Genomic DNA, 72,089 nt, shown 5'->3' with positions numbered 1-72,089 from the left:
CAGTAGCCTACCTATTATCAGAAATTAAATTTCTGAGTAAATTGGCAAGAGATTCAATCAAAAGTTTAAAATACACAAAGCTCAGTCATGTCCGACACTTTGCAACCCCATAGACTAGTGGGTAGCCTTTCCCTTCTCCAAGGGATCTTCCCAACCCAGGGATCAAACCCAGGTCTCCCGCATTACAGTCTCATTCTTTACCAGCTGAGCCACAAGGGAAGCCCTAAGAATATCAAAGAAAATCATTTTTAATGTAACCTTTTCAAAAGTAGTACTATTATCCCGTATTGGTCAGTGAGCACCCCTTCAAACTGTCTCCTGTGTCAGTTTTAACAGGTCTTTATCATTCTTTGAGCATTTCTTGCTTTCTGGCACAAGATGTTCCAAGCTCATCTTATATTTTCTTTACCCCAGTCCCAGAATCATCCTTTCTCCAAAGAACCCTCATTCCTTTTAGTAGAGAATGGTATTTAGAAACCATAATGTCGTTGTTACTTAGATAATAAGAAACACATAAATAATGGATCTAGATTTCCTGTTGTTTTGTTCTACATTCCTGCTGGATTTCGTTCATAGTCAAAGTGTTTTCAGAAAAAAAATCCCCTTCTATTTGACCGGTAGTGATTTCTTGGTTTTTATTGCTTATAACTTGAATTCGATATATGTTATATAGCTCTAGGGTAAGCAGCATTTGATTTTTGAGATGTGTAGGGAGTCTTTCATATTTTCAAGGTGTGAATTCACATTTTGGCATTTAAAACCTGCCTGGTACAGTATTAATTACACTTCTAATTATATACATGTCCTTTATAGGCAGGAGTTTGCATATATAATTTCTGTAACTTTTTGATCATATACTGTTTATTGGTCGATTCATATTACTAAAGTGAATATCAACTTTTTAAAAACTCTAGGCTGTGGTAATCAGTTACATGTGTTGGTAAGTTAACCAGTTTTAGTTATCAAGTTGTGATTTTTATTCCCAGACATTTATTGTACATGTTTTAGAGATTTTATAATCTATAACGGACAAAGAAACATTCACCTGCTGTGAATTTTCCTGACAAAATGAAATATTGCTTCATTATCCATCACCAAACTCTTTGTGCCACTCCTCAATACATGGGAAAACTTGCCTAGAGATGGAGGTATGTTAGGCTTTTGTTAGGTGCATGTTGATTTAGCTTCATGGGCATAATAGACACCTTCTTATACCCAACAAATGACAGAGATTGAAGTGCCATATAAAGTAATTAATAGAAAACTTGGGCCTTTAATTCTGCAGTTTATTTAAATATTCAACTTCACAAATTCTTGTAGCTAAAATTCAGTGCCAAATGCTGTGTGAAGAGTTTTACATGGATTATTCAATTCTCACAAGAATCCTATGAAATAATTATTGTTATCCCCATTTGACAGATAAGAAAACTGAGGCACAAACAGATTAAATAACTTGCCCAGGGTCATTCAATGATAAAACCTGGATTCAAACTCAAGCAGGTAGGCTCCAGAGCCTACATTCTTGACCACTATACTATCCTGAATTTTTAGCATCTCAACTATTGAACTTGTAAACATTTTTGGAGTTACTTTGTGCTTATTTCCAATGATTTTTTTCTCACCTTTCATTAACTCCATGTGTTTTGAAGGTAATTTCTAGTAAGCTAAAGGAAAGCATAAATTGAACCTATATAATAAGTCATCTAACTAACATGGTCTGTTAATTACAACTATAGCAACCCCACAAACAGCATCTGTCCCAAATAAAGTTGCACCTCCAGTGTCAGTGACAAGCCAAAGATTCACAGTGCAGATTCCACCTTCTCAGTCCACACCTGTCAAACCAGGTAACATGATGGGTGGGTCATGGGGGGTTGAAAGTTGTTCTTTTAAATTTTTCTGAATTTTAAAATTTGTGAGTGATTGTCATTATTGAACAGTTTGTATTTCATAGCAATAATTGAATTGTTTTACTATCATAACAGGAAGACAGCAGTAATGCTGCAAATCAGGATTCATCAGAGGAGGTCTATAACCCCATTAAAATTGTATGAAATTTTACATATGTAACATTTGCGGGGGGAAGGGAGAGATTTCAACATGATCCTCAGATTTTCAAACAACATAGTGTTAAATCTCAAGAAAATAATACAACTTAGTGTATATCGAATGAAAACTGTATGTTCATTCAATTCATGGAAGTATAGATAAGAAGTTTGAATTTAAGTAGAATTCTAACATAGTTTATTCTTGAATAAGTTTAGATTTCACATCTTCTGAAACTAACCGTGTACCATAAACTACTTATATAAAATATTGGTCTGCAAGGGTGATTCCTGACCTTGAACCTATGCCTTTAGTATGTTGCATGATGAGTCCAGTCTACTGCTTCCCATGACTAAGTACTAATTGAAATTTTAGGTAAATTAAAAAAAAAAACTAACAGAACTTCTTTAACCTTATACTAGATATTAAGTACTTTGAAACATTAAAAAATGTAGTTCAACTCTTAATGCAGTATACCACCTCAGTTTCTTCTATGATAATTTTACTTCATGCTTTTAAAATTATTATTAGAATTACATTCAGCTTTGTGGAATACTTGTTACTCTTAAAAGCATTATACTTTGTGTACTCTTGCTCTGGGTCTCATTTTTTAATTGAACATTAAGGTAATGTAGTATTTTAATCATAACTCTACCAATATCTTTATCTAGAGGCCTGTTGCCATTTTTATCTTTTATGAAATTTTTGTCACCAAGAAAAGCAGGATTACATTTTTTCCTTCCAGATTGAGTTGGTGTAGTATATTCTTGGTTATGAAAATACTCATAGCTTTTGGATGCTGAAATGGTAAATATTCATAATATATGAAGAAACATATACATAACTATAGTATCTTAATTACGTAAAAGTGGATGCTTAATTTTGTAGATACACAAACGAGACCTAGGACACAAATAGTAAACCATTTGTGATTATGGATGACTTTGGTTTTTTGTGTCTTGTGTTTTTTTATTTTCTTTTATGCACGTTAACTTTTGAGAAATGTTATTTTTAAAACCTTTTTAAAAAAGAAATTATCATGAGAATTACATTCAGCTTTGTTGAATACTTTTTACCATGTGTTTCTGATTCTATGAAGTTCATAGTTTGGGTGTGTTTTCTCCTCTGTTTACAGTTCCTGCAACAACTGCAGTTCAAAATGTTCTGCTTAATCCTTCAATGATTGGGCCCAAAAATATTCTTATTACCACCAACATGGTTTCATCACAGAACACGGCCAATGAATCAAACCCCCTGAAGAGAAAACATGAAGATGATGATGACAATGATACTATGTAAGAAATACAATGTAGTCTCTATGCATTTCAAACTTGTAGTTGGTTCCGAATCCATATACCGAACTAGAACATTCTTGATCTCAAGTTTTATCTTAGAAAACTTAAATGTAGCTGCAGTATTTTTCACGTTAGTTTAAACTGTTAGATTTCTTAAGGGTACCAATGTTTTTTCACTAGGCTTAAAGTATAAAAAGCTAAGAGCTTGGTTTTTAACAGTTTCATTAATGTTGACTCCTACTACAGTAATTCTATTTTTGGAAACAGCTTTCTGCAATGTATCTGACATAGCACCTAAGTTTCAGTTTCTAAGCCTAATCAATGGACTAATCTCTAACAGCCTAATTTCTAATCTATATTTAAATACTTCTTTTTGAGATAAAATAGTCGCTTCTGTTGTCACCAGCTTTTTTGACCAAATCTCTTAATTTAGCAAACATTTTTTGGAGGGGATGGATTTAGAGGGATTCTGAATTCATTTTGAATATATTTAAACTGTAACCTCCCACCTCCTCTGCCTCATTTCTACATCCTATTCGTTTTCTGCACTACCTCCTCTCCACAGGCTTAGGTTTCTCCCTATTGCTCTTAAATTTAAAAGGCTAAAACTGGATTGTTAGGAATATAATTCCTGATAATATAGTTGTGTCATTTTTAAAACCTGCTTCACATGCCTAATGGTCTGTGGTTTACTTCAACTGGAAGGTTTACATTTGCTGTTTTTCTCTCCATATCAGAGCAGTTGTTTTATCCCTTGCCTTTTATGCCCTTTGAGCATTCCTCTGCTTTTGACGGGTAGTTTCTGGGTCAGTTATATTCAGTTTCAACCTTATATTACAAGTTGGTAACTCCACCGTATTTCACATTTCAAAATTTAACACAGAAGATGGTATAGCTTAAAATCTGCCTTGATAAGTATATTTACACTGGACCTAGGCAACACCACTGACGAGCAAGTGTTTTCTTCCTTTTTACCACCCGCATATATGTTTTGATCACTACTGCTTGAACCCTACTATTGGTATAATGCAGATCAATTTTCAGCTTGTTGCTGAGAATGTCACACATAAGATGGAATCACACCTGAAAGTTTTCTAATGGTTTTCCTTCCTATAGAAAGCCAAAGCAAACAAATTAGTGTGATGTGTCTTGCATTTAGGTGTACTCTGTATAGGCTTCCCAATAATATTGCTAAACACCTTTCCCTGTTTTCCATTTGTACACATCTAAGTGATTCATGGGGTCACGGAGAGTTGGACACGACTGAGCGAATGAACTGAACTGAAACACCTTATTGGGAAAAACTACAAAGCTTTCAAAAACATAAACAGGCTTGTGTTGTTTTTGTTAAGTAAGTTGACATATTCAACATAGGAATACTTTTGTAAAACTTCTAAAATAAATTTTCGTATCACAATTTAGAACTTATAGCCAAAGATCCTCAAAACTTAAGATGCAGATTAAGTTTCATCTTAGGATGGTGCTTGGTACATCAAAGAAAAATAGTCCAATAACATGGAAGAAATCTCATCAAAATTGTGATTCAGTGTTTTTGGATAATAAGAAAAGGTGATATCAAACTTATAAAAATGGATCTGATCATCATAGGAGAAATGTTCATTATGTAGCCTAGGATGTCATTACTTGAATGTTCTCAGGGAGGCAGCATGTCAAAAGCCTAGGTTCTAGTCCTGGCTCCATCACTAACCAACTGTGTGACCTTATTTCACCCATGAGCCTTGTTCTCACTAGTAATAGGAAACTGACACCAACCCTGCCTATCTCACAGGGATGTTGTGAAGGTTTAATTGGTATATGTGAAAGTTCTTTCAAAATTGGAAAAATGCTATATAACTCTGAGGAATTGTTAACATATTTGTTCTAAGATTATTAATAAAAAATTGAACTTATTTCTCATATTTTATTTAAGGGATTCAAAGAGAATGAACAAGGCCCATTAATTCTGAAATCCAAAAGACAAGATTTGCTTAATGGATGAGTTAATTATAAATCAGGGAATAGCTTGCTTTTATTTGGAATCAGCATGTGACTCGTTATAATGAAAGCAAAATAAATATGAAAGAAAATATGGGTTTAAATCTATTAATAACATGCTTTTTAAATTACTTTTATTGAAATATAGTTGCTTTACAATGTTGTGCTAGTTTCTGTTGCACAGCAATGAATCAGCTATATATATATATGTGTGTGTGTGTGTGTGTGTATATATATATATATATACCCCTTTGTAATCCTTCCCATTTACACATGCTGTCTTTAATGGGAATTTATACATTTAACTGAGCCAGCCAGCGGGTGGTTTGCTCTTTTAGATAAAGACCGCTTTATGTTGCAGATCTCCCTTTCCTAATTACATCCGCCCATTCCAGCACCAAGAATGACATCAGGCAGAAGCACTTCTAGGTGGAATTTTTTAAAGATGAAGATGTACATTAGGTAACTGTCATCCTAAATTCTTCCTTCTACAAGTAGGAAACAAGTGTCTTTAATTGGAATAAGAATATAGGGATACAGTCAGAATTCAGGGAATGGAAGCTATGGCCTAAGGGGTCCAGAGTGAAGAGAAGTACTCAAGAGGTAAGGAAAAAAGAAACTAGTCAAGAAAGGTGCAAAGCAGTGTGTAACATACCACCATAATAACCCACACACACACACACACCTGTTGTATATGCATTAAGTAGCTCTAGATTGAAGGAAACCAGTCTTAACAGTGATTGTTTCTAAGAAGGGAAACTGGCAGCTAGGGAACTAGGGTAGGAAGGGGTCTTCTCATTGTGTGCCCCTTTTTGACTTTTGTATCATGCACTAGAAGGAAGTTCTACGCATAAAAAGGAAAATAAGGGAAGCTGGAAACACTGAACTAAAGAGACTGAACTCATTTATGACATAATTTTTTTCTATATACCGGCATACATGTTTTCTGAAGGTTAAAAGTGAATTTGCTACACTTAAGCCTAAACCTTTGCTGTGTTTTATCAATAATTCCTAACTCTATATTAAACCAGGAAGCACATCTTTGTTCCATTCTACCTTATGTACTCATAAGTTGTTACGTACTGCCTTCCTTAACTCAGTTGTAAATTCCTTTAGGACGTAAGTGTTATATTGCCTCCATTATGTCCTAAGCATATAGCAGGTACTCAAAATATCTGGCTGTTGGCATTTCCCCATTCATTTTCTGGATTAATGACTGAAATAAATGGGGAGAGGCCCTGGAAACAGAGTCTAGTAGAAAGTACTCATACAATTGGGTTGATGGATGGATGAACTGGCAGTTGTAGAGTCTTAGGTTTATGGGCATTTACAATTCTTTCAGTTCCTCTGTACATTTGAAATAAAATGTTGAGGGAAAGGTAATTAGTAGGGGAAAAAGTCAACAGTAGGCTGAAGTTCTGGCCCTGCTATGACATTAATTCACTGGATCAACAGGTAGTATCACTGGGCCTCACCAACAAAAAGATTGTACTAGAATTCCTGCTTTTCAAATAAGGTTATAGCATACTATTAGAGGTATATAGAAACAGGGTGTTTTTTAAGTTAACTACAGCTATGAGGACAGTATTAATTAAAATACAAGTGAAATTTTACAAAAAAATTCAAGCCTTCAAAATTTGTTTAAAGCAGCCACCAAAATGTTCTTTCACTCTTCTCCCCAGAGTTAAGCAAAAGGTAGAATAATAAATAATATTTACTAATATTAATAAAATAGTCTACAGTAATCATCTCAGAGAGGCACAATGAAAAACCACCAGCCTTTGGAGTTAGACAAATCTGCAAATCTGGATTTTAATCCCTGCTGTTACTTACTGGCTCTGTGATTGTGGCCAATAGTTTTAACTATCTCGTTATCCATAAAGGTGAAATATATACTCTAGTATGTAAAACACCCAGTAGAAAAATTCTGGTTAAACACGACCTTTTGAAAATACATGTTTACCTCTGCTCATTCCTGAAACTCCATTAAAATGACAGGAATAAGAAAGGAGGGACAATTACAAGGACAATAAAAGAATCATCTTATTGGAATTACTTTGATCTTTTGATACAGTGTCATTAGATTTTCGGCAATGACAATGAATCAAAGCCTCTGAGAAACTGCTGTGTAGAATGAAATTCTACATATAACCAAATAGGCAAAGAGTTAGATAAAGATATCTTCAGACATATAAAAATTTTACCTCCTAGGCACTCAGTTTCTCATCAAGCTAGTGGATTCTTGTGTTTCACAAAAGGAAGAGTAATAGAAAGGGTGGGGAGGGGAAGAGATCCAGGAAAGGGAAGGCCCAACACAGGAGTTTAAAGGAATCCCCAAGAGTTACCCCAGAGAAATTTCGTCTGGAAAGAAGAAACCCCAGGGCAACAGCTGTACAGCCAATCTAGGGGGCATCCAGGACAAACTGGAACGGGAACACAAAGGACTCCAGAAGGGACATCTCTAATAAAAATGAACCAACTGGGACTTACCCCAATGGTCCAGCAGTTAAGACCATGCTTCTGGCTGCAGGGGGCCCAGGTTTGATCCCTGCTTAGGAAGTTCCACATTCCACACAGTGTGGCCAAAAGAAAAAAAGAACCAACTGGTACATTTGAGTATGTTGAGTATCACTGATTCAGTGATAGATACACAGAAAAAAAGACACCGATTTTTAAAACTATTTTTAACTCCAAAGAAAAAAGGTATATAAGGAAATATAATCATGGCATAGTTCAGCTGTGAATTGTAGTTATAATCACAATGTAGGCTCTATTAATTAAATCTCAAATTATGACAAAACTATACTGGGAGAATAAAATAGAGGAAGTATATATGGAACAGAGGCTATAAGGTAGCTAAATCTCCCCATGTATGAAATTAACAGATACCTTGTTTAGGAAATCGAGATGTTAATAGTTTAAGCATGTTACTTAGAAACATGGACATAGATGACCTGATCCCTTCCTCAAGATTCTGTTCTCATCCTAAGTAATAAAATATGACAGGAAAAAAAATCCAGTTTCAATAGATCTTTTTATTTATTTAATATATCACCAACTTCATCTCCCTCCGTACCAATAATTGGAATTTCATCTTGTTTCCATGCTGAGTGGTGAAACAATGACAAAGCTAATCAGAATAAGCTACTTCAGAAAGATAATTAAGCTAACACAGCCCACTTTCTTTTAACAGGTATAATATAAATATCTGTACTCTAGAATGCACAATGATTTAGTCTCTAAGAAATTCAAATGGGATCTTGAAGAATGTAGGCAATTCCCAGGTACAGCAAAGATGAGCTGAGATGTTCTGCAACTGTTTGAGGGTTCCTGGCACTACATCTCTTGGCTACTAGCTGATTCTTGACAAGGGGGAAGACATTAGCTAATGCCAAGTGGAGATGCAGACAGTGCTATGTTTACTTAGGGGCTATGCACAGGAACCAGAAGGCAGAAAAGTACTAAACACTGCTGAGAGCATCCACTCCAGGAAGGACTTTACCTGTTTTTGAGAGAACACACACACACACAGTCAGCATTACTAAGCCAGATCTGTTCCCTCCTATCTTCCCAATAACATAGCAGTTCTTCTCTAGGATATATGGCCAGGAGTTGAGTAACTTCTACATTCTGGGCCCCAGGTGTACTAGTGTGTAACCTCTTTGAGAATAAAGGTCTTTCCATCTGGCCCTCCCCACGTAAAATGGAACCCAGGAGCTTTACTTGAAGTTCCTCCATTTGTACTGCCCATGACTTCTAATGACAACACTACTACCTACTGTCTCCACTCCATTCTACTTAACTCTTACTGCATAAACCCTGTCATTCCCCTAAATAAGCCAAAAACATTAAAGATCCTCACCTTCCAAGAGCTCTAAACTGGCACCACCCCCAGTGCTCACATGACTGACTTTATCCTCCGTGTTCCATTTGGCACAGCAAGTAGCAGTGTCTCCACCACCTGTTGAACAAAAACCAAATAAAAAGGGGAAAGGAAAGAGAAAAAAGACTGGCACCAAAATTATAAGGCACTGTGCTCTCAAGCCCAAAAGGTAGCTGATAACCCCCCAACTCCATCTCATTTAGAGGTTTCTCCATGAATCATATACCCACTTAGCTCTCATGATCCACCCAGCACCAAGGAACCTAGGAAAAGTTAACTATTTCCCCTCTACTTTCCTCTGATCTTCTGCCAGCTCACATGGCATGAGCTTTGTACTGGATCCTTTACCTATGATGGTGATGCAGCCCCTGGAAGTGGCTTTCACCACCTCATCCATAAGGGCTTTGGTTCCTCGGGCAAAAGCTTCCCATTCAAATACACCCACAGGTCCATTCCACACGATCTGCTTAGCCCGAGCAACAGCCTCAGCATACTTCTTACTGCTCTCAGGACCACAGTCCAAGCCCTAAGGGGCAGATTTAAAAAGACAGGATGAGCCACCAAGAAAAGCTACTTAGAGGAGCAAATACCACACCTCCACCAAGACCAGAACTCAAGGCTGAATACCAGAGTATCTTCTAGAACTAAAAGATACAAGATACATTTCATTCTTTAAAATTACAAACTTGTTCATATCCTTTATGGAAGATCAAGTCTAAGGGAAAACCTCAAAAGTTATTTGATAAAAACATTTTTAGCCACATTATTTTATGATTGTAACTAGCTCAGTGGTTTTCAACTAGAGTCAATTCCACCCCTCCCTAGGGAACATATGGTAATATCTCAATATTTTTGACTGTGATGATTTAGAGGTGGTAGGGGGTTGCTACTTGGTATCTAGTGGGCAAACAGTCCTTAAACATTCTACAATGCAACAACAGCCCTCCATAACTAAAACTACCTGAGATGTCAATAGTGCCAAGGTTGAAAAACACAAAACTAGATCAGTGGTTCTCAAACCTTGTGGTGCATCAGAATCACCAGGATGACATGTTAAAGCACAAATTTCTGGGCCCTATTCCCAGAGTGTCTGCTTCAGCAGGTTGGGAGAAGGGGGCAGGAATTTGCAGTTTTTAACAAGCTTCAAAATGCTGCTGCCGTTCTTGGAACCACACTTAAAGCCACATGCCTAACAAAAGGACAGTGACTAAGCAAAGTAATATGTCAACATTAACAGTTTTGTACAGATATTAGAACACTAACAAATGGAGAGTACTACAATCAACTATTTAAATAAGTCCTTAATATACACATAGATTTTTCCCTAATTGTAATAATTGTACTATCTTAACTTTGCTAACAAAGGTCCGTCTAGTCAAGGCTATGGTTTTTCCCGTGGTCATGTATGGATGTGAGAGTTGGACTGTGAAGAAAGCTGATCGCTGAAGAATTGATGCTTTTGAACTGTGGTTTTGGAGAAGACTCTTGAGAGTCCCTTGGACTGCAAGGAGATCCAACCAGTCCATTCTAAAGGAGATCAATCCTGGGTGTTCATTGGAAGGACTGATGCTGAAGCTGAAACTGCAATACTTTGGCCACCTCATGAGACGAGTTGACTCACTGGAAAAGACTCTGATGCTGGGAAAGGTTGGGAGTGGGAGGAGAAGGGGATGACAGAGAATGAGATGGCTGGATGGCATCACCGACTCTGTGGACATGAGTTTGAGTGAACTCCGGGAGTTGGTGATGGACAGGGAGGCCTGGCGTGCTGTGATTCATGGGGTCGCGGAGAGTCGGACACGACTGAGCGACTGAACTGAACTGAATGTTTTCACATACAAAAAATTTCTTATACAGGTTTCTAGGCAGAAATAATATTTAATCCAACATAATCCAACAGAACAGCCCAAACTATGAAAGTACATAGCACAATAAACATTAAATAGATGAAGAAACAAAAAGCAGTTTTGCCCTCACTTTTCAAATTTAAAGTCTTAGCAACAATCTGATACCACTGCTTTTGCCCCATGGATTCTCCCTGAAGGAAGAGCTCACTGCAATATTTGGAGCACTTCCTTTAATTTTTTATTGGTTGAATAAATGATACCAAAATGTATTTGTTCACTCATACTACCAACCACTCAAGTGACTCACCATCCAGCCAGCAGGTATGCCAGAAGCCACAGTGGCTTGGCCAGTCTTAGCATTCTCATCAAACTTATCAGCAGTGACAAAGTCAACAGGCAAAGTAATCTTCACGCCATTCTTGTCAGCTTTGGACATCAGGTCTTTGACAATCTTGGATCCCTCTTCATCAAACAGAGAAGTGCCAATCTATATAGGGAAGTATGAAGATCAGCCTATATACTAAGAATGTGGTTACCTCACAAAGCAGACAGTATGAATACAACACAATATAAAGGAATAATTCTAAGACAAAAGAAAAATAACATGCAAAATAAATAAAAATGGGAGTTTTTAGGGCTCATGCCATAAGCTAATTTCCTTTTTAAATTTACATAACCTATTTCTCATGGAGAGCTATTTCACATCTACTTGGCATCGGTTTCCTACCTCCATGTTGTTGAGCACCTTAAGGAAGGTAAAGGCCATTCCACCACCAATAATCATTTCATTGACTTTGTCCAGCATATTATTGATCAGCTGGATCTTGTCTGCAACTTTAGCTCTGGAAGGGAAAGCAAGAATCATCACCAAAAGAACAAAGGACTAAAGAACTGGTATTACACAAAGCCTTGAGGTTTTATATCAAGGGACAGAACAGAGAAATATCTCACAAAGTGACAAAAGTACTGGCTCTCAGCCTGGTGCTCTGTGAAGACCTATAGGGGTGGGAGGAAGTCTCAAGAGGGAGGGGATATATATGTATACTTATAGCTGATTCATGTTGTACAGCAGAAACCAACACTGCTAAGCAATTATCCTCCAGTTAAACATTAAAAAAATATTTTTTAAAAAGTACTGGCTAGCTTTGCCCTATGTTTCTCCAACACCAAAAAGCCAATCCATTACTAAGAAATCATTTTAAGGTGTGGCGTTTGGCCAAGATGGGCTTAGAAGACTTGCAATCATCTAAAGAAATCACAAGTTCCAAATAGATCTGTTTTGTCCCTCTTATTCCCCCAAAATCAAAGGTCAAGACTGGCAATTATACTTGAGAAAGGCTGCTAATTGTGGGATCCCTAAGCTCACTGAGAACTGTCCTAACCCTAAAGCAGGTATCAAATTACATACCTAACAAATATATACTGAGCAAAAATAGACAAAATATTCACAATCTTAGGTCCATGTTTAGTTGCTGGAACATTTGCTTTATGGCATTCATTATTCTATTGGACCACTTGATTCAACACATTGGTTGTGGGACTTCCCTGGTAGTCCAGTGCCTAAGACTTTGCCTTCCAATGCAGGGAGTGTGGGTTTGATCCCTGGTCAGGGATCTAATATCCCACATGCCTCATTACCAAAAAACAATGTGAAACAGAAGTAATGGTGTAATAAATTAAATAAAGACTTTAAAAATGGTCCACATCAAAAAAAATCTTAAAAAACACTTGAGTACTTACTCTGTGCCAAGCACTGTTCTAGGTCTTTAAGAAACATTTACATCACTGGGCAAAAACAAAGATCCCTACCCCCTTGCAGCTTATATTCTAGAAGAGGGAAATAAGATAATAAACACAGATGTACCTTTCACCTCCCTGTGAGAGAAAAATATATACATATCTAAACAGAAGAAAAACAAATTCACTTGAAGCTGTTGCTGCTGCTTCTAAGTCACTTCAGTCGTGTCCAACTCTGTGTGACCCCAAAGACGGAAGCCCACCAGGCTCCCCCATCCCTGGGATTCTCCAGGCAAGAACACTGGAGTGGGTTGCCATTTCCTTCTCCAATGTGTGAAAGTGAAAAGTAAAAGTGAAGTCGCTCAATCTTGTCCGACCCTTAGCGACCCCACGGACTGCAGCCTACCAGGCTCCTCCATCCATGGGATTTTCTAGGCAAGAGTACTAGAGTGGCTTGCCATTGCCTTCTCCGTCACTTGAAGCACAACCTTTAAAATCCTTCACATAAGTAATGGCTTGCCTTCCACAGATATTCCTATATATCTAAATCCCACTTAAATAAGCAAATCACCTTGGGCTTATTTGCCTCTTCATTCAATAAACAAGATGATATCTACTCTGTAAGAGGCCTTATGCTAGGATTTGTGAAATGGAGGTTCAAAACAATAGTGATGTGGGAGAATGGATGGCAAGAGACTACTGATCTCTCACTTGCAAAGACTGATCACCACCAAGGGTAAAATGGATTAACTGCTTTATACAAAAACGTACACATACACACACAGAGAGCGAGAGGGAAAGAGAAAGGACGAAAAGAGATTCAACATCTAAAGAACATGGGATGTTCTATACATCAAATGCCCTGTTTCTTCAACAAATCAATAGAATGAAAATAGTAAGAGGGAACTATTACAAAATAAAATATACCTAACAACCGAATACAATGCATAGACTTCATTTGGATCCTTATTCAAACAAATTGACTGTAAAAGGCACTTCTGAAATGGAGAATTTCTGAATACAGACTGGGTATTAGATGACAGTATTAATAATAAGACTTAAATTTTGTTAGGTGTAACAGGTGGTTATTTAAAAGAAATCTCAAGTTATGAGATGTAAACAGAAGTATCAGAAATGAAATTATATGATATCTCAGGCTTGCTTTCAAATACTCCTGACAAAAAAAGGATTGGAGGACAGATGAAACTGGATTGGCAAAAATGCCACTAATTATTAGAACAGGGTAATAGGTACCTGTGAGTTGATTATACTATTCTTTCAATTTCTATAATGTTTGAGTGTTTCCACAACAATGTTTTGGGGTTTTTTCTTTTTTTGGCCACACTGCACAGCTTGTGGAATCTTAGTTCCCTTACCAGGGGCAGAATCTAGGCAGTGAAATCAAGGAGTCCTAACCACTGGACCACCAGGGAATTCCTAACAGAATAAATTTTTTTAATGAAATGTAAAATCTTCCCCTATATTGTTAACGTTCTCAGGGACACTACATTGCAAGAAAGGTGGCACAAAAAAAAAAAAAAAAAACCTCCGTGTAAACTTCCTCCAAACAGCAATTTTAGGCAGAGTCCTAAACCTAATCATAAGCACTAGGTGGCACTCACTCCCATATTCCAGGTCTAGGGAAGGATTGAGAACAAAACTCCTAGTCTCCAGAGAGGCAAAGATCAGAGGCTGACCTTTATAATCCAGTGCACAGGAGTGGCAATGCTTCCAGGACACAGATACAAGTACCTACCTTAACTATTTTTAGGACCCAGAAGCCTGGAGGGCAACTATGCTACCTGAAATTGACACCCAACTCCAGAGTCAGCTTTCATAGGGAAATGCTGAGTGTATTCAGTCCCATGGGAAAAAAAACCCTGCTCCTAAAAGGGTCAGGAGCATCTAGCCATAAAGAGTCTGCTATCCAGACTGTCATGCCAAGTGACAAGATCTTATCCAAGAAGTCCCAGGTCTCTGTCCCTACTTTATCTCCTAAAATGTATCCTCCTAGTCTCTTGACCTGCACTTCTGAAATTTCTACTTTTAACTAACCAGCAACATATCACTATTCAGAGGCTGACCTGCACAGACTACATCAAGGAGGTCCTTTGCCCTCTGACGTCCAGCTGGGTTGCAACCCATTGTGGGTAAGAGGGGATACATCAATAGGACATTAAAATGAGATCAGAATATCTATTTCCCTGGCTCCTTCCCTGCTAGATGACTATCCTCCATCCCTTGACCAAAGGCTATACAGTTCTTATCAGAGGGCCATCTCCACACAACTACCCTCTCTGAATTCTGGTAACCATCACTTTCCTTTTGCCCTTCAGGTCTAAGGATGGTGATGATAGTTTCCTCAGATGACTGTACTGTCCCTTTTGTGTTTCCCTAAACACCACCCACACCTTTGCAGATACTCCCTTTATTGTATTTTCAACAGTCACGCAGTTTGATTGTGCTAATGACAATAAACCACCCAATTTATGGTCTCATGCTTGTGCTCAATCACTTCAGTTGTGTCTGATACTTTGTGACCCGATAAGACTGTAGCCCCCCAGGCTCCTCTGTCCATGGGATTTCCCAAGCAAGAATACTGGAGTGGGTAAGCCATTCTGCCCTCCAGGGGATCTTCCTGACCCAGGGATTGAACCCATGTCTCCTGCAGCTCCTGCACTGCAGGCAGATTCTTTACCACTGAGCCATCAAGGAAGCCCAAGTTATGGCCTACTAGCAGATAGGCTCAGATATTGAAGAAAGTGGGGAAAACCACTAGACCATTCAGATATGACCTAAATAAAATCCCTTATGATTATACAGTGGAAGTAAGAAATAGATTTAAGGGACTAGATCTGATAGATAGAGTGCCTGATGAACTCTGGATGGAGGTTCATGACACTGTACAGGAGACAGGGACCAGGACCATTCCCAAGGAAAAGAAATGCAAAAAAGCAAAATGGCTGTCTGGGGAGGCCTTACAAATAGCTGTGAAAAGAAGAGAAGTGAAAAGCAAAGGAGAAAAGGAAAGATATAAGCATCTCAATGCAGACTTCCAAAGAATAGCAAGGAGAGATAAGAAAGCCTTCCTCAGCAATCAATGCAAAGAAATAGAGGAAAACAGAATAGGAAAGACTAGAGATCTCTTCAAGAAAATTAGAGATACCAAGGGAACATTTCATGCAAAGATGGGCTCGATAAAGGACAGAAATGGTATGGACTTAACAGAAGCAAAAGATATTAAGAAGAGGTGGCAAGAATGTACACAGAACTATACAAAAAAGATCTTCACGACCCAGATAATCACAATGGTGTGATCAGCTACCTAGAACCAGACATCCTGGAACGTGAAACAAAGTGGGCCTTAGAAAGCATCACTATGAACAAAGCTAGTGGAAGTGATGGAATTCCAGCTGAGCTATTTCAAATCCTAAAAGATGATGCTGTGAAACTGCTATACTCAATAGGCCAGCAAATTTGGAAAACTCAGCAGCGGCAACGGGACTGGAAAAGGTCAGTTTTCATTCCAAGCCCAAAGAAAGGCAATGCCAAAGAATGCTCAAACTACCACACAATTGCACTCATCTCACACGCTAGCAAAGTAATGCTCAAAATTCTCCAAGCCAGGCTTCAACAGTACGTGAACTGTGAACTTCCAGATGTTCAAGTTGGTTTTAGAAAAGGCAGAGGAACCAGAGGTCAAATTATCAACATCCCCCTGGATCATTGAAAAAGCAAGAGAGTTCCAGAAAAACATCTATTTCTGCTTCATTGACTATGCCAAAGCCTTTGACTGTGTGGATCACAATAAACTGTGGAACATTCTGAAAGAGATGGGAATACCAGACCACCTGACCTGCCTCTTGAGAAACCTGTATGCAGGTCAGGAAGCAACAGTTAGAACTGGACATGGGACAACAGACTGGTTACAAATAGGAAAAGGAGTATGTCAAGGCTATATATTGTCACCCTGCTTATTTAACTTATATGCAGAGTACATCATGAGGAACGCTGGGCTGGAAGAAGCACAAGCTGGAATCAAGATTGCTGGGAGAAATATCAATAACCTCAGATATGCAGATGACACCACCCTTATGGCAGAAAGTGAGGAAATAAAGAGCCTCTTGATGAAAGTGAAAGAGGAGAGTGAGAAAGTTGGCTTAAAGCTCAACATTCAGAAAACTTAAGATCATGGTATCTGGTCCCATCACTTCATAGCAAATAGATGGGGCAACAGTGGAAACAGTAGCTGAGTTTATTTTTTGGGGCTCCAAAATCACTGCTGATGGTGATTGCAGCCATGAAATTAAAAGACGCTTGCTCCTTGGAAGGAAAGTTATGACCAACCTAGACAGCATATTAAAAAGCAGAGACATTACTCTGCCAACAAAGGTCCGTCTAGTAAAGACTATGGTTTTTCCAGTAGTCATGTATGGTTGTGAGTGTTGAACTGTAAAGAAAGCTGAGCGCCAAAGAATTGATGCTTTTGAACTGTGATGTTGGAGAAGACTCCTGAGAGTCCCTTGGACTGCAAGGAGATCCAACCAGTCCATCCTAAAGGAGATCAGTCCTGGGTGTTCAGTGGAAGGACTGATAACTGAAGCTAAAACTCCAATACGTTGGTCACCTGATGCAAAAAGCTGACTCATTTGAAAAGACCCTGATGCTTGGAAAGAGTGAGGGCAGGCGGAGAATGGGACGGCAAAGGATGATGAGATGGTTGGTTGGCATCACCGACTCAATGGACATGAGTTTGGGTAAACTCCAGGAGCTGGTGATGGACAGGGAGGCCTGGCATGCTGCATTCCATGGGGTTGCAAAGAGTCGGACACAACTGAGCGACTAAACTGAACTGAACTGAACCAGGTAAAAAACACTACTTAAAGCATGATCTTGAAGAGTTCTCTGTACCCGCCCAGGATGGCCAGGAAGGGTCGCTCAGGGCTCTCCAAAGCCTTGGCAAAGTAGTTCAGCTCCTTCTTCATCAAAAAACCTCCAGCCTTCTTTGGCAGATTTACTCCTACCATGGAGCTAGAAAGGAACAGAGACATTCAAATTTTAGTCAATCCTTAGCAATTCTCCCAATTCTAGAGGCCATCTCCTTATCACTGAAATGCTTTCACTTTTGAGACACCAGGACACCATGGCTTTCATCCCCAAACTACAACAAAACACTTAAGCACAAGATAAGGTTTTTGGCTATAATGCAGGATAAAGGAGAACAAGTGAAAAGCAACTACCTTAAGTAGAATTTAAGATACCCAATTAATAGTCTTCAGGCCAAGGGTTTAACCACAATAAATATCAGCCAGGTGATGACAACAGTTTGCTTCCTACTGATAGCCTAAGACTCTGCTCCCACAGCAATCACAAAGGGAGAGCTCTCCATGAAATATCCAAAGTAAGATAGATCAATGCATGTTATAGGATGCTCGGGGCTGGCATGCGGGGATGACCCAGAGGGAGGATAAAGGGAGGAGGGAGGTGGGAGGGGGGTTCAGGAGGGGGAACTTATGTAAACCCGGGGCAAATTCATATCAATGTATGGCAAAACCAACCAATATAATATTGTAAAATAAAAAAAAAATAAAATAAAATAAATTGTGCTAAAAAAAAAAAAAAAGTAAGATAGAGGAACATCTTCCTAAAGCTCAATAAAAAGTTCCAAAATCCTCAACATTTTTTACTTTTATTTCATCTTTAGATCAGGGATACTCAATAAGAACCACAGTTTTATTTGTAGCTCCAATTAGTGATAGAATCCAAAAAGATCACAATACAACACAGATATTTCCAAAACCATTCCAGAGCTTTGGCTGCTTAAGTAAACAGAGGAATAACGCTCTCAGTTTGATAATGAACAAAAAACTTTTAGTACCTGTGGGCTCGGTGAGCAGTACCAAAAGCATCATTGACATAAACATCCCCTAGCTTAGAAAGTGAAGCTCGGAAGGCTTCTATTTTGGTTGGCTCAGCTTTAACCTGAAGAGAAGAACAAAAAAGGGGTGGGGAGGAGAACATAGGAGATATTGATGACTCCAAAGACAACTGTAAAAGCATTTCATACCAAGAGTCCTCTTCAACATATCTAAAGACCCTGAGTTAGCAGGACAGCAATTTTTAAAACTAGCAACAGGATCTGTTCTTTCTTCCAAATATTCCAGATCTTTTGCTCATTTCTATATGTTTCTGCTCTCCTTTGCCTTCCCTCAAATTGCAAGCCTAAGATTTCTGAATCACAGCTTAACCTCTAATCACATCCCACTGGTCTCTCTCCAGCTCCTAGGACAAAATTATCCTTCTCCTCCTTGACCCACTGCTTCATTTTAACATATTCTCCTTGTAAAATTTAGGATTATACTTGAGTCAAGCTGCTAGCTGCCAAGACTTTTCTACAAACGGAAAAAAGCTCTCATACATATTTCTCATGAAAGCAACAACAAGCTGGGACACAGAAGGCAGATGAAAACCTGACAACAGAAAAGCACCTCAGAAACATTGTATATATCAAAAGGAGGTAATTCATATAGCTTTCCCTGGAAGTTAGGCATCTGAGAAAACAATACACTTCTACAAAAAAGACAGAGGGACAAAAAGCTGATGGCCCACGTCTGACGCTAACTTACTGTGTAACCTTTATTAAGTTTTTCTCTATCCTTTCCTATCTATTAAAAAGGGAAGATAACTTCTCTATTTAAGAACTGTTCGTGGGAAAATGACACAAATTAAAAGCTATGTATGAAAAAGGTATTATAAAAATTAATAATAATCAAAACCTATTTCTCATTTTTTATCTGCCAGGAACCAGAAAGAAGAGAATGCTCCTAAAAGGTAATGTAGGTACCCTGCATAAAGGAAAATTTTCATGCCTCACTTCGTTTTTTATTCACTTTGAACTTATGGCTGGCTCCAAAAATTTCAAGCATGAAAAGCCACTGAACACTAAATATAAAGTAAACTACCCACAAAGACATGGACTAGCACGGTTGGTTCATCACTTACTGTACATAAGGTTTTGCCTCAACTTGCCTCCTGCCATTTCTAAGCCCAAAAGTTGAACAGCTTGAGTTTCAGTCTAAAAGGGCACCAAATTTTAGGTCAGCATTTAACTCCTACTACTGTAGCAAGACCATGCCAAAGGCAAGATAAGGCAAGACCTGAGCCTGCAGTGCTAAGAAAAGAAACTGCTTGAAAGCAGGCACTCTGATGACCTTAAGAAATGTCAGAAGCACAACAGGAGATTGAGATGCTAGCCTCAGAGCATCTTGTTCCCCAAGATACTAAAGACATTAAGAGTGGAAAGTATAAAGGATGCTTTCTGATTCCCTTCTGCATGCGTGACCGTTTGTATCCAATTCTCTGCGACCCTATGGACTGTAGCCCACCAGGCGCCTCTGTTCATGGGATTTCCCAGGCAAGAATACTGGAGTAGGTTGCAATGCCCTCCTCCAGGGGATCTTCCCCACCCAGGGATTGAACTCAAGGCTCCTGCATTGGCAGGTGGGTTCTTTACCACTGAGCCACGTGAGAAGCCCAGCTTCCTTTCTACAAATAAGCAAATTCGAAATCATCCTCAAAAGAGCCAGCTCTGTCATTTAATATTTAAATCCTGGTTGTCAGGTCACGGTAATCTATTTTGTGGGTACCTATGGTTGCCTTTTAAAATTTTTTTGTTTTTTTCCCCTATGGTTGCTTTTGTACAACAATGGCAGAGTTGAATAGTTCCAACAGAGACCATATAAGGTTGTGACTGACCGTCTGACCCACAAAGCCTAAAATATTTATTGTCTGACCCTTTACATAAAGTTTGCTTATTGATGGACTGAGCTACATATAAAGCCCAGCAACAGTACTACTACCTCTAACTTTAGTCAAATAACTGCCTTTCTGAGACCTAGGTTGTTTTTTTTTTTAAAAAAAATATGATGGTTACCTGTCATTCCTTATCTTAAGAAATTCAAAGAAAGATCCTTTACACTTAAGAAAAATGCCTTAAACCCAAGGTAATATCATCATGACCATCATCTACCTAACTCAATCAAATGTTCCAAATAGTCCCTTTCCACTTGACTTAAAAGTACTTTTTCTGGTCACATGATTCTTTTGTAAGAAAACCCCAATGATATCAAATTTAATTTACTGTCTTAAAAGTACCAAGCTCAAGCTTTAAGTTAATTCCCCTTCTAAATAAGAATACAGATTATTCCTTCATAACACACCAGGGCCTGCTGCTTATAAAAACTATTCTAGCCTTGACAAAAAAAAAATCTAAAACTGGCTCTGCTGGAGGAACACCTGGTATATCATGGATACTCACTCCCAACAACCACCTGTGAATGTCTGCTCTCAGCACTTGGGAACGACCGCCTACACTCTGATAGGATATTATCACATACTATTAGAAAAATACATCTTCATATATCAAAGGCCAGGTGCGTAACAAAGGGACAATTAGAAGCAGCATGTTCACCAAATACTCTTACACCCAAATGGTGTTCACATCTTTCCAAGGTATTTCAAAAACCACTTGAGCATGATAAGGAGGGCTTCCAGGGCTGGCAACATCTTATTCTCTGACCTTGGTGGTGGTTACACAGGTGTGCTTACTCTGTGATAATTCATCAAGCTGTGCATTTCTATATGTATGCTGTATTTCAATAAAAAGGTGTCAAAATAAACATGAGCTTCTTCTATTCTTCAATCACAGTCTCATATACTCAGCCCTCCTCACCCCTACTAATGTCAAAATCACAGGTCCTACCTTGTTCCCAGAAGCATCTTTTCCCTTCCCTTCTTCCTCCACATGAAAACGAAGGTTCTCCAGCAGGATGACAGACCCAGCAGCTGGGTCAGCACAAGCCTTTTCCACTTCTGGGCCCACACAGTCCTTCAAGAACAAAACATCCCTGGAGAGAGTATGACACAGAAACACTTGAAGAGTCTGAAAGTTAAGAATCAGCAACAACATACTTGACAACATCTCCTGTCACAGAGCTGACAAAAGCCTGAAACATACTTGCCCAGCAGAGATTTGAGTTCTACAGCAACTGGCTGCAAGGAGTACTTATCAGGCATGGGGACACCATCAGGCCGGCCCAGGTGGCTCATAAGAACAACTGACTTGGCTCCATTGTCCAAGCAGTATTTGATGCTTGGAACAGCAGCCTTGATCCTGCAACCAAGAAGAGACAGCAAGTAGAACAAGGCTACTCCTAAGAATAAGTGAGAACTATTTTATTCATGGCCTCATAAAACATAAAGCCTCCTTTCTTCTCCAAATTCCTTCAAATCTACTGTCAGCAACTCAGTGATGGTCCTCAGGTTCATGTGTAGGGGAAGAAGTTAATTAGGATGTCAATCCTCCACCTAGGGTTATATAATGTCATCATGTTTTGCACCTTGCGCAGAAAAAAATTAGTATAGCAGGACTGAAACTGCTGTCTTCAGAAGGACCTGCTTGCAAGGTTGGTCCTTGGCTGGTGTCTGGGAACTTGGCTTTTGAGGTGGTCCTTCAGTTCTCTGACAAAGGCTGTTCACAGTTCCTAGATCATCTGTACAAACAGGTTTATATTCAACACCTGCTTCCCTCTAGGAGTAAGAATTTTGGTAACTGCTGGGCAGTGGGTACCTATATGATCAGCTCCCAGTAAAAATCTCGGGAGTTGAGTCTCTGAAGGGCTTTTCTGGGCAGAGATAATCACACACAATTACTGCATTTTCACTGCTGGAGAGAGGAGCACACTTAGTGTCATGAGAGGGAGAGAGCATGGCAACCTAAGCATGGATTTCTCCAGATTCTGCCTGTGTCTTTTCCGCTTGCTGACCCTATCATGCATCCTTTCACTTTAATAAACTTTAGCAGTGAATCCTTCTAGTGAATCACCAAACATGTGGCTGCTTTTAGGGACCCCTGAAACACCCTGTGTTTGACTTTGGAAGAAATATAAAATTCTCAAATCTTGAAACCATTAAAAGAAATGTTGGGAAAACTGAAAAAACGTAACTTTTCAGTACCCATAACAAAATCCTAAGTCATTTTTTATGTAGGAGAAAATACATTATATAGAATGTGGTTTACATAACTCATTGTGTTTATTAAATTATAGTTTAACCAAAAATTCATGTAACTTCTTTAAACACTTCAAATTTTTGTTACAAACCCAATACTAACTTTCCATTCTTGGCAGTATTTAAGAAATTAAACCTGATAACAAAGAAAATATTTATTTATTCAACAAATATTTATTGAATGCTATTTTTGTAGCAGCTACTATATCAGATTCTGAAAATACAACAGTAAATAAAATAGTTTCTTCTTTCACAGAAGTGATAAGAACTATGGAGAAAATAAAGCAAGGTACAGTGACAAGAACTACTGGAGAATAGTGGTGGAGGGGATTTTAGAGAGGGTAGCCAGGGAAGGTCTAATAAGATGACATTTCAGCAAAGAATGGAATAATAAAAAGCCAAGTTATATTTCTAAGTATCTTATGCTATTTGGCAGATATAAAAACTCAGTTATACCAACAAACCAAGAAACCTTCAGCAGGTACGTTTGCCCAGTAAAACCAAATTAATCTTCAGCACTTTCCCTTAACAGCCAAGTTCTATTATTTCTAATGTTTCATTTTATTTCTTCATAGATTTCTGAAAATGAAGATCTACTCAGACTTGTTTCTCTACTTTCTACTCATAAAATACCTTGATAGGCATATTTCTAATCTTTTATGTATGCTTCAGAAAATAACAAAAAAGCCAAGAAGGGTCAGAGATGCCTTGTACAAAGACCTTCCACTATGGTGCAGGAGGGAGGGATGTGCTTGATAGAATGCCAGGCTCTATTCTGGGGTCAATATCTAAAAATGTTCTAGGTCTATACCTGCACTGTCCAATATGGTAGCCATTAGCCACAGGGACCTCCTGAATACTGGAAATGTGGTTAGCCAGACTGGTATGTTGTCTAAGAGTAAAATACGTATTGGATCTCAAATACTTAATACCAAAAAAGGTAAATGTTCCGTTCATTAATTTTTAATTGATTATATATTAAAATGATTATTTGGGGATTACTGGATTAAATATATTAAAATTAAGTTAATCTGTTTACTTTTTAATGGGGCAACTAGAAAATCTTAAATTACATGTGGCTTTTATTATATTTTTATTAGACAGCACAGGCCTAGATCATTAGAACATACCTTTCCAGCTCCAACCCTTCATTTAAAATAAAAATCTTTTAGAATCTAATCAAAAGTAAGAACAATACTATCACTTAAAATTTCTGCTTCTGAATCTAGAAGCCAAGACATGTGGAGCAGCCTAAACTGACTGAAAGTATTACTTCTGAAGTCTTTTCCCTTAAGTCAAAATTCTCAAAAACTGATTTTATGGGGGCCAGCTAGAATAGGGGCTTGTAAAACTACATGCACAGTTCTTCATTTTGCAGGAAAGCCAAGTAACCTTAAACCTTGACATTCTTTAAAAATGTACAACCCCAAATTCTTCAAATTAAAAAAAGAGGAAAAAAAATCACCTTCTTAAAATGATATTTTTTTTTCAATTTCTAATTCTCATAAGAAAGCAAACCAGATGGTGGGTTGGTTGAAAGCCAAGATCATGCAGTTTAAGTTGCCATAGTTCTACAATAAGAATGGAAAACCATTTCATTACATATACTCAGACCCACGTACATCTTAAACCTAGCTCAGGGTGTAGCAGGGACATTACCTCTGGTTGTTTGTTATCTGGTTGTTCTTCATAGGAACATTGAAGTCTACTCTGAAAAAGAAACAAAGTGTCAAGTTCAGAGCCACAATCAAATTATCGTTCCCTCAAAGATTATGAGAGGCACTTTTAGTAAACCAGTTAAATAAGTGGTTCAAAAGTCACCTTAAAAATAATCAGCAGTATTAGAAGATAGTGATTAGCCATGCAGAGGAGAGTGGGAGCAGTGACTTAGGACACCAGAAGGAGCTTCAGGGATTCTGATATTGTTCTCTTGATGTTGGTGATAAATATGCTCTTTCTGTGATAATTCTTTGAGCTTTTGATTTGTGCCCTTTTAGGTATATATCTCACACTTTTTAAGAGATAAATTCTACAAAATAAAAAATAACAGGAACAAGTCCTGAAGACCTGGGAAGCTGAAACTAGTTCCATCTAAAAAGATTTCTATGTGAGCCCAGCACGCTCTATCTGATAATGGTAGCAACCTGAAGGGTAAGGTTATAAAGAACACATCTGGATTCTGATTTCTCTGGTATTATTTCTGGGTCCTAACGAAGCAAACATTTCTCAAAAGAAAAAAAAAACCTGGAAAAATAAAACACATCAAGAGAGTATCATTCTTTTTGGAGAAAGTCTGGGACCTCAGGACCAGAAAGAGACCCAATGTCCAAGACAAAGTTCACACAGTATGCTTCAAGCAAAACACAGTCAATAACCATAAGATAGCTTCTTTCTAAAAGTCTGATAGGACATTTTGCTGTACACCTGAAACTAACACAATATTGTAAATCAACTATACTTCAATTTTAAAAATACTTAATAAAAAAAAAACTGAGAGGAAAGGATGGAACATGTGACCCTGCCCACCTAATAAACAGGCAATCAGAAGAGAAGTGATCAAGACAGCACAGGCAGGGAATTCCCTGGCAGTCCAGTGGTTAAGACTCAGCGCTTCCATTGCCAAGGGCCCAGGTTCAATCCCTGATTGGGGAACTAAGATCCCAAAACCCACAGGGCACGGCCAGGGCAGGGGAAAAAAAGATAGCAATTTACTGCAGTTTCCTTTCTTATGCAACTTCTTGCTGCTTTATCATTTTTAAGAACTTGTCATTCCTTCCCCCTTCTTCCAGACAAGACTGGAACCTCAATCCCCTAGAAAGCAATGATGTGTGGTGGCCAGCTATCTGTAAGGTTTCACCTGCCAAGATCCTTTTCAAGTTGATTTATTTCTCATTTATAGAATGGGGGTGATAGTATCTACTTCACAGTTATTGTGAGAATTAAATGAGTTAGCGATCTACAAAGTGCTTAGGGGAGTAACTAATAAACAGTGCCATAAAAGTGGTAACTATTATTATTCATGCGAGGACTTCTCCAAAATACGATTCTGTGATCTAAAAGGCACATTAACCATTACTAAAAACAGCTAGCAGCACGCACCAAAAGACAACAGTGAAAGTATGACGGATTCAAAGACTTGTTGCTGTGTCTAACCATAAAGCTCCATCACTAGTCCTTCCTCTCTTAGGCTGAGGCTTGGCAGACAATTACAAAATCCTAAACCAACTAAGAAGACCAATTTCCTATGTCCCCTAGACCTGTACTCTATTTCACTGAAGAATAACCTTTCCAAAGATGAGTTGAAGGATTAATTCTATATTCAAATATTTCATTTAAAATCTTGAAAAATAAAAGCAGTATGCCTCTGAAGAAAGAAACAGTCTACTTAATTTCAGGCTACTTGATTCTGATTCTAAGCATCTTCTTTAAATATCCTGAGCAAGGCTCAGAGCATTCCTAAGAGGATAGAGTATCTCATTACCATGGATCATTTTCCCCCACCCTCTGCAGCCTCCAAGAAGGCCCACATTCAAAAGAGTTAACAGCAAGGGGCCGAGCACAAGCCACCCCTTCAGTGCTGCTCCCTGTCCCAGAGCCATGACACAGAAGAAATTCTCTAGAAACACTCAAGAATCTATCTCATCTATCCATGCTGCCATGGCATAGCTTACTGATGAGAAAAGAACTTATACTTTCTTCTCGTTGCTTGTGGATTACCTTCCCCCATCATCTCCTAGACTGTTAACAACAGCTCTACTTTTAGCGTCTCCTCTATGAGGACTCCATTACAGAAACTGCTCTGGCCTACACATTTCACTTATCCTGTGCAAAATCTGCACCCCTTCCTTTTCAATTTCTCTTAATCCTGAGCTCAGCTTTAGGAACAAAGTCAGATATCACTACACACCACTCATATCATAATGGATGAAATAAAAAATGACATCAAGCGTTAGTGAGGATGCAGAGAAACTGATCACTCACACGCCTGTAGGAATGTAAAATGATGCAGCTGCTTTGGAAAACGGTCTGGAAATTCCTCAAAAGGTTAAGCATGTGTGCTAAGTCTCTTCAGTCATGTCCAACTCTTTGCGACCCACTGGACTGCAGCCTGCCAGGCTCCTCTGTCCATGGGATTCTCCAGGAAAGAACACTGGAGTGGGTTGCCATGCCCTCCTCCATGGGATCTTCCCAACCCAGGGACTGAACCCACATCCCTGGCATTGCAGTCGGATTCTTTACTGTCTGAGCTACCAGGGAAGCCCAAGAATACTGGAGTGGGTAGCCTATCCCTTCTCCAGGGGACCTTCCCAGGAATCGACCTGGGGTCTCTTGTATTGCAGGCGGATTCTTTACCAGCTCAGCTACCCAGGAAGCCCATACCATAGACTACTATTCAGCAATCCAAGGAATGAACGACTGATACAAACAACAATATGGACAAATCTCGAGGGCATTATGCTGGGTGAAAAAATGCCACATGTGATCCCACTTATATAACATATTGAAATAAAATTATAGAAATGCAGGACAGATTAGTAGTTACCAGGGGTTTAGGAATGGAGGGAGAGGGGCCAAGATGCTAAAGGATGACACGTAGGGAGATCTCAGTGCTGCTCATAGAAAATTAGTTTGTATCTTGGATAGTGGTGGGAGTTACACAAATCTACACATGCGATAAAATAGCAAAGAACTATATGCTTTATTCTAATGTCAACTTCCTTCCTACTCTTGATACTGTACTGTAATTATGTAAGATGTATCCAATGAAGGAAACTGGGTGAACACAAGGCCTCTCTATATTATCTTTGCAATGTTCTGTGAACATATAACTATTTCAGAATGAATCTTAAAAATATTAATTTAGTTGTAATAAGGATATCAAGTCTCTATCACCTGAAATCTCAGAAGTCCAGGCCCAGTTCCATTAAAAGCTCTCCAAGAAACCATTCCCACCCTTACTTCACTGTCCCTGATTAGGAAATAGGGGTATTATGGCTCTCTTAGAGGGCTTCCCTGGTGGCTCAGACAGTAAAGAATCTGCCTGCAATGCAGGAGACCCAGGTTCAATCCCTGGGTCAGGAAGATCCCCAGGAGCAGGAAATGGCAACCCACTCCAGTATTCCTGCCCGAAGAATTCCATGGACAGAGAAGTCTGGCGGAAGCCCACATGGTCGCAAAGAGTCGGACACGACTGAGTGACTAATAACTAACTGGCTCTCTCAGAGACTTTTTTTCTTCTCTGCTGTTTTTCTTCCCTGCTTCTTCTTCCACAACACCAACTTGTAGCTGTTGCTTAACAAGTCACAACAGGTTAGAGAAAAACTGTGAGGTTTTTAAAAAATGGAGGGGGAGCAAGCAAAAGGGAAGTGCTTCACCAGTCGGCAAAGGAGTATGACTGGCAACCTATGAGAGGAAGAAAGGAAATGACATGGCAAAATTAAACAGGAAACTTACTCAAGGCCTATAAAGTCAAATGGAATTCTAAAAAACGTACAAACCTGGTACTTATCCAGTCAGAGATTTCTGGCTATCAGGAAGTTCCCTCAACAAATCAGTCAATTTCCCTTGGCAGTTCAAAGCAGGGGCCACTTGCTCCCTTTTGTAAGACAATGAAAGGAGGCAAGTGAAGCAGCCACTACTCTGGAGGCTCCACTTCCGGAACACTACCAGCAACCACTACATAAAGGCAATTAAAATAAAAAGAAATTTGAGCTGACGATGCAAGGCTACCTAGACTCTTGCAAAAAGCAATCCTACAATGTTCAAGAGCTCTGTTCAAGAGCTACATTAATAATCTTGGAAAAAAGCAACTTCCTGTCCTCAAATCAGATAAGTAGAATTTATCCAGATTACAGGGGGAAATTATTGACTGCAGCCTTCAGCCGACAAAAGGTCTATTCTAACCTGTCCTTGTTCACTACATCCAAGAATTTAGAGGATCTGGTTGGTAGCCAAGGAGACCTAAATTCTAGTTCTGGTTCTGCCACCAACTTGCTAGTTCAGTGACCTTGGATAGGTCATTTTCCACCAGCAAAACAGGACTAGCCAATCATTTCAAGGCTTACGGTTAATCTGTGTTAAATGAAACACTGAGCCCTGGGGCAGAAACATATTTCAAATTAGGTCCAGAGGGAGAAAAGATAAGCACCTCCTCCAGTCTCACTCTCAGCCAGCTCATCCAATTCCTCAAACCTGGGAAGAGGAGATAAAGCCCCAGACTGCAACTGTAGGAAGGTAGCCAAGATCTAGCTGCACGCCACCGCCACTGTCCACTTATCCTGTTTTTCATAAGGTCTATCCATCTTTCTTAAAAGCATCTGAGGGATAGACAGGGCCATTATCTAATACTAGGATGGCTGTGATTCACTCTGTTCAGATTGCAAAGGACTAGGTGATTTAACAAAAGGGGACACCAGGTGTTTTTCATGGCCATAAGCCATTGGGTTCTTCTGATTATTGCCATAGCAGGGCAGAGAAGGCCACTTGTAAACTAATAGTGGCCATAATGAAATTAGAGGGAAGGGGAGATCTACATTAACTTTTAGGGCATCCACAGAGTACACCAATTCACAGAACCTACCTAGTTTAAGCCTTAAGTAAAGGAAGATCCCCTACCACTTTCTGAATTCATTAATATAGAAAAGTTGCTCTCTCTTGAGCCAGCCCAAATTGGGAAAGGGGCTGGATCACATCATTCACATGCCTGCCCATCAATCAACCACTTCCCTAAAAGGACAAGACTACCCAATGCTGTCAACCCCTTATGCTGGCAAAAGCACCACCCTTGGATCCTATCAAGGTCAAGTCAGTTACATACCTGACTAATTCCTGCAATTAGCTCCTGGCATGCACGAATGTACACATGTTACAAAAAAGAGAAATGTAAATACTCCATACATCGTACTAGTAATTTTGGCAAACAAGGGAGAAGCCATGTGGCATAGGGATCCACACGTTTGGAGTAAGAGACACCAAGGCAGGTGACGAGCCTTGCCCACTTTTAATATCCTGCTTCTCTAGCCACCCCTGGGAGTGAGGTTAGAGCACGTCAAGAATGAGCAGCCACACCCTGCTCTACCATTACCCAGTATGTGTCACAATCCTGATGCAAAACCCAAGGCCTGTAGTCCAAAGACACTACAGCGCGGCAGAAGCCTGTTACATAAGTTCTGCAGGACCTCCTTCGGCGCGCCCCACCCTACCTCACCCTCCTACCCTCAACGCTTTAGTGGATTCTACTCCTGAACAACGAAATCAACATCCTCTGGGAAAGATGTCCCTTTGGGCAGGGACCTTAGAAATGTGGGCAGTTTATCATTTGTCTGGGGTGGTCTAGGGTGGTGGAGGAAGGAAAACTATCCAAATGACCTTTCAAGGTCCCTTCACTGGAGGCCTAGGGATCTGCAGGCTAAGCATCAGGTCCACCTCGACAACTGAGAACTGGAGGCAACGGAACTGCCCTTCAGAAATAAGAAAAGAGGGCAAAATGGATCCCCGCAATCTGACCCTCCCTGGGAGGATCCACCCCTGCAAAGAGCAACTTCGGCTCAGTTTCTGGGCTGGGGAAAATGAGGTCAAAAACCGTTAAACCCGGGCAAAACCTCAGCCAAGATGGTGGCCAGCCTCGCCCTCCTGGGCTAGAGGCCATGCGGCCAAAAGTAGGGCTAAAGGTCACTTGAGGCAGGAGGAAAAGAAGTCGGCCCCCGCCGAAGAGGCTGCGGGAGAACCCCAAGGATTACCTCATGACGACCCGCTTCCCCTTCACATCCAGCTTGTCCAGAGTCAGCTTATTAGAAAGCGACATCTTGGCGATTCAGCTTCAGCGAGAGGCCACAGGAATAGACAGCGGCAGCGACTGAGACCGACTCAGGGTCCGAACGCGTGGAAAATGCCTAACACCGCGCGGGCCCGGTCGCCACGCCTCCCGCCCCGCCCCTTTCCGGCCGCTGAGCCCGGCTCTCGGCGCCCAGTGGCCGCTCTAAAACGCGGCCCGAAGGCGCCCGCTGGCTGCCATTGCACCGAGGTGCTGTCAGTCAGCGAGGGCGCTTGTGGGACGTGCAGCCGCCGCCAGTCACGTCCAGCACGCAGCGAGCGGCTGGGTACTTTCGTGATCAGAGGCAGGAGGCGGTGCCTCCGGGCCAGCCGGTGAGGGGATCGGGAGCGGATTGGCGCCGGGGGGCGGACGCGGCTCGGATTCCTGCGGCCGCACCCAGGGCAGCTGTTCAGTTCAGTTCAGTTCAGTTCGGTCGCTCAGTCGTGTCCGACTCTTTGTGACCCCATGAATAGAGCCCCGCCAACCCACGGCAGCCTGGGGGAAAACGTCACCCCACACCCCATGGAATTCCCGGCAACCCTATTCAGGATAGATGCAAGTGGCACCTCCTTGTGGAAAATTTCTGTTTTCCTGGCTCCCCCAAAAGGAATTCTCCATAAGACTGCTTAAGTGCCTTTAAGAATTGAGACCTTTCAGAAGTTGGGAAAGGCCCTGCTTCTCCCTTTCTCCCCTGCTTACCTTTTTTTTTTTTTTTTGTAATAAGTGCAATGATTTGATTACAACGCAAAGCTAATGGCAAACACATAGAACATTTTTCACGTATTAACTCAGACATTGCTCACTAACTCACAATCCTCATTTTACAGATGAATGAACTGATGCACAAAGAGGTTGCTTAGGGTTTCAGGTCTTGTAAATGGTGGATTCAAACCTTAACAGTTAAGATACAGAGTTCACACACCTAACTAGTATAGTACTGATACCACTGCTCAGGACCAGGCACTGGGGTCCAACATACTTACAGAGTTGGCTGGAATGAAATAATTTGTCAGAAACATAAAAATTTTCCACATGGCACTCAAGATCCGGGTAAGATGTAGGAAATATTAATTCATAGTGCACTGGTACTGAGACACAATTTCAAAGTTATAAGCATTCTTTTCTTTCAATCCTGTCAATGCATATTTGGGAAATCTCCATGGAGTTATTTCCAACTGAGTCTGAATTTGAGACCCAGATGGGCCTGCTGGCCACCTGGTCATCAGCTCTGCATACAATTAGCACTCATTTCACTCCACCTGGGTTGCTGTAGTAGTCGGAAGCAATTCCTTTTGCATAAGATAGAATAGCAACCAAGGATATCAGCAAAGAAACTAAAACAAGCATGTAATCTGACAGACTGAATTTAATAACAGTGCCCAGTTTTTGAGTGCTTGCTGTATGCCAGACACTGTACTAAGGATTGAACATACCTGACCCATTTACTCCTCACAATAGCTTTCTGAAGTAGGTACTGTTATTATCTCTGTTTTACAGATGAGAACACGGAAGCTCAAAAAAGATAAGGAAGCTTTTTCCACTACAGATTTTAAGGAGCATCAGATATGCAAAAATCCTAAAATGGGAAAGAGCATGAGACAACATAAAAAGTCCAACGTTGCTGGAAAATAGAGTTGAAGGAAGAGAGGTCTAAAATTATACTGATGAGGCAAGGCAAGGGGATATCAGATCCTGTGGACTTAACAAACATGATAAAGATGTGATTTTTATCCTAAAGAGCTATGAGAAGCTATTTGTTGTGACCACTGTTACCTTGAATTCATGATATATAAAGAAATCTCAAAACTCAATGTTAAGAAAACAAACAATTTTTTTTAATGGTCAAAGGATTTAGTGTGTGCATGCTCAATTGCTCGGTCTGTCCAACTCTTTGCAACCCCATGAACTGTAGCCCATCAGGCTCCTGTGTTCATGGACACTTCCCTAAATACAATATACAGATAACAAATTAGCACATAAGAAAATGTTTAATATCATTTGCTATTAGGGAAATGCAAATTAAAACCACAATGAGATGCAACTTTGTATCTATTAAGGTGGCTAAAATAAAAATAATAATACCAACTGTTGACAAGGATGGAGGGCCACTGGAACTGCACTACATTGCTGGTAGAAATGCAAAATGGTACAGCCACTCTAGAAAACAGCTTGGCAGTTTCTTATAAAATTAAACCTATACTTAGCATATGACCCAGCAGTCCCACTCCCAGGTATTCACCCTAGAGAAATGAAGATTCACGGTCACACACACAAAAAAACCTGTACACACATGTTTATAGTAGCTCTAGTCATAATTGCTCAGAATTGAAAACAACTCAGAATTCCTTGGATGGATAAGCAAACAGAAGTATGTTCATACAATGAAATACTTCCCAGCAATACGAAGGAATGAACTATTGATACAAGTAACAACTTGCATGAACCTCAAGGGTATTATGCTGAATGAAATAAGGCACACTCACCAGTTACCTGGTGTGTAAGATTCCAAATGTATGACAGTCGGGAAGAGGCAATGCCGGGAGCCAGCGAGGGAATCCTACCCGTGGCAAAGGTCAATTGGGGAAGAGGCCTGACGGGCAAAGGCTAATCAGGACTCGAGGAACCCCCTGGACTTACCCGAGCATCTACCCCAAAGAAAACCGGAGTCTGACTGCCTTACTATCTTACGCCTCTTACTAAGTCCTCTAATACTTACGGGGGCTTCCCCCCAACCACCTTTCTCTGAAAACATTAATTCAGAGCTGTAGTTAAAAAGTTCTCCTCGGCTTAATAGGAGTGTTCCAATCCAAGCCCCTCTGATAGCTTTCTAACTTGCATGACAAGTTTGTCCAGGCTCTTACAACTACGAATGTGACTGTTTATAGCCTCCCAGCCATGCAAGGACAGAAAGCCTAATATTCTAAAATACAGGAATTTGTTGAAGAAGTTAAAATCATTAGAATAGTACTAAAAAAGATTTCATTGTTGAATCAATGCTTGCTGCAAAGTTTATCTATTGTATCCTTGGAAATATATTAATCATATATAGAGAAAATAAGTAGTAGGCTTTGATTTAACCACATCAGATCTTAAGTTAATAAATTCCTTTCTTGTAGCTCACTACACCTTTGCCTTATAGGAATGTAACTTTGTCATGTGTCTAGCACCTGACTTTAGGAAAATCACTTTAAAAGAATATAAGACTTTTTCTAGCTAACGAAATTAAAAGACGCTTGCTCCTTGGAAGGAAAGTTATGACCAACCTTGATAGTATATTAAAAAGCAGAGACATTACTTTGCCAACCAAGGTCCATCTAGTCAAGGCTATGGTTTTTCCCGTGGTCATGTATGGGTGTGAGAGTTGGACTGTGAAGAAAGCTGATCGCCGAAGAATCGATGCTTTTGAACTGTGGTGTTGGAGAAGACTCTTGAGAGTCCCTTATACTGCAAGGAGATCCAACCAGTCCATTCTAAAGGAGATCAATCCTGGGTGTTCATTGGAAGGACTGATGCTAAAGCTGAAACTGCAATACTTTGGCCACCTCATGCGACGAGTTGACTCACTGGAAAAGACTCTGATGCTGGGAAAGGTTGGGGGCGGGAGGAGAAGGGGGCGACGGAGAATGAGATGGCTGGATGGCATCACAGACTCTGTGGATATGAGTTTGAGTGTACTCCGGGAGTTGGTGATGGACAGGGAGGCCTGGTGTGCTGTGATTCATGGGGTCGCAGAGAGTCGGACACGACTGAGCGACTGAACTGAACTGAACTGAACCTTTGTTAGGAGAGAGGGCCATAAACTGTTAACAGGCCTCCTGGCCAGAAGATGATGTAAACCACCCAAAACTTTTGTATATCACGAGACATACAAAAATGAGCCCTGATCCTGATAAGGGTCAAGACTGCTGACCCCGCGTGATTTTGGTGTGACTCTATACCTCTCTTTCTCTATTTTTTATGTGCACAACTTAGGGTATAAAAACAGCACTGGAAAATAAAGTTTGGGGCCTTGCTCACTGAAGCTTGGTCTCCCCGTGTCGTTCTTTCTCTTTATCTGTCCTTTTCTCTATTCTTTTTCTGGTTGAGATCCTTGGAGCTCTGGGCCCTCTGCGTTTACTTATCTGCCTGGGCTTCTAAGACCCACTCGAGGGGGTGCCCTGGTGGGGTACCTCCAGTGATTCGAGAAGGCGCCTGCAGCCTACGTAAACAGAGCAAACCCCGTGCTGGGGTTTTATTGGTTTCCTGTGTAAACTAAGGAATCATCAGCCCCTGTCTCTCTCTCTTTCTCTCTCTCTCTCTCTGACGCCGACGCCGTTCATCCCGAGGATACCCTGGGCCATATCGAGGCTGGTCCCCGATAAGGCAAAACTAGAGAGATGGAGATCAGATCATTGGTTGCCAAGGACTAGGAGCCAGTGAAATATGTGATTACAAAGGAGATGCATGAGGAAGATTTTTGTTACAATCGAACACACTGTATTCTGAGTGTGGTAGGGGTTGCATGAATCTATACCTATATTAAAACTCTTAGCACTGTCCCTCAAATAAAGTACGTGGAGAAAAAGAAAAGGCCAGTATTGCATAACTCAAACAGAACGTCTACCAGCTGGATTCAGCCCATGAGCTATGAGGTTTTAACCTCTGCTCTTTAGTCTGGAGTGCTCATATTAAAATAGAGGACCTCAAAATAATCTATGGTGTTAGAAGTCAGGATAGTTATTTCCTTTGGGGAAGAGGGGTGGGTAGTGACTGACAATCCATATGAGGGCTTCTAGGGTGCTGATAATGTTCTGCTTTTTAATCTGAGTGAATTAGGGTAACCAACCAACTAGTTTGTTCAGAACAGAGGGGTTTCTCAAGATACAAATCTTTCAGTGCTGAAACCAGGACACTTTTAGGAAAATTGGACCATTTGGTCACTCTAGTGGGTATGTCCACTTTGTAAAAATTCATTGAGCTGTATATTTGTGATTCATGCATTTTTCTTTATGTGTGCTATAAAATACTTTGAACTGAGCACAGATGAGATCTGGTTAACACAGGATACACTAGAACTGTCATTTACAGTAGCATAGACTTAACTCAGCTTAAAGGTTACATTATCATTTTTCTCAGTCATGTCATAGAGATAAAATTGCGGTAAATTAAACTTAGATATTTTTTCACATGAACTGCTTTTTACACATAGCAACACTTTTCTTCATATATATAAGTAATTTCTAAACTTAAACAGGACTTTAGATTTTTCCCCCCTATTAAAGTTCATCCTGCTTCTGCTCTTATTCTATTTTATTTTACTGAAATGTATCTTTGGATTTGGAAATTTAATATCTTAGCCTGGACCTGCATGATGTTTTGCATGCTATTAAAAGGTATGAGGACTTCCCTGGTGGTCCAGTAGTAAAGAAACTGCCTGCCAATGCAGGGTACATAGGTTCCATCCCCTGTCTGGGAAGATTCCACATGTTGAGAGGCAACTAAGCCAGTGCACCACACCTACTGAACCTTCCAGTCACAACCACTGAAGCCCAATGTGCCCTAGAACCCATGCTCCACAACAAAGAGTAGCCATCAAAATAAGCCCGTGCACTGCACAGAAGAGTAACTCCTGCTTGCCCCAACTAGAGAAACCCCACCCACAGCCAAAAATAAATAAATACACCCCAGGTTTAAAAATGGATGTGAGAGTTGGACCGTAAAGAAACCTGAGCGCCAAAGAATTGATGCTTTTGAACTGTGATGTTGAGGAAGCCTCTTGAGAGTTCCTTGGACTGCAAGGAGATCAAATCAGTCAATCCTAAAGGAAATCAGTCCTGCATATTCACTGGAAGGACTGATGCTAAAGCTGAAGCTCCAATACTTTGGCCACCTGATGGGAAGAACTGACTTATTGGAAAAGACCCTGATGCTGGGAAAGATTGAAGGCAGGAGGAGGAGGGGGCGACAGATGATGAGATGGTTGGATGGCATCACTGACTCAATGGACATGAGTTTGAGCAAACTCCGGGAGTCGGTGATGGACAGGGAAGCTTGCCACGCTGCAGTCCATGGGGTTGCAAAGAGTTGGACATGATTGAGTGACTGAACTGAACTGAGATTTAAAAAATAAAAGGTATGAAAGAGCCCTCATCCACCAAACTCCATCCCCTTCACCCACCCTTGACATGATATATCAAAACCACCACTTTTTTCTGAGTAACCCCTCCCTTGTTGACTCACCTACCAATAGAGTTTCGAAGCCTTAGAATACTTCTGTTGTTATAAATTCAATTAAATCTTATTCAAAGTATTTGGGAAATATATATATTGATTAAGGAGATTTTATGGTTAAACAAGTGTAGTGGACATGTGACATGTCACTTAGAACTACCACCACGCCCATCCCTCACCCCCTTTAGAGATGAGACACTTATTCCTAGCTGCTGGAAATATTGGTTGCTGACCACTCACGACTGAGTACTTCCTCAGAAATTGCCGTGAGTTGCCCTTTCTTCTGCTGCTTCTTAGGTGCTTGGTCCTTCTGAAGAAGCTAAGGCCATTTTGTGGTGAGACCCTCACTTCATGTGGGTGACTAGCAGTGCTCCAAGCAGCCCCCATCTAGCACTTGCCTGCACTATGGCCTCCACCTTGGAGCTCACCTACATCTATTCAGTCCTCATCCTGTGCGGTGATGAGGTGAGGGTCAAGGTCACTGAGGATAAGATCAATGCCCTCATTTAAAGCAGCCAATGTAAATATTGAGCATTTCTGGCCATGCTTGTTTGCAAAGGCTTTGGCCAATGTCAACATTGGGAGCCTCATCTGCAACATGGGGGCTGGTGGACTTGATACCGGCAGCTGGTGCTGCACCCATAGGAGGTCCTGCCCAATCCACACTGCTGCCCCAGCTGAGGACAAGAAAGTAGAAGCAAAGAAGAATTTTAAGAGTCTGATGATGACATGGGCTTTGGTCTTTTTAACTAAACTTCTTTAGTAACACATTCAATAAAAACCTGAGCTCTTTGCTGCTAAAAAAAAAAGAAAGAAAGAAATTGTCCTGTGTTGAACCTGCCTTGCCTAAGGTTATGCCCCCTTCTCAGGGGCAGCCCACACGCAGTGGTTGCTCAGTGAAGGTCACAAAGGCCTAGTTCCTTTGCTTCATTTCAGAACACTTCTGAAGGACTATCTCACTCTGTGAGATTGCAACCTCGAATTGCAACTTTTTCCTCTCTAGCCAATCTATTTTTATATATAAAAATTAAAAAAATTTTATTGGCGTGTAGTTGATTTACAATGTTATGTAAGTTTCAGTAGTACAGTAAAGTAAGTCAGTTACACACATATACACATCCACTCTATTTTAGATTATTTTCCCATATAGGTCCTTACTCCTCACTCCTTTACTGTTGTTGTTCCCAAAAGCAGTCCCCAGTAATCCACCTATCCACAAATCTCAAACTCAGAGTGTTTCCCAGGGAAACTTGGGAGGAATTCTAAGATGGCTCTCATAATCTTCACCCTCTGGAATTCACATCTCTGTATAATCCTATCCCTTTGAGTGAGTAGGGCCTGCAACTTGTTTCTCATCAATGGAATATGCCAAAGTTGATGGGATGTCACTCCTATAATTAGATTACAAGGTAGATATGAGTGCTTCTTGCAGACATACACTAGAGAGATTCCTTTGCTGGCTTTGAAGTAACTGCCATGTTGTGAAAGGGACTATGGAAAGAGCCACATAGCAAGGATCTACAGGTGGCCTCTAGGAGCTGAGAGCAGCTCTTGGTAAATAGCTAGCAAGAAAACAAGAACCTCAGTACTACAATTGTAAGGAAATGAAGTCTGCCACCATTCTGAGAAAAGTGGATCTTTTCCCAGCTGAACCTCTGGTGAGACTGGCCAACACCTGGCCAACACCTAGATGGTAGACTAATGAGACTTTGAGCAGATTATCCAACGAAGATGAGCCCATTCTACTGACTCACGGAAACTATGAGATAATAAGTGGATGCTGTTTTAACTGTTACATTTGTTACACAGCAATAGAAAACTAATACATACACCTTGTAGAAAGGAAGGTATGGAGACTGACAATCAGTCAAGGAATACTGGAGACTGACAATCTTTCATGGTGTACAACATTTGATTTTGAAACTATATAACTCTTCTTATAGATATCTCAACTTGTAGGGAAAATCTTTTGCTGAGGATTCTTTTTTTTGTAGGAGTGAGTATATATAGACCTCAAATTCCCTAACTGTCCCTTCCCCCTACCCTCCCCCCCAATAACCATAAGTTTGTTCTCTAAGTCTGTGAGTCTGTTTCTGTTTTGTAAATAAGTTCATTTTTATCATTTCTTTTTAGATTTTGCATAAAGAGGCGGATTGTATTTTTAATTAGGTAAATGGATATCTGCTCCAGAATGGAATGAAATTGAGACATTCTAAAATTTTTCACTACCTAAATTTGTCAAAACAGTGAAAGGAATTAAAAGAAGAGATAACTTATTGGACAAGATTTTGTCTTATAAAAACATTAGTCAAGGAAAGGTACTCTGAATGGAAGCAAAAAGACAGAACCTGTGAATATATTTGAGTTGAAGTATATATCTATTTCTAATAAAAATATCCATATTGAGAATGTCTTCCATTTAGTAGAATTGTTTTTTCTTCTGTGGAGGGTGTTTTCTCAGTTAAAAACATTGTGATGAGAAGAGTCAATTGAAGATGTTTGCCATTTCAAATTTATAAAAATTTGCAACTATGAGACAAACTGCAGGCAATTTTATGAAAAATGCAACTGTGAAACAAATTGCAGACAATTTTTTAAATTAAAATATCACAACCATATGGAAAAATACATTTTCAGAGAAATATTGACAGTGTGATGTTAGAGACAGGTGTGTCTAAGAAACCAATTAAAGTATGTGGATATATACCAAAAATTCTTCTGCTTGTGTTACTTTTTAATGTTCAAATAATCAATACAAATAAGTGTTTTTTGCTTTAATGTGAAGTGACATATGTTTTTACTTTTAGAAAGAATTTTATTTTTGAAATTAGTTTTTAACAGTACTGTTTTATAGTCTACCAATATAATAAAGCCAATTTGTTGATAAATAGGTAAATATTTCATATATATTGAATTACTTTAGTGCCTCCTTTCACTCTCTAAAGTATCCCAGTCTAGTTAATATGGTCTCTAAGGCTTTAGGATCTTTCCTTTTCGTTTTCATCCCTATCCTTTAGCATAGCAGTTTCTATAACCCAGATCTCATGTCATATGTAAATTTCACCTTCCGCAAATATAAAAGGGTCACTTATTTGGGTCCCTTAAACTACCCATTCTTTATCACATTCAAGTGGGATAACAAGGAGAGAGATGTGGAAAGTTTAGAGGTATAAACAGGTTCTTGTTTTTGTTTTCTGGGAGGCCACTTTTTGCCAATTAATTCATTAACAAGTCCCATGAGTTGCCTCAGAAAAAAAAATTGTTATCTCCAAGGACATGTGAGTAAAGCAATAAGAAAAGAACAAGCAAAAGAAAAAAGCCTACACACATATGAGAACACAGAGAGAGAGAGACAGAGACAGAGAGAGGTAGCAGCCCTAGTAAACAGTAAGTGATTCTGATGGGAAAAAAAGCACCAATGTTGTGAGGGCAGGAAAGTAAAGCCTATAGGAACCTTAGACACCTTTGCACTGGAACCTGGGAGGGAAGAATTTATGCCATTCTTCAGGTTACAGTGCCTCAATACCTTCAATGTCAGAGTCCTTAGCATTAGGTCACCATTGTAGAAGAAACCATTTCCCCCTATTTACTAATAGAACTCCTAAATTTTAGCCAGCTAGATGGCTATCCAGTGAGAGACTACATTTCTTCATCTCCCTTGCCACTTGGAGTGGCCAAGTGACCAAGTTCTGGAAAATCAGTGTGAGCCATTCCACATATGACACTAAAATGGAAAGTTCATGTTCTCTTTTGGCCCTTTCCCCCATCCTGCTGGCTAGGAGATAACAAAAGATGAAGCAGCCACCTTGGACTCAGACATGGCAGAGCTTCTTTACCAGCCCTGGACCACTTACCTCTACACTGTTAATATAAGAGAAAAACCAACTTCTATCTTGTTAAACTACCTGTGTTCAGTCTTGGGTCTCTTTGTTATAGTTCCTGCACCCTCCTTAATAAAACCATGCTGAGCTGAACTTGCAAAATTTAAAAACTACACACTGAGTCACTACGATACAAGGAGACAGACCACTGGGACAAAAAAGAAAATCCAGCATAGAACCAAACACTCAGAGAAAATTAGTACAAAATCAAATCAGTGCAGTAAGCATGGACTTTATTTTTTGAATGAATGGTGTTGATACAACCAGGTAGCTGTTACTACAGAAAAAGATAAAAGTTCAATCTCTTCCTCACACTATATGGTGGGACAAAACTCTAAGTGGAACAAAGATTTAATGGATTTACCCTTTTAGCCAACAGCTTTATTTATGCAAATTTATTCACAATAAGGACACTTCTGTACTTTATGGATAATGTATGCACATTTTCTCATTGTTTATAATAGCAAAAGACAGGAAAAAACTTAACTGTCTATCAATTGGGGATTAAATTTTAAAAACTATAGTATACAATAGAATGCTATACTATATATGAAGTTGTAAGAATGGAAAAGCTCTGTAAGCACTGCTTTATCTTCAGGATGTACTTAGGTGAAGAAAGCAAGATGTAGACTAGTATATAGTAGTAAGATACCTTTTGAATAAGTTAGGGGAGAAATTAAAATATATATTTATTTTTGCTTATATCTGTATGATTGTGAAAGTGAAAGGAAACGTCTCAGTTTTGTCCAACTCTTTGCGACCCCATGGACTGTAGCCTGCCAGGCTCCTCTGTCCATGGAATTCTCCAGGCCAGAATACTGGAATGGGTAGCTGTTCCCTTCTCCAGGGGATCTTCCCAACCCAGGGATCAAACCCAGGTCTAAGTATTGCAGGTGGATTCTTTACCCTCCGAGCCACTAAAAAACACTAAAAGGACATATCAGAAACTAATAAAATGGTTAGTTATGAGAGTGGAAAGAGTGGGTACAGGAATGGTTATGTGAGTTCTAAATTTAAGTTTTATGTAAGTAATAATTTATCTCACACACTAGCAAAGTAATGCTCAAAATTCTCCAAGCCAGGTTTCAACAGTACGTGAACTGTGATATTCCAGATGTTCAAGCTGGTTTTAGAAAAGGCAGAGGAACCAGAGATCAAATTGCCAGCATCTGCTGGATCATGGAAAAAGCAAGAGAGTTCCACAAAAGCATCTACTTCTGCTTTATTGACTATGCCAAAGCCTTTGACTGTGTGGATCACAACAAACTGTGGAAAATTCTTAAAGAGATGGGAATACCAGACCACCTGACCTGTCTCCTGAGAAATCTGTATGCAGGTCAAGAGGCAACAGTTAGAACTGGACATGGAACAACAGACTGGTTCCAAATAAGGACAGGAGTACATCAAGGCTGTATATTGTCACCCTGCTTATTTAACTTATATGCAGAGTACATCATGAGAAACGCTGGGCTGGATGAAGCAAAAACTGGAATGAAGAGAAATATCAATAACTTCAGATATGCAGATGACAGCACCCTTGTGGCAGAAACGAAGAAGAACTAAAAAGCCTCTTGATGAAAGTGAAAGAGAGTGAAAAAGTTGGCTTACAACTCAGCACTCAGAAAATGAAAGATCATGGCATCTGGTCCCATCACTTCATGGCAAATAGATGGAGAAACAGTGGAAACAGTGACAGAGTTTATATCTGGGGGGCTACAAAATCACTGCAGATGGTGACTGCAGCCATGAAATTAAAAGATGTTTGCTCCTTGGAAGAAAAGCTATGACCAACCTAGATAGCATATTAAAAAGCAGAGACATTACTTTGCCAACTAAGGTCCATCTAGTGAAAGCTATGGTTTTTCCAGTAGTCATGTATGGATGTGAGAGTTGGACTAGAAAGAAAGCTGAGCGCCGAAGAATTGATGGTTTTGAACTGTGGTGTTGGAGAAGACTCTTGAGAGTCCCTTGGACTGAAAGGAGATCCAACCAGTCCATTCTAAAGGAGATCAGTCCTGGGTGTTCATTGGAAGGACTGAAACTCCAATACTTTGGCCACCTCATGCGAAGAACTGACTCATTTGAAAAGACCCTGATGCTGGGAAAGATTGAAGGCAGGAGGAGAAGGGGACAACAGAGGATGGGATGGTTGGATGGCATCACCGACTCAATGACCATGAGTTGAGGTAAACTCCGGGAGTTGGTGATGGACAGGGAGTCCTAGCATGCTGCAGTCCATGGAGTCACAAAGAGTCGGACATGACTGAGTGACTGAACTGAAGTAATAATTATTACTATTATCAAGTATTATTATATAAGTAAGTAAATGTATTATTTGCACTTTGAACTATGCTGAACAAACAAATAAATATAAATTTCAAAGAAAAAAAATAAAGGTGAGGAAAACAAAGTCATCCATCAACTGCATCATGAAAGCCCAAGGTTTTCATTTACTCAGATGCCAAAGCCATCACTAAATCCTGCTACATACACGTTCAGTGAACACCAGCATGCTACTAGTATACCTATAGAAGACAAAAATCAAGAAAATTGTTGTCTCTTTGGGCTGCAATTGGCTCGAGAATCCAAATACCATGAAACTACAGTAGAAGTCGCAGAAAAGGTGATGTGTGCAGAATTCTCTATGGCAATTATACTTCTTCCTATCCCTCTTCTAGTCATCACATATGGTTTCAAGAGCAGTCCCTTTAGACCACATAGGAAAATGGCAGAAAGGATCAGCAACAATGAGATCACAGCATGCAAGGAATTTTTATTGAATCATTTAGCCATTTGGTCATGTACAAAGATAGCTGTATGAATAGAGAGAATTGATAAGGATCTTCAAATGGCTTCAAGTGGCTGCCTTGCTTAGATTTCCTGGTACATAGAAACTACCAAGTACTTAAAACATTTAAGGCAATGTCGGGTAAAACTGGGAAACCTTGGCTAACTAGGGAGTTAGAGAGTTGTATTAAAGTGAAGTGAAAGTCGCTCAGTCGTGTCTGACTCTTTGCGACCCCTTGGACTATACAGTCCATGGAATTCTCCAGGCCAGAATACTGGAGTGGGTAGCCTTTCCCTTCTCCAGGGGATCTACTCAACCCAGGGATTGAACCCAGGTCTCCCGCATTGCAGGCAGATTCTTTACCAGCTGAGCCACAAGAGTTGTATTAGGTGATTACCTAATATTGTGCAGAGGAGAAAGAACCATCAGAGAGGGAAGGGGCGAAGATTCAAAGTAAGAGTAGTGATTGGTGGAAAGAGATTTCTAAGAGAATAGGAAGGGATGGGAGATAAAGCTGGCCGGGAATTCTTGGAAAGATTGAGGTATAGCACTGAGAACTTTATTGAAGCAGGAGACTATAAAGTTTTTGGGTGTTATCAGATCAAAATGTGATGAGTCAAGAATATGGAAAAATAGTGGTTGAGGTAATTGATTGTAGGGCCCAGGCCAGTTAGGAAAGAAAATTAGTCTGGAGGAGACTGATAAATTGGGAGAAAACAGGAGACCTAAGATTAGGAGTAGTAAGAATGAGGAAATATAATCCCTTAAATGGGAAAAAAGTAGCCAGAGAGTTGCAAATACAAATTTAAGATATTAGAAGTGGAACAGCAATGAGTGACTTAAAAGACCCTGGATGTGGCCATGAGTGTGGACAACTGAAGTGTAGGGAAAGGCTCTGAAGTTGAGCCAAGTGGTGCTCTGTATGATTTATCTTCATGGATTTCAAAGTCTCTCCATGATAGTACAAAGACTTGCATCAAATATTCAATTTACATTTGGGAGAAACCAGGAAGTAGGCAGATGCCAGTGATGAGACTCACTGGTGGGAGAAAGCTAGTATCTCAATTGTCATTTACCTACCCTTTGACTATACCTTTGTCCATATAGTCAAAGCTATGGTTTTTCCAGTAGTCATGCATGGATGTGAGAGTTGGACTTTTGAACTGTGGTGTTAGAGGAGACTCTTGAGAGTCCTTGGGACTGCAAGGAGATCCAACCAGTCCATCCTAAAGGAAATCAGTCCTGAATATTCATTGGAAGGACTGATGCTGAAGTTGAACCTCCAATACTTTGGCCACCTAATGTGAAGAACTGACTCATTGGAAAAGATCCTAATGCTGGGAAACTGAAGGCAGAAGGAGAAGGGGATGACAGAGGATGAGATGGTTGGATGGCATCACTGACTCAATGGACATGAGTGTGAGCAAACTCCAGGAATTGGTGATGGACAGGGAAGCCTGGTGTGCTGCAGTCTATGGGGTTGCAAAGAGTTGGACACGACTGAGCAACTGAATTGAACCTAATACCTTATTAAGAATTAGACTAGAGTTCTGAAAAATGGGAACAAGAAATTATTATTTTCATTCTGAAAAGAAAGCTAAAAGGAATGATGCAATGAACACTACCAGAAGAGGGCAGGCTTGGGTGAGCCACAATAATAGGGATTGTGAGGAAAAGATGAAACATGAGAGCTTAGAAAATGGAGTTAGACAGGGAAATGGACGGGCCAGGACAAAACTCAGTCTAGTTCCACACAAATGTCTGAGCTCCACCAAGATTTTCTGGATTATATGATAGATGAAACTCCATACGATACAAAAATGCAATACAAATTGAAAGAGGAGCTATAAAATTTTATCAAGTACCCCACGTGAATCTAATGCACAATAAAATTTGACAACTGCAGTTTTCTGGAATCTGTTCACCACGGTAGTTGTATTTGTCATTGTGAATAATTAAATTTGGTTTGGGGGGAAGGCTAGACAATTCTACAAGTATGCAACCCTAGGACATGCCTAAGGCCTCAGTGACTTTAGGGGACTCTAATAGTTCATGATCAAAGACTGGAATTAAAGCAAGTGAAAAAAAGAGAGGGAAAAGAAACACTTTAAGAAAAGTTTGAAGCAAGGCAAATTTGAGCAGACACTGGCCTTATCGTGAGATGAAGCAACAAATCCACAAATTCCAAATGATTCTACAAAGGAGGAAACAGAAAAGGCTCTATATTGAAAGCAGGACTGCATCTTGGGCCAGACTGTGGACTTTGAACTGTATGCCCAGTATCTATGGAAACAACATACCAACTGGAAAACCAGGCCCCCGGAAGGAAGAGCCAAAGGGCTCTCCATCGCCTAAAATAATACCTTAATTATCTGTGTAACCGAATAGAATTCTACTCTATTCTATTCATTCTATTATGCTTATTGGGGTATGAGCACAGGCCTATTGATAACTGTCCACTCTTAACTACCTAGGTTTAAGGCATATGAATCACGGGTTAACTTTGATTGTCAGGGAATTTGGGGAGGTGGGTTTGTGCACGTATACTTAGGGTATATAAGGTTTTCACAAAAACTGGTGGGGGGGGGGCGGTCCGTGGCTAAGAGGAGACTCTTCCTTGGCCCTGCCAGTGTAATAAACTGCACTCCACTATCTGCATCGTCCTTCTCAGTGAGTTTGTTTCCCAGAACACGTGGTTACAACACTACTATTGTAGTTACAAACTGAAGGATACTGTTCACATACGCATAGCACTAGAATAGTGACTGATCACACAACGAATCATCAACCACATTTCTCTCACTATTAGCCATCATTTCAGTTCAGTTCAGTCGCTAAGTCATGTCCGACTCTTTGCAACCCCATGAATCACAGCACGCCAGGCCTCCCTGTCCATCACCAACTCCCAGAGTTCACTCAAACTCATGTCCATCGAGTCGGTGATGCGATCCAGCCATCTCATTCTCTGTCGTCCCCGTCTCCTCCCACCCCCAATCCCTCCCAGCATCAGAGTCTTTTCCAGTGAGTCAACTCATCGCGTGAGGTGGCCAAAGTATTGGAGTTTCAGCTTTAGCATCAGTCCTTCCAATGAACACCCAGGATTGATCTCCTTCAGAATGGACTGGTTGGATCTCCTTGCAGTCCAAGGGACTCTCAAGAGTCTTCTCCAACACCACAGTTCAAAAGCATCAATTCTTCGGCGATCAGCTTTCTTCACAGTCCAACTCTCACATCCATACATGACCACGGGAAAAACCATAGCCTTGACTAGATTGACCTTTGTTGGCAAAGTAATGTCTCTGCTTTTTAATATGCTATTTAGGTTGGTCATAACTTTCCTTCCAAGGAGTAAGCGTCTTTTAATTTCCTGGCTGCAATCAGCATCTGCAGTGATTTTGGAGCCCAAAATAATAAAGTCTGACACTGTTTCCACTGTTTCCCCATCTATTTCCCAAGAAGTGATGGGACCAGATGCCATGATCTTTGTTTTCTGAATGCTGAGCTTCAAGCCAACCTTTTCACTCTCCTCTTTCACTTTCATCAAGAGTTCCTCTTCACTTTCTGCCATAAGGGTAGTGTCATCTGCATATCTGAGGTTATTGATATTTCTCCCAGCAATCTTGATTCCAGCTTGTGCTTCTTCCAGCCCAGCGTTCCTCATGATGTACTCTGCATATAAGTTAAATAAGCAAGGTGACAATATACAGCCTTGACGTACTCCTTTTCCTATTTGGAACCAGTCTGTTGTTCCATGTACAGTTCTGACTGTTGCTTCCTGACCTGCATACAGGTTTCTCAAGAGGCAGGTCAGGTGGTCTGGTATTCCCATCTCTTTCAGAATTTTCCACAGTCTATTGTGATCCACACAGTCAAAGGCTTTGACATAGTCAATGAAGCAGAAATAGATGTTTTTCTGGAACTCTTTTGCTTTCTCCATGATCCAGCGGATGTTGGCAATTTGATCTCTGGTGCCTCTGCCTTTTCTAAAACCTGCTTGAACATCTGGAAGTTCATGGTTCACATATTGCTGAAGCCTGGCTTGGAGAATTTTGAGCATGACTTTACTAGCATGTGAGATGAGTGCAATTGTGTGGTAGTTTGAGCATTCTTTGGCATTTCCTTTCTTTGGGATTGGAATGAAGTCTGACCTTTTCCAGTCCTGTGGCCATTGCTGAGTTTTCCAAATTTGCTGGCATATTGAGTGCAGCACTTTCACAGCATCATCTTTCAGGATTTGAAATAGCTCCACTTGAATTCCATCACCTCCACTAGCTTTGTTCATAGTAATGCTCTCTAAGGCCCACTTGACTTCACATTCCAAGATGTCTGGCTCCAGGTGAGTGATCACACCATCGTGATTATCTTCGTCGTGAAGATCTTTTTTGTACAGTTCTTCTGTGTATTCTTGCAATATAAAGAAAAATACATTATATATATTTAGAGATAATTTAGTTACTTTCACTAATGAAGGTAAACAGTATCATGGATAATTCAAGTTTCACATAATTAAAGCTCACCACTCTGTGGCTCAGACAGTGAAGAGTCTGCCTGCAATGCAGAAGACCTTTTGTTTGTTCCCTGGGTTGGGAAGATCCCCCTGGAGAAGGAAATGGCAACCCACTCCAGTTTTCTTGCCTGGGAAACCCCATGGATAGAGGAGCCTGGCAGGCTAAGTCCCATGGTTGGACACAGCTGAAAGACTAACACACATAACAGTTTGGCTGTTCATTTCAGTTCAGTTCAGTTCAGTCACTCAATTGTGTCCGACTCTTTGCGACCCCATGAATCACAGCACGCCAGTCCTCCCTGTCCATCACCAACTCCCGGAGTTCACTCAAACTCATTTCCATTGAGTTGGTGATGCCATCCAGCCATCTCATTCTCTGTCGTCCCCGTCTGCTCCCACCCCCAATCCCTCCCAGCATCAGACTCTTTTCCAGTGAGTCAACTCGCCGCATGAGGTGGCCAAAGTAATGGAGTTTCAGCTTTAGCATCAGTCCTTCCAATGAACACCCAGGGTTGATCTCCTTTAGAATGGACTGGTTGTAGAATATATTTTTTAAATGTGCTCAAAAGCAAATATGTATCAAAATTCAGATGATAACATAATGAGTGCTTGTATTTAAAAAGTTATTTGCTTTATAGCAAGTATGGTCAGAGGATGATTCCCTTTACAATAATTCAGCTTACAGACAGCACTTTAAATTTGTTTTAATTATTTGGGAGGCAAGTGGTGAGTAGTGACTAAAGAGGGGCTAACAGTCTTTTCTTTGCTAATTGGTTGCTCATTACTTGAGTGTGTTTATGAAATTTCATCAGGCTTATGCACTTTATGTATACTTCAGTTGAAAGGTTAAAAAATAAAAAGATGAGGGAAAGTATGACAGGAAAACAAACAAAATACACAATGAGAAATAAACAATGCTAGAGCAGATACTGTCATTTTCCTGTAAGTTTGAACAGAACCATACAATCTTGATCACTCTCATCAATCTATAGATAACTGTAAACTACACGTGGGGTAAGATTTAGATGTGGATATGAATAGCTGAACAACTGTGAATTAAATTTTTGTGATTGCTTTACCAAAAACAATAACAATAAGATAAAGCTTTTTGGCTATATACATTCTCTCAGATTTTCTAGAAGAAAATCATATTGTCCGCAAACAATGTTTTGTCTTTTCTTTTATAATATTTATACATTTTTATTTCTCTTTCTCATTGGCACTTCCAGGAAACTGTTGACAAGAAGTCACGCTATTGAACATCTTGCTTTTGTTTCTGACTTTTATCAGTACTTTCACCTGTATATCAAAGCTTTTCAACTTTTTTGATCATGTCTTGCAGTTTAAAAAAATTATTTTACATTCCAGTATAAACACACACACACCAAGTTTTCAAGAAAAAATGTTTATCCTTTCTATATGCAACACACTCTAACATTTTACGTCCTAGTTTACGTTTTTATGCTGAATGCATTAAAGACCTTTAGTGACAACTGAGCAAATTTGAATATGAACAGATTTTATCTGATATTAAGAAATTATTGCTATTCTTCATTAAGTATAATAATGATATTGTGATTATACAGAGAAATACGCTTACATTATAAACACTGAAGGTTTTAAAGACAGGGTGACATAATTTACTTTGGTGATGGACACACCTATTACATGGCTTTCTTTGTTTTTTGGGGGTTTTTGGCCATGTGACACAAGACCTCAGCTCCCCAAATCAGGACTGAATGAACTCAGGCCACAGTAGTGAAAGCCCAGAATCCTAACCACTAGGTCGCCAGGGAACAGTCTTACATGCCTTTTTTTAAAAGCTGGCAATATCAAGACCTGGTGAGGATGCAGAGTAATTGAAGCTCTCATATATTGTGGTAGGAATACCAAATGGCACAACCATTCTGGGAAATACCTTGGCAGTTTCTTATAAAGTTAAGCGTACACTTACCATATGACCCAACCCTCTCACTCTTAGGTATATATTCAAGATAAATGAGAATATACATCCACATAGAGACTTGCACATGAATGTTTATAGCAGCTCTATTCATAATAGCCAAAAAGTGGAAATAACCTTAAATGTCTGTGAACTGACAAGTGGATTTTTAAAAGTATGGTACAATGGAATAATACTCATCAATAAGAAATAAACCATTATTAAAGGCAAAAGCATGGGTGACTCTAATGCATCACATTAAGTCATAAGAAGCCACATTCAAAATGCTATCTGATTCCCAGGGTGAGGAGTAGGATGAGGAAGTTTGGTGCTCAGGGTTGTACAGCTGCAAGATCAGAACCTGAGAGTGGATGGCTCCTTCCATTTTGCTCCACAGACATACCACTTTGCCTCTCCCTAGTCATGGCCCTGATGATTCCATTTATACAATGTTCTGGAAAAGGCAAAAAATGAAATAAAATGAAGATCAGTGCTTGTCAAGGACTGGGGTGGGGAAAGGGTTGGCAACAAAGGAGTAGAATGACAGGATTTGAGAGGGATCAGTCATAGAATATCAACTGATTGTGGTGGAGGTTACATGACTGGGACTGTGTGTATTTATCTAAATTCATGTAACAATACACCAAAAAGAGTGAACTTTAGTCCATATAAATCTTTTAAAGTGAACAAAAATCAAGAAAAAATCTAAATAATGAGTATATAATAATTTATGATATTATTTTCTCCACTTTTCTTGATGTTAGGTATTTTTCATAATAAAGAGTAAAACATCAAAATGCCAGTTGCTTGCAAGCATATTGATTTCTCAACCCATTGTTTTAAAAACACTGTGCTAAATTATACATTGAAACATGTATATTATCATATGTAAAATAGATGACCAGTGCAAGTTTGATGCATGGAGCAGGGCACTCAAAGCCGATGCTCTGGGACAACCCAGAGGGATGGGGTGGGAGGGAGGTTCAGGATGGGGGGACCCATGTGTCCCATGGCTGATTCATGTTGATGTATGGCAAAAACTACCACAATATTGTAAAGTAATTAGCCTCCAATTAAAATAAATTTTTAAAAATGAAAAAATAAAAACACTGTGCTAAATTATACATTTCTGTAATGTTTGAGTATTTACTACAGGATGGATAAACAACAAGTTCCCACTGTATAGCACACAGAACCATATACAATATCCTGTGATACACAGTGGAAAAGATTATATGTATAACAGAATCACTATGCTGTACAGCAGAAACTAATACATGATAAGTCAACTATACTTAAAAAAATACATTTAAAAAAATTTCATCTTCTGTTCAGTAAGTGAAAGCATACTTGAAGATCAAAAAACTTTTAGGCAATTCCCTGGCTGTCCAGTGGTTAGGGCTTCAGGCTTCCACTGCAGAGGGCATGGGTTTGATCCCCGTGAACTAGAATCCCACTTGCTGCAAGGTATGGCAAAAAAAAATTGTTCTAAATTTTAACAAGTCTTGCATCTCCCATGAAGGAGTTAGGCTGGCAGGGATAGTTCTCCATATCAAAGCTCTAATTAAGTTGGAAACAATGTGACTTATTATGGAACAGGCATCATGCTAAATATTTTACATGCTTTATCAGTTTGATAGGGCTGCCATAAGAAAATATCACAAGTTGAGCAACTTGAACAACAGAACTTTATTTTCTGAGTTGTGGAGACTAGAAGTTTGAGATCAAGGTTTCTTCTGAGGTCTCCCTCCTTGACTTGTAGACCAGTGTCTTCTCACTGTGTCCCCACTGGGTCTTTCCTCTGTGCAAACATGTTCTGAGATACTGGGGGGTTAGGACTTCAATGTATGAATTCTGGAGGGACACATTTCAGCCCGTAACACATGTATTATCTGATTTATCCAACAATATTATAAGGTACATTCATCCCCCATTTTACAAATGCAGAAGTGTGTGGGAAGAAGTCAAAATATAAGCTCAATCCATTAATTAAAAAAAACTTCAAAAAAATGCCTATTCACAAAAAGGCATTTTGTAAAAAGTTTCACTTTTAATTAAAATATAAAGAGATGGAAACAACTAAAACAGTATGGATTTTTATTTGAAAGGGAGGTGATTTGGCTCTTTCAATTTGTCTGCTAAGGCAAATATTATTTCATTTCTATGCAATTTTTGTTTTTACTCTGACTGGGCCAGATGTGACCTTCTACCCTGTGGAGATTTCTGCTTCCCTTCCAGTCCTTCTCTTTACATAGCAAAACCATGTTAGCCAGAGAGCTAAGCTGAAAGACTCATTTCAGCTATCTCCAAGAGGTTACCATAGAATTCTCTTCCTCCTTCTGTAACCAGGAAGGGTTAATTTTAAATTCATGCTAGATCTGCTTCTGTGACTTTAACTCTCATCTTGCTGCTTGCTTTTGTTATTGTAGCATACATAGTAACTTCCCAGGTGGCCCAGTGGGTAAAGAATCCGCCTGCAATGCAGGAGACCCAGGCGACTGGTGTTTGATCCCTGGGTCAGGAAGATCACCTGGAGGAGGAAATGGCAACCCACTCTTGTATTCTTGACTGGAAAATTCCATGGACAGAGGAGCCTGGCAAGCTATGGTCCTTGGGGTCACAAAGAGTCAACCACCACTGAAGCAACTGACCATGCATGCATGCGTGCATTCAAGCAGGGAGGCATACATAATGGCCGGCCTCAGGAGATAACCTGAGCCTGACCAGCTGTGAAGGACTCTAAGGAAGTGAAACTAACATGACACCCAGTCTGAGGCTTGCCATTTTAGGAGATATTTGCAAGGATTGAATAGTCTTTTTACTTTGCTTCCTTACCTCCTCCCATTTCTGATCCATAAAAGAACCTGGCATCTAGGCCCCGACAAGACAGTTATTTTGAGGTACTAGCCTGCCATCTTCCCCATCAGCCAGCTACCCAAATAAAGCCCCTTCCATGTCTCAAAACCTCATCTCTTGGTTTTATTGGCCTAACATGCGGCGAGCAGAGCAAACTTGGACTCAGTAACTCTCCATCTGAAAAAAAAAAAAAAAGAGGCTGGAGAGATTTGTTCTATTCCAGTTTGGCCCAACTCCAGACTTTGAAAAAGAATCACATAAATTTTTTCATACCAATAGCAAGTCAGAAAAAAGTGACTATATTACAGCTTCCCTCAACCAGTGGTTCAAGACCAATCCTTTTGTAATTTAAACCTCATTGATTTACTTTCAAATAAGCTAGCAATCAGATTTGAAGAATATATTTGGGGGAAATGCAGCTTTATTGTGAAAATTAAAATGGTCACCCGTAAGTAAGCAGTTAACCATTTGTCTGCCTGAAGCAGCACCAAAACAATCAAACAAAAACCCTAAGAAGTGTTATTTACATTAGATGTGGGCACTCATTGAAGTAGGGTGAACTGGACAGAATCTGGTTTCCAACCATACTAGTTGTTCATCCTTAGGCACTCAATTCTCAGCAAAAGAACCTTAAAATTTAATCTGAAACATTTTTGTTTATGTTGAGAACAAACAGACATTATGTTGAGTCCTGCCAAAGGCCACAGATATGAAGCTTTGCACCAAGGCCACAGAAGTGGATCCCAGAACTAAGGTCACCTCCTAAGCTGACTGAGTGTGTGTGTTAGTTGCTCAGTCGTGTCCAACTCTTTGTGACCCCACGTATTGGGGCCCACCAGGCTCCACCATCCACAGTATTTTCCAGGCAAGAATACTGGATTGGGTTGCCATTCCCTTCTCCAGAGGATCTTCCCAACCCAGGGATCAAACCCAGGTCTTCCACATTGCAGGCAAACTCTTCACCATCTGAGCCACTAGGGAAGCTGACTGAGCCCCTTTGTAACCGTTGCCAAAAGCCCTCTGATCATCACCAACAAGCTTCCTGACTCCCAATTAGTCAAAGGTGCCCACTTCAGCAAGCAACCTATAGCACCCCAACCAATTACCTAATGCCAACCTGCCAGCAGGAATTTTCTTTGTCTTGAGGCTGTAAAAGTTGGCTATTAACCCACAAAAACTGTCGACTTCAGCTGGTCTATCAGGTGGTCAGCCCACTGCGATCACAGTGCCCACATTATCTCTGCTCTTTGTTCTTAATAAACTCACTCCTTTCTGAAATACTGTGTCTGGAAATTCTTTTTCAATTCTTTTGCTCAGACTGCCTCAACACAATAGTCTCCATTCAGACTTGTAACTGTTGCAGTGAGAAAGAAAAAAGAGGAATGAGTCTTTCTCTTTCTTTGCTGAGAACAAAGAGGATAAAGAGAACAGTGAGCTGGCCTGAACATTCCTAGTATTTTTACTTTAACTGCTCCTAACTCTAATGTCTATTACTAAGTTTGCTTTTCTGCCCCCTAACTCTGCAGGAGCTACAATTCACATTTTCTCCTTTGACTCTGCTAAATACATCCCCTATCTGGTGTTTACCCTTACAACACCTTTCCCCTTGTAGCTAACATGTCAGAAAAAAAGCTGCAGAGCCACCAAACTACCAGACTCAATTACTGGGTTACTAATGCTGCTTTATCACTGTCTTTGAAACAATGCAAGAGGAAGAAATCAAGATCCTATCACCTTCATTCTGCATCACTGACTCCTTTCCTTATATAAGCCCCTAGACTCCCCCTCATGGAGCAGAGGCACAGTTCTTGAAGCATGAGGCTACTGTGTTCCCCTCTCGGCCGGCTGAGAATAAAAGCCACCTTTCTGTTTCCTCCAAACTCTGTCTCCGTATTTTTCATTTGCTTTCAGTGGGCAGAGAAGGCCAAGATTTTAGCAAGCAACGTGACCATGATCCAATCTGGGGTAGAATTTATTTTTATTTTTTTAATTTATTTATTTTAATTGGAGGCTAATTACTTTACATTATTGTATTGATTTTGCCATACATTGACGTGAATCTGCCCCGGGTGTACATGTGTTCCCCATCCTGAACCCCCCTCCCACCTCCTTCCCCATCCCATCCCTCCGGTTCATCCCAGTACACCAGCCCCGAGCATCCTGTATCATGAATCGAACTTGGACTGGCGATTCGTTCCACATATGATAATATACATGTTTCAATGCCATTCTCCCAAATCATCCCACCCTCGCCCTCTCCCACAGAGTCCAAAAGACGGTTCTATACATCTGTGTCTCTTTTGCTGTCTCGCATACAGGGTAATCGTTATCATCTTTCTAAATTCCATATATATGCGTTAGTATACTGTATTGGTATTTTTATTTCTGGCTTACTTCACTCTGTATAATAGGCTCCAGTTTCATTCACCTCATTAGAACTGATTCAAATGTATTCTTTTAAATTGCTGAGTAATACTCCATTGTGTATATATACCACAGCTTTCTTATCCATTCTTCTGCAGATGGACATCTAGGTTGCTTATACCTCTCCCTGGTTATTTAAATTTGAAATCATCTAAAAGGGTCCTCCCTTTGAAGGAGGAAATAGACAGAACTGGACTCCATCTTGGACCAGCCTGTGAACATTAGGCTACATGCATGGTCACCCTCCCAATGGATGCTGAACTTTGGGCCCGGTGTCTATAGGAAAGGCATACCACTGGAAAATCAGACCACCACCACCACCCCCACCGCTCCCGGGGATAAAAGAGCTTCAGGACTTGTACCTAGACTCTCTGTTGCCTAAAAGAATATGCTAATTATCTCTGTAACTGAACAAAGTTGTAAATCCCATAATGTTTATTGGGGTATGTCCACAGGCTGTCTGAGGAGGCCTTACAAATAGCTGTGAAAAGAACAGAAGCGAAAAGCAAAGGAGAAAAGGAAAGATATAAGCATCTGAATACAGAGTTCCAAAGAATAGCAAGGAGAGATAAGAAAGCCTTCCTCAGTGATCAATGCAAAGAAATAGAGGAAAACAACAGACTAGGAAAAACAAGAGATCTCTTCAAGAAAATTAGAGATTCCAAGGGAACATTTCATGCAAAGATGGGCTTGATAAAGGACAGAAATGGTACGGACGTAACAGAAGCAGAAGATATTAAGAAGAGGTGGCAAGAATATACAGAAGAACTGTACAAAAAGATCTTCACGACCAAGATAGTCACGATAACGTGATCACTGACCTAGAGTCAGACATCTTGGAATGTGAAGTCAAGTGGGCCTTAGAAAGCATCACTATGAACAAAGCTAGTGGAGGTGATGGAATTCCAGTTGAGCTATTTCAAATCCTGAAAAATGATGCTGTGAAAGTGCTGCACTCAATATGCCAGCAGATTTGGAAAACTCGGCAGTGGCCACAGGACTGGAAAAGGTCAGTCTTCATTCCAATCCCAAAGAAAGGCAATGCCAAAGAATGCTCAAACTACCGCACAATTGCACTCATCTCACATGCTACTAAAGTCATGCTCGAAATTCTCCAAGATAGGCTTCAGCAATATGTGAACCGTGAACTTCCAGATGTTCAAGCTGGTTTTAGAAAAGGCAGAGGCACCAGAGATCAAATTGCCAACATCCGCTGGATCATGGAGAAAGCAAGAGAGTTCCAGAAAAACATCTATTTCTGCTTCATTGACTATGCCAAAGCCTTTGACTGTGTGGATCACAATAAACTGTGGAACATTCTGAAAGAGATGGGAATACCAGACCACCTGACCTGTTGCCTCTCGAGAAACCGGTATGCAGGTCAGGAAGCAACAGTCAGAACTGTACATGGAACAACAGACTGGTTCCAAATAGGAAAAGGAGTACATCAAGGCTGTATATTGTCCCATTGCTTACTTAACTTATATGCAGAGTACATCATGAGGAACGCTGGGCTGGAAGAAGCACAAGCTGGAATCAAGATGGCTGGGAGAAATATCAATCACCTCAGATATGCAGATGACACTACCCTTATGGCAGAAAGTGAAGAGGAACTCAAAAGCCCCTTGGTGAAAGTGAAAGAGGAGAGTGAAAAGGTTGGCTTGAAGCTCAACATTCAGAAAACAAAGATCATGGCATCTGGTCCCATCATTTCATGGGAAATAGATGGAAAAACAGTGAAAACAGTGTCAGACTTTATTTTTGGGGGCTCCAAAATCACTGCAGATGCTAATTGCAGCCATGAAATTAAAAGACGCTTACTCCTTGGAAGGAAAGTTATGACCAACCTGGATAGTATATTAAAAAACAGAGACATTAGTTTGCCAACAAAGGTCCATCTAGTCAAGGCTATGGTTTTTCCCGTGGTCGTGCATGAAATGTGAGAGTTGGGCTGTGAAGAAAGCTGATCGCCAAAGAATTGATGCTTTTGAACTGTGGTGCTGCAGAAGACTCTTGAGAGTCCCTTGGACTGCAAGGAGATCCAACCAGTCCATTCTAAAGGAGATCAACCCTGGGTGTTCATTGGAAGGACTGATGCTAAAGCTGAAACTGCAATACTTTCGCCACCTCATGCGACGAGTTGACTCACTGGAAAAGACTCTGATGCTGGGAAAGGTTGGGGGCGGGAGGAGAAGGGGACGACAGAGAATGAGATGGCTGGATGGTATCACTGACTCTGTGGACGTGAGTTTGAGTGAACTCCGGGAGTTGGTGATGGACAGGGAGGCCTGGCATGCTGTGATTCATGGGGTCGCGGAGAGTCGGACACGACTGAGCGACTGAAGTGAACTGAACAGGCCTATTGATAAATGTCCACTGTTTAACTATCTAGGCCTATGACACATGAATCATGGGCTAACTTTGATCGTATCTCTCTTTTACATTGTCCAGACTAGTTTCAAGAAATTTAGGGAGGTGGGTTTGAGCACATACACTTAGGGTATATAAAGTTTCCACAAAAACTGGTCAGGGTCCTTGGCTAAGAGGAGACTCCGCCTTGGGCCCGCCGGTGTAATAAACTGCACTCCACTATATGCATTGTCTGAGTTTGTTTCCCAGAACGCGTGGCTACAACACCTTTACCCAATTCCCCCTTTTCCATCGACCTTCCCTAACTTCCCATCCCTTTCCTCATTTCCTCCTTATATTCCCATCAGTCATAAGCCTACAATAACCTGTTTATAAACAATGTTAATGTTACAATGATTTATTTACTATATTTATACTTATTTAGTGTCAGGAAGTGCTTGGTTAACTCTACCACTTTTGCTTATTCTGAGGTATTTCCATCTTTGCCTGGATACATAAAACCTGCTGAAATTGAAGTAAGGAAGTGTGAAATGAAAATATCTCCTGCCACATTAATCAACAAGAAATGTCACAAGTATCAGCGATTTCTGGCCTCCAAATGTTAACGAGAGATCCCAAGCTGCAATCCAACTGGGCAGATGCTGCCACTCCCACAGTGATTGCTGAGGAGTTGGGGGAATGCAGGAAGCAAGGTGAACAAGGAAACAGGACTGGCCCCAGACAGCTGAGGTGCATATGAAAGGAATGAATTCAGTGAGTCCAGAGGCTTGCATTTTCCCATATATAGAGTGCTAAATTCCTTAATTTGATATCTGATCTTTGATGTTCAGACCGTCCACTCCCTTTGTTGCAAGCTTGTATATAGCCTGACTTCCCCTCCTGCCTCCTTGGAACGGTTTTCTCAGAGCTACTGAGATGCTGTCCCTGGTTCAGTGTCCTAAACATTCCCACCAAATAAAATAACTCTCTACTTTTAGGTCGTGACTATATTTTTTAGCCAACAGAAGTCTGCCTAAACTGCAGAAGACACTCCACACCACAGGTGACAAGAAATGCCTGTGGATGGCGCCAGATATGGGTGCTGCACCTGGAGCTCCACAGAGCTGACATTTTTCCATTTCAATAAATACATAAATTTATATGAGGCCTGCATAGCATTCCATTTTATAGACCTATTGTCATTTATTTTATCAATGTCCTATTGGCAAACATTATTATGGTTTCTGAGTTTTTACCATTACATATAATGCTAGAAGAAATAGTTTTCTGTATCTTTCAGAATTTGTTATTTCCTTACTATAAATTCTGGCAGTCAAAATGCTAGATTCAAGAGGATGGTCATTGAAAAAATATTTAATGAAAAACACATAGGTATGTAGGTTGATAAAAATTCAGATCATACAAAATTCAGGATACGGAATTGAAAATGTCTCCCTTTTACTCCATACTTTCCAAGTCCCTCTTCTTTTCACATGAATGATAGTATAATATATACATGGTATCGTTTTTCTTCATTCAAATGTCTTAGAAAGAGTTCCATGTCTTAATTTTTTATTTATTTTCCATACTAAAGATAAATAATGAACCTTGAAGATGGTATGCTAAGGTAAATAAACCAGATAGAAAAGGACAATTATTATATGATTCTATTTACATGAATACTTACAGTAGTCAGATACATAGGACGGAAATTAAAGCAGCAATTACCATGGACTGGGAAGAGGAGAAAGAGGGATTTATTACTTAATGAGCACAGAGTTTCAATTTGGGATAACAAAAATATTTTGGAGATGGATAGTAATAATGGTTGCACAATAGTGTGAATGTACTTAATGCCACTGGAATGTGCACTTAAAATGGTTTAAACGGTACGTTTTATGTGTATTTTAGCACAATAAGATAAAATAAAAAGAACTATGAGCATTCTTCATCTTGTTAGCACAGTTAATTGCAAGTGGTCATAATTCTGCATTTCCATAAACGTAATTGGACACAACTTAGCAACTAAACAACAATACAAAAAATCTACCCAACATTATATAATGTGTGTGTAAATAAAGTTATTTGTATAAGATGGACAGTATTAAACATAGTCTTTTGCTCTTGAGAGAAAAGCTAGAAAAGGAAACTAGGAGTCAGTACCAGAAGTCTGCAAACAGGCTCTCTTGAGAACCACAAGGCTACGTTAGTGGCAAAGCCTCATTTTTCTCAATGATGCATTATTTGGATGTATCAAAATGTCATCAACCACTGCCATACTGAAGGACATTTGTTTCCAATCTTCTGTTACTAAAAACAATGCAGTAATAAACACCTTTATATAAATGTCTTAGAAAGGAAGAGGGAATATATATGTAGAATTCTTACCTATTCTGAGTCAAAGCATTTAGGTTTAAATTATGGATACATATTGTGAATTTCCTTCCAAAAAAGTTGTACAATTTACACTGTTTTCAATGATATATGAGAGTGTTCTTCGCCCTACCAACACAATGTACTATCAATATTTTAAAAATCTTTGTTAATAAGCAAGGTAAAAATGGTATTTCCTTGTAGTTTTAATTTGTCCTTCTCTTATGAATAAAGTTGGAAATGTTGGTTCAGTTCAGTTGCTCAGTCATGTCTGACTCTTTGCAACCCCATGGAGTGCAGCACGCTAGGCCTCCCTGTCCATCACCAACACTCGGAGCTTACTCAAACTCAAGTCCATTGAGTTGGTGATGCCGTCCAACCATCCCATCCTCTGTCGTCCCCTTCTCCTCCTGCCCTCAATCTTTCCCAGCATCAGGGTCTTTTCAAATGAGTCAGCTCTTCGCATCAGGTGGCCAGAGTATTGGAGTTTCAGCTTCAGCATCAGTCCTTCCAATGAATATTCAAGGTTTATTTCCTTTAGGATGGACTGGTTGGATCTCCTTGCAGTCCAAGGGACTCTCAAGAGTCTTCCTCAACACCACAGTTCAAAAGCATCAATTCTTTGGCACTCAGCTTTCTTTCTAGTCCAACTTTCAGATCCATACATGACTACTGGAAAAACCATACCTTTGACTAGACAGACCTTTGTTGGCAAAGTAATTTCTCTACTTTTTAATATGATGTCTAGGTTGGCCACAGCTTTTCTTCTGAGGTGCAAGCGTCTTTTAATTTCATGGGTGCAGCCACCATCTGCAGTGATTTTGGAGCCCAGAATATGTTAAGGCTTTTATTATTGTCAAACTGCCTTTTAGAAAGAGGTTTATCCCTAGCACCCCCTAGAGGAATGCGTAAGAATAATAATTTTATTAAATCCTCACCAACTAGTGATTATTCTTTTCATGTTTACCAATTTGTTTAGTCAAATATGGAATCTTATTATTTTTACTTTATAATAATATTAGAGTTGAAAATTTTTTCATGTGCTTATTGACCAATTGTATTTCTGGTTTTGTCACTAGCCTTTTCATACCTGCTGCCCAATTTTTCCACTATGATAGATGTATTTTTCTTTCTAATTAAAAAACTATAGTCTGCCTCAATCCTAGAGGCAGTAGAGGCATGTCTTTTGGAAAGTACATTGTGTGTGGAGAAATGGTGAGCATATGATTGTCTTCCTAGCAACAAACGAGTAGTGTCCCTGTCTTTTCTCCTGAGCTCCTGTTTTTCAATGCCCACATTCTAATCTTTGAGGAAGAGGTGGGAGGGCAGTGTACTTTCCCTGCTACACTTTCTCAACATCTCATTCTCAGTCATTTTCCCCCTTACCATTGTGGGGTGTGCGACTGTGTGTTTTGTCCTCTGTAAAAGAAGCAGGGATATGGTCTTGCTCTGTCTGGTGGCCTTGGTTCTAATCACTTGCACAGCAGCAGAACCAGGCTTTGTGCTCCCTTTTAAAATGAGAAAGTCTAAAGGATTTGTCATCTAAGATTTTGTTCTTGTGTAACCAAGTTTCTCAAGTGATATGAACTTAGCAGGAGCAGCAAAAGACAGGTCATGTGGTAATCTTTCATTCTTTTATGCATCTTGTTTGGACAAACACACTTACTGGACACAGTGCTTAACTGCAGAAGATACCAAGATAAATTAAATTCTCTGCCTTGAAGGAGCTCTCAGGCTAGTGACAGTTGAGTAGTATTTATGTCTTCTCTAGATTTACTGGGAAAAACATAGAATAAGTGAAGACCCAGAAGAAATAACCAAGATTACAGAGAAAATGTTCACAGTGCCCCCAGGTAAGAGTAGCTTCCTGATCGATCATGCAACAATTATTTATTGAATGAAATAATATATACTCAATATAGGAGGGGCAACTACCTCCTGTTTTAACAAGACACAGTAAGTAAGTGAGAATGTGGTAGATTTGTATGTTTCATAGCATTAAAAAAGTTGGGAGAATGCCCATTTGATATCTACTCTGTGAAATGAGGTCATCTACCCAGAGGGAGAATGGGGGAAATAGCAAGATTAGAGATTTGAAAAAAGTGAAAACATTTTTTAGAGTTTTTTTTTTTTTTTAGGTGCCAACACACATTATAGGTGCTTTATATCACTGTGTCTTCAAAATAACTTCACAAAAGAGTTCTACAGTTCAAAAATCTGGGGACCAGAGATCAGTGACTCCAAGAGCGAAGTAAACTCAGTCTTGGCTGGAGCCGAGAGAGTAGTGCTGGCGAGGGTGGGGCTTGGTTATCATCTTGTTCTGTGACTGGCCCACTGCCCAGGTGCTTGATGACGACCAAGAGTGTGCTCTAGGCGTGCTGGAGTTCCCCCTGTGCCAGATTCTCTCCCATGCAGACCTTACTCTGGAGCAGCGCTTCCAGCTGGACCACTCAGGCCTGGACAGCCTCATCTCCATGAGGCTGGTGCTTCGGGTAAATCTCTCCCCTTTCCCCCAGTGGGCAAGGGGTGGTCTGCCCCAGCACCAAGTATCTGCCTGCAGGTACAATGGCATCCAAGTCATCAATTTCTAAGATTTTGAGTAGATCATTAGTAAATGCCTGAAATGCTGGGAAAAATTCCTCATGTTCTTCCAATTTGTGGATAATGCTTTGAAGATCTTCAGGTCCTAATACCTGCATAATCTTTTCATTCACATCTTCATTAATCAGCCTACACAATTTTCCAACTGTGCTCACCAGCACACACAATGAGGATGAACTATCTAGTTCTAAGAGTTCTTGGAGGTTTCTCACAGCATTGTTCAATTCTCCAAGCCTAGTATAAACTTCATTCATTCGAGGATAGTCTCCACTTAAAGAAGGAACATCAAATAATTTTTGGAAGTGAGAAACAATAGCTCCCAAAATGTGGAAGTCAGGCATATTGCTGTCCTTTGCCTTATTTTCAACTTCTTCTAACATGGTATCTACTATAAACAACAGATCTTCAACTCTGACACCTTCATTTTCATCCTGCTTCTTTAAATTATGCCAAGGCACCAGTTCTGCAGACAGTATTTTCAAGGACTTATATAAATCCTTTAAAGAAGCCAGTTGATCTGCCCACATTTCTATTATAGGAACAAGATGCTCAAATCCACAATCTTGAACAAGATCTCTATTAAAATGTTGGGCTGTTCCTTTGCTCTGTTTATATATTATTACTGGAGCTCTTGGATTGTGAATAATTAAATTGATGCTACTCAATACCTGGAAATATCTCTGGTCAATCAGAGCCTGCTGCTGGTTATCTTTGCTGGGCTCATCTTTTCCCTCTTTGTCCTCAGCCTTTTTTTGACTGATAATATTCTGTAATTTGATGTTTTTCTTAAGGGCTTTCTCCAGTTTCTTCACTTGTTGTTTATAAAGTCTTAATTCATGCTGTGTGGGCCTGGTTTCCAAATCTTTTTGAAGATTCAGCTTTTCACTTAAAAGTACATCTATCTTAGATTTTGATTCCTTGAGTTGATTCTGTAATGACATTAGAAGGCCGTTGTAAGTGGGTGAAGCACTCAGGCTTCTATAATCTTCTTCTTCTGACTGACTTTCATCTTCTTTATATAGTTGTTTATCCAAGACGGTATGAGGAACTCTTTTGCAGAGATAAGAAAACACTCTATTTTGAGTGATAATGCGTTCTTCTTCTTCCTGTGTTAACCTATAGATATCCTTCTGCAAAGCAGCAATAGTCTCTTGTTGCTCCATTCGTTTTTTCTTGTAATGTTCACATTTTGCCTGTAAAGCTTTATGCTCCTTTTGAAGTTCTTTTATTTTATTCTGCTGCTGGCAAACCCTATTTATAGATTCATCCTCCATTTCACCAATTTTGGACTTCACACTCTCCATAATTTGTTCCAAGTCATTAGCTCGTTGTTCCTGATCTGCTGCTCGGCTTTGTTGTTGCTGAAGTTCATTTTTAAGCTGTTTGTTAGTTTCTATGAGCTCCTGGATCATGTTCTGTTGACGTGATGTTTCCTCCATCATTGTTTTTAAATTCTGCCTTATCGTTTGTGATGACTGTTTGTCAAAAATGATGAGATCTTTCATATCTGTTCTTTTGACTAGAGATAAAGGCTTTAAGCCATGCATCATCAACAGCACATTTGTATTTTCCCATTCTGCTTCTTCCCGCTGTTTTTCAGTCATGAGTCTTAATGATGATTTGCTGGACTCCTTGGCTTTAGGGGCTGCTGTAGATACAATTTCTTTTGTAGCGTCAAAAGAAGTTGAGATTGGCAATAAAAAACTGAATTGCCAGCAGATTTCTTAACAGGAACTTTGGAGACCAGGAGGCAGTGAGATGATGTATTTCTTTCACATTCCTCTTGCACTTTTCACCTTGTCATTCACGTTGATCTCAATGAAATGATCACTCAGTGAGTCTCATGTCTGAAACTGGATCTTCATCTTCCTCAGCCGCCGCCTACCTCCCGCAGCGCGCTCAACCCGGCCGGCTCAGCCGCCTCCGGCCCCGCCTCTGCGACGTTACCCCCTTTTTAGAGTATTGAATCATAAGTTAACCAAAGAAATAGAGTAGGACTGCTGAGCAGTGTTAAGGGTCAATTGAGGTTAGTGATAAAGGATTTATATTGGTGCCAAGTTGCCCTGGGGAAAGACTTTCCGAGGAGCCCTTGGTTGCTACTGTGTAGTCACTGCCATACCAGCAGGGCCCTTGAGAGGAACCAGGTCACTGCATAATATCCAAGGGCTCAAACCTTTGCTTCTGTTTGTTTTGTTATGTTTTCTGTGTATCTGGATACATTCTGATATTCTGACTATAGAAACAATATTTGCTAATGTGGTAGGTTAACCAATGAAGATACTGGCTTATTCTTTCTTTTCTCAAGGATAGCTAAAGAATTAGAAGGTTAATTTTTCCCTTCTGCCTCTTGTGAAAGGATAGCTAAGCCTTAGAATATGAAAGTCTAGGCTCTTTGTGTTTCAGGAGTTGTCCTTGAAAAAAACCCTCCGTGAACTGAGTCTCAACTGTTAGGAGCATTAAGTCAAATTCCTTTGTCTGTTGTGCATTCATCTTTTTATTATTGATTAATAAGAGGTCCTGTTTAGTAAATGTTTCATTCATTTTTGTGTTTTAATTTTGTTTTATGATGGGTTGTTGTTTTGACTTATAGAAATTTTACATTTTATGTCTTTTTTTTTATGATTTTTGGTTTGTCTTTTGTTTAGAAAGGCCTTTCCCAACCCCATGCAAGACGTTTTAAATATCTGGCTATATTTTCTTCAAAACAAAAAAACCTTTTGTTTTACATTTAAATCTTTAATCCATTTATATGGTTACTTCTGAAAATGTGTTGGGGAGTTTTAAATAGCTTTAATAAGGTGCTTTCTTGGAACTGTTTTCATTCAGAAGTCACAAAAACATAGACAAAATCCAGCAACTATGCAACACAATGTTGCATTGTGTACAAGACAAAAGAAATAATTACATGTGTATTTTAAATATCAGTATAAGAACACTTTTCTATATTGAACTTTATGCGATTTCCAACATGAATTGACTTTAAATACTTTAGATTAATGCACAAAATATTCTGTTAAGAAGTCTTACCTGTATCAGTACTAAAATTCAAATACCATGCGCTCCAAGACCAATGGCAGTGCTGCCACTCTATTTGGTTTTGTCAAAGTCCCTTATAGCCTTTAGGACCAAGGCCATTCACCTACATTTGTTCAGTTTACAGCCCCAGTTCCTGCGGCAATTTAGCATGTATCACAGACTCATTGCATGTACCTACAAATATTTAAGCGTAACTGCTTGGGAACAAAAATTGAACTAAAGATAGAGGGAAAGATATCTAACTTCAAAAAGCAAGATTTTACTGAGCTAGGTGAAAACAAAGATAAAAGAAATGATATGATGTTAGTGCTTTTTGAGAGGTGGTTATGCCATCTAAAAATTTATGCACAAACAATTTCTGAGAGTTCAATATGCATTTATATATATAAAGATGTGATATATACATATTTTTAAATTTTTTGAATCAAAAAAGGAAAAAAAACTTGAATCAATTTAGAAATAATATTTATAAAGTATGTATGTATGTATTTATAATCCCTACTTACCTTACTTAACATCTCACATAAAAGCATTTTTCATGTTATGGTACACTTTTCATAAACATAATTTTTATGACTATATTTCCTCATGTGGATGAACCATAATTCACTCAACTATTACTCTCTAAAGGTAGATATTTGAGCTGTTTTCAATATTCAAGAGTACCTTAAAAAGATATAGGAATGTCTTTGTGCATAAATCTTCCTGTATTCTGATCATTTCCTTAAAACAGATTTCTAGAAGTAGAATTACTGGATAGAAGTGTATGATATATATGTAGAATTGTTCTCCAGTTCTCCAAAAGGATTTTACCAACTCCACCCGTCTCACCAGCAATGTCTGAGAGTGCCCATTTCCTTATACATATAGAGGATTTGAAGTGTCAGGATCACTTACATTCTGCTTATTAAACACAAACGAAAGTTAAATCTTGGCTCACCACCCCTTTCTTGCTCTTTCTATACTCTCTCCTCCGAAATATGTGCCCAGAGTCTTCTGTGCTACTTCCCAGCCACCCAAAGTCTCTCACCAAGCTGTTCACCCAAGCCAGCCTTCCCGAGAAAACACTCTAGACTTTTCCTTCCCTATCTCATGCCCACATCCAAATTCAAAACTCAGTATCCTGCATCAGCCTGCCCTGGCCAGCAGATTGATCTTATATATTCATTACTGACAATATAAATGATAATAAAGAGAAATATGTTAGGCCAAAAAATGGTCCCCAAAAGATATCCACATCAGATGACTAGAGTGTTTACTGCCCTATTTGGAAAAGAGTCATTGCAGATGTCTATTGAATTAAGCAGAAGCAGATGTTTTTCTGGAACTCCCTTGCTTTTTTGATGATCCAGTGGATGTTGGCAACTTGATCTTTGGTTCCTCTGCCTTTTCTAAATCCAGTTTGAACATCTGGAAGTTCTCAGTTCACGTACTGTGAAGCCTGCTTGGAGAATTTTGAACATTATTTTGCTAGCATGTGAGATGCGTGCAATTGTGCGGTAGTTTGAACATTCTTTAGCATTGCCCTTCTTTGGGATTGGAATGAAAACTGATCTTTTCCAGTCCTGTGGCCACTGCTGAGTTTCCCAAATTTGTTGGCCTACTGAGTGCAGCACTTTCACAGCATCATCTTTTAGGATTTGAAATAGCTCAGCTGGAATTCCATCACCTCCACTAGCTTTGTTTGTAGTGATACTTCCTAAGGCCCACTTGGCTTCACATTCCAGGATGTCTGGCTCTAGGTGAGTGATCACACCATCGTGGTTACCTGGGTCATGAAGATCTTTTTTGTATAGTTCTTCTGTGTATTCTTGCTACCTCTTCTTAATATCTTCTGCTTCTGTTATGTCCATATCATTTCTGTCCTTTATTGTGCCCATCTTTGCATGAAATATTCCCTTGGTATCTCTAATTTTCTTGAAGAGATCTCTAGTCTTTCCCATTCTATTGTTTTCCTCTATTTCTTTTTTCCAGTAGTCATGTATGGATGTGATGGTTGGACTACAAAGAAAGCTGAGCACCAAAGAATTGATGCTTTTGAACTGTGGTATTGGAGAAGATACTTGAGAGTCCCTTGGACTGCAAGGAGATCCAATCAGTCAATCCTAAAGGAAATCAGTCCTGAATACTCATTGGAAGGACTGATGCTGAAGCTGAAACTCCAATACTTTGGCCACCTGATGCAAAGAACTGACTCACTGGAAAAGACCCTGATGTTGGGAAAGATTGAGGGCAGGAGGAGAAGGGGACGACAGAGGATGAGATGGTTGGATAGTACTGACTCGATGGACATGAATTTGAGTAAACTCCAGGAGTTGATGATGGACAGGGAGGCTTGGCAAACTGCAGTCCATGGAGTCACAAAGAGTCGGACACGACCAAGCAACTGAACTGAACTGACTGAATTATCTTAAAATGAGGAGAAGATACTTGATATTCCAAGTGGGCCCTAAATGCCGTTTCCCTATAAGGGAGAGGCAAAGGAACATCAGACACACAGAACTGGAGAAGACCATATGAAGTAGTCAAGCAGAGATTGGAGTGATGCAGCCGCAAGCTCTGGAACAATAGCCAGCAACCACCAGAAGCTGGAAAAGACAAAGAACAGATTCTCTCCTAGAGCTTCTAGAGGCATCATGGCTCTGCCCACACCTTGATTTTGGACTTCTGGCCTCCAGAACGCGGAGCGAATAAATTTCTCTTGTTTAAGTCACCATCTTTGTGGCGATTTGTTATAGCGATCACCAGAAATGTATCATCCCGTTCTCTCAGTTAACACTAAGGGTGCACATTAGAACAAGACTATATGAGGAAATGGAGGAGGAAATGGCAACCCACTCCAGTATTCTTGTCTGGAAAGTTCTATGGACAGAGGAGACCAGTGGGCTACAGTCCACCGGGTCTCAAAGAGTCGGACATGATTGAGCACGCATATGGGAGGAAAAGATAGTGTAGGTCATTAAATAACCACCAGGTGGCAGTACGTGCAGGGGGTAGCAAGAAAACACGTTCTGCTGCTGCATGTTCTCCAGTTTCCTTTCCTCACTGCAACTCACTGACTCCGATCTTTTTTCTGACGGTAAAAAGCTGCAGGCTTGGGCCTTGGGTATTCAGGGGTACTTTAGATTATAGAGATTAGGTTGGACACGTCAGGGGGTGGTAAGCAATGAAATGAAATCTATCTTTTAGCACTCTACAAATCTTGAAGTACCATTAAAGCAGAGCTGTATCCTTTGAGGGAAACAACCTAGGTATCCCTTTGAGATGACCTTTAGTGAACTGTACAAAGCTGTACAAAACTGTACAAAGCTGGTGGCCTCTATATTTCTAGCTGTTCCTCTTTAGTAAGCCCATCCTCAGACACACATTGCTCTTTCTGCCCCAGGTCCTTCAGTAATGAGGAAGGTGCATTTCTTAGCTAACATCTATAAGCCAGGCATCCTCCTAAGACCATCTACCCATTGTTTCATTTAGTCTTTAAAACAGCCAAGAAAAAAAGACCATTATAATTAATCTGATTTTTTACAAAATGGAAAATTGAGGTTTAAAGAAGTTGAATAATAGATTTACAGTTCCTAAGTGGTGGAGTCAAGCCTCAAACCTTGGTCATTTGATATTAATTGCCATTCCTTAGTGCTACTCAGCTTCTGGTCATCTTTCTCTTCTTCAATTAATTTAGCATTTACTGTCTGTATCATTCATTTTTTAATTTTGTTACATAAATATATGTTATCTCCTGATTAGGTTGCAAGCTCCATTAAGCTAGGGATTACAATTTAAGCTGAGAACTTTATTTGGAAACTACAAAATTGTTAGGACTGGACTTAGAACCACCATAATCCACAATAGCTTTATCCCATTCCTTCTAAATGTTTTGGGATGCAATACGCCACCTAGGACAGGTTTAAATTCCTTCTAGAGGTACTATTTTAAAAAATCAAAGATGATTGTAGTAAGTGACATTATTGGGTCAGTGTCATCTTCTTAATCTGCCAACAAACCTTTACAGCAGTGTCCAGACACATCTGCAAATCTGTTTTTATAGTTCCCAAGTTAATAGATCCTCTACACTGTTCTCATTTTTCCGTTTAGTATCTGCATTTTCTTAGGCTAATTTTAACTCAAGTTGTTTACTATTTTAAATGAACACATGTATAGCTTCCAGAACCATTTTTTCACTTCAACAATTAGAATGAATGTTATTTTAGACATAGAATTAAATCTACCCAACGATGAAGAAGATTCTTTCTAGGAGTCTATGAACAATTCTATTATTTTCATGCTTAAAAATATATCCTCACTATATTATCTTTTATCTTAAAACTCTTTTATCTATTTTGTACTCATAATTTATTTGAATTTCACTGTACCTATATATTAAGGGTTTCCCAAATGGCACTAGTTGTAAAGAACATGCCTGCCAATGCAGGAGACATAAGAGATGCAGGTTCAATCGCTGGGTCGGGAAAATCCCATGGAGGACAGAGGAGCCTAGCGGCCTACTGTCCATCAGATTGCAAAGAGCCAGACATGACTGAAGTGACTTAGCACACACGCCCTTACCTATATATTATTCTTGCAGTTTTTCCCCTGCCTTACTGATATATAGCTGACATAATATTGTGTATGTTTAAGGTGTACAATGTGTTGATTCGATACTTTATATACTGCAAAATGATTACCATCATAGCATTCTTAAGTTTTTAATGGCCTTTGGCAAAAGCAATACAATATTGACCTACCTTCATATTTATTGGTAGAAGGATTAGGGTACACTGGTTTAGTGGGCTACCCATCACGAAGTTATCAAGTGAGATCATGGGTATGAAAGTGCTTTGGAAATGGTAATCAACAACACATGTAAAATTATAGTACTGTTACTATTATTTTTTTGAGAAATATCACAAGAAAAGAAATCCAAAAAACATGTAATGATTACATTTTGGTCACTGTGTAACCTAAGAGGAGTTAATATTTGAAGATAGAAGAACCTTCCCAGAGCTTCCTCAATGTAAATAATTTCTTAACCCAGTGCTTTTCAAGCTTTTATGTGCATAAGAATCTTCTGGAGATCTTGTTGACATGCAGATTCTGGTTCAGTAGGTCTGGGATAGGCCTGAGAGTCTGCATTTCTGACAAGCTCTAGGGGGTTGCTCATGCTTCTGATCTCTGGACTACACTGTGCATGCCAAGAAATAATTTTGGCTCTGCCTCTTAAACCCAATCATTAATCCTATTATTAAGGACAAATGTGTATTTACAAAGAAACATATATTCAGTAGGTGGAGACATTATCTTTTTCCCATAAATACAGAGCTGGCAGTTAAACTCTGATTTGGAAGATAAGTTTAAAAAACATCCAAGTAAGCCCATATAAATAATTCGAAACAGATTTCTATCCCCTTTTTCAGTATCTGTAGGGAAAAATCTTTCAGATCTTTCTAACAAATTAAGTTTAATGTATTTCTAGCATTACTGGTAGAAACATTTCTCTTCCTCTCATCTAAATTTTTTTTCTCTTCCAAGTTAAACCTCTTGTTACTCCAAATTGGTTGATAGAGAAATTAGCTATGTCATTGTTTCCAAATATCTCTTTTTTATATAATCAGAGCTCCAATGACTTCATTTTAAAATGCGTATGTGTGTGTGCTAAGTTGCTTCAGTCATGTCCAACTCTGTACAACCCCATGGACTGTAGCTTGCCAGGCTCCTCTGTCCAAGGGATTATCCAGGCAAGAATATTGGAGTGGGTTGCTGTGCCCTTCTCCAGGGGATCTTCTGAAACTATGTATCAAACCTGACTGTCTTACATCTTCTGCATTGACAGGCTGGTTCTCTACCACTAGCGCCACCTGGGAAGCCCAAAATGCCTATGCTGCTACTGCTACTGCTAAGTCACTTCAGTCGTGTCCGACTCTGTGCGACCCCATAGACGGCAGCTCACCAGGCTCCCCCATCCCTGGGATTCTCCAGGCAAGAATTTTGGAGTGGGTTGCCATTTCCTTCTCCAATGCATGAAAGTGAAAAGTGAAAGTGAAGTCACTTAGTCATGTCTGACTCTTAGCGACCCCATGGACTGCAGCCTACCAGGCTCCTCCGTCCATGGGATTTTGAGAATACTGGAGTGGGTTACCATTGCCTTCTCCGGAAAAAAGGGACGAGGAGAGTGGCAAGAGAGGTATAGCTAAATCTTGAAAGATGAGCTGAACTGGGCTTAAAACAATCATGCAGGCCAAACAGAAGTCTGAATTGAATTCTTTGGGCAAAAGGAACCTCTCTGGAATGGTCATGAGTTAACTTCAAGGCCTCCAGAAGGCAGTGGCTGAGGGTAGGAAGGAGACAAACAGAAGCCATGAGGGGTATGAAGAAAGGTGACTCCCAAGTACCTGACACTGTAAACATGGACAGAAATAGTAAACCTCTCTACAAAATAAGTAT

The 72,089-nt window shown here is 39.8% G+C and overlaps 2 protein-coding genes and 2 pseudogenes across 5 annotated transcripts in view; 2 read left to right on the top strand and 2 right to left on the bottom strand.

Moving 5' to 3' along the window:
- TAF9B (TATA-box binding protein associated factor 9b) overlaps positions 1-11,375 on the top strand; it is a 17,896-nt gene extending 6,521 nt beyond the window's left edge. The window contains exons 6-8 of one of the 4 annotated variants that reach the window (XM_055438203.2): positions 1,737-1,847; positions 3,182-3,341; positions 10,585-11,375. In XM_055438203.2, the coding sequence (XP_055294178.1) occupies positions 1,737-1,847; positions 3,182-3,341; positions 10,585-10,594 (281 nt within the window). In that variant the 3' untranslated portion in view covers positions 10,595-11,375. Of the gene's footprint in view, positions 1-1,736; positions 1,848-3,181; positions 5,252-5,697; positions 5,799-10,584 lie in introns of those variants that run through there. The other 3 variants (XM_055438201.2, XM_055438204.2, XM_088834180.1) reach the window with 3 other exon arrangements.
- Positions 8,352-30,776, bottom strand: PGK1 (phosphoglycerate kinase 1). Its single transcript, XM_055438199.2, has 11 exons — positions 30,611-30,776; positions 24,531-24,581; positions 21,820-21,975; positions 21,565-21,709; positions 18,682-18,785; positions 17,715-17,834; positions 11,794-11,908; positions 11,374-11,553; positions 9,568-9,745; positions 9,199-9,297; positions 8,352-8,838 (listed from the first exon to the last, which is right to left on the bottom strand). The coding sequence occupies exons 1-11, from the start codon at positions 30,673-30,675 to the stop codon at positions 8,798-8,800; spliced, it is 1,254 nt and encodes a 417-aa protein (XP_055294174.1). The 5' UTR covers positions 30,676-30,776; the 3' UTR covers positions 8,352-8,797.
- A 6,523-nt stretch (positions 30,777-37,299) lies between these two features.
- LOC129535127 (large ribosomal subunit protein P1 pseudogene) lies at positions 37,300-37,647 on the top strand (annotated as a pseudogene).
- A 24,708-nt stretch (positions 37,648-62,355) lies between these two features.
- On the bottom strand, positions 62,356-64,537 carry LOC129564336 (centrosomal protein of 70 kDa pseudogene; annotated as a pseudogene).
- Between the last annotated feature and the right edge of the window lie 7,552 nt (positions 64,538-72,089).

Source organism: Moschus berezovskii, chromosome X (genome assembly GCF_049115385.1).
Source record: "Moschus berezovskii isolate FMDL1 chromosome X, NW_MosBer_1.0, whole genome shotgun sequence".
In the NCBI taxonomy this organism is placed as follows: Eukaryota; Metazoa; Chordata; class Mammalia; order Artiodactyla; family Moschidae; genus Moschus; species Moschus berezovskii.
This window is presented reverse-complemented; position numbering and strand designations above follow the sequence as displayed.

Bases quoted from the DNA above. Each gene is read 5' to 3' on its own strand.
- PGK1 (XM_055438199.2), bottom strand. From the start codon at position 30,675: ATGTCGCTTTCTAATAAGCTGACTCTGGACAAGCTGGATGTGAAGGGG. The intron at 9,746-11,373 runs GTGAGTCACTTG...TCTGCCCCTTAG, and splicing joins GCATACCTGCTGGCTGGATG to GGCTTGGACTGTGGTCCTGA. The intron at 9,298-9,567 runs GTAAAGGATCCA...TTTGTTCAACAG, and splicing joins GGGCTGCATCACCATCATAG to GTGGTGGAGACACTGCTACT.